The 72,089-nt window shown below is 36.4% G+C and overlaps 1 long non-coding RNA gene across 1 annotated transcript; it reads left to right on the top strand.

Annotated features, from left to right (window-relative positions):
- The first annotated feature begins 18,950 nt into the window (after positions 1 to 18,950).
- LOC140595855 (uncharacterized) lies at positions 18,951 to 53,509 on the top strand. Its single transcript, XR_011997784.1, has 3 exons — positions 18,951 to 19,210; positions 40,090 to 40,144; positions 53,381 to 53,509. It is a non-coding gene; the product is annotated as an uncharacterized lncRNA (long non-coding RNA).
- The last annotated feature ends 18,580 nt before the right edge of the window (positions 53,510 to 72,089 follow it).

Raw genomic sequence — 72,089 nt, 5'->3', positions numbered from 1 at the left:
TTACACATGAGAAAACTAGAAAAAGAATAAACAAAGCCCAAAGTGAGAAGAAAGAAAATAATAAAAATTCGAGCAGAAATAAAGAAACAGTAATGAAAATAACAATAGAAAAGATCAATAAAACTACATGCTGGTTCTTTAAAAAGATAAACAAAACTGATAAACATTTAGCTAGACTCATCAAGAGGAAAAGAGGACTCAAATGAATATAATCAGAAATGGAAGAGAAGCAACTGACACCACAGAAATCCAAAGGATTAAGAGAATATAATGAAAATCACGTTAAAAAATTGTGCAACCTATAAGAATGGGTAAATTCCTACAAAGATATAATTAACCAGGAAGAGGCATAAAATTTGAACAGACTGATTACTAGTAATAAAATTGAATTAGTAATCAAAAACACTCAACAAACAAAAGTCCAGGACCAGATGTTTTCACAAGTGAATTCTACCAAACATTTCAAGAAGAGTTAATATCTATTCATCTCAAGTTATTCCAAAAAAAAAAAAAAAAAAAAAAAAGGAGGGGGGAATTTCCAAATTCATTCTGGGTGAGAGCAACATTCTCCTGTTAACAAAACCAGGAAAAGATATTACAAAAAAACTACAGACCAATATCCTTGATGAACACAGTGCAAAGATCCTCAGTAAAATATTAGTAAAACGAATTCAACAATACATTTAAAAAATCATTCACCATGATCTAGTGGGATTTATTCTAGGATTCAAGGGAAGTTCAATACTTACAAATCAATGCGATGCATCACATCAACAAGAGAAAGGATAAAAATCCTAAGATCATCCTAAGAGATGCAGAAAAAGCATCTCACAAAATATAATATCCATTCATAGGAAAAACTCTCAACAAAGTGGGTTTAGTGATAATGTACCTCAACATAATAAAGGTCATATATGACCTATAGCTAACATCATATTCAATGGTGAAAATCTGAAAGCTTTTCTTGTAAGATTAAGAGCAAGACAACAATGTCTACTCTCACCACTTTATTTAAAACAGTACTGGGTGTCCTAGCCACAGTAATCAGATAAGAAAGAAAAATAAAAGGCATCTAAACTGGTTAAGAAAGAAATAAAATTATTTGTAAATGACATGATACTACATTTGTAGATGACATGATAGTATATATAAAAAATCCGAAAGAGGTTGCAGGATACAAAATTTAAAAAAGAAGTCTTGCATTTCTATACATTAAAAATGAAGTAGCAGAAAGATAAATTAAGAAAACAATCCCATTTACAATTGCACCAAGTAGAATAATATACCCCATAATGAAATTAACCAAGGAGTTGAAAAACCTATACTCTTAAAAACTATTAAACATTGATGAATGAAACTGAGGATGATACAAATAAATTCTGTGCTCATGGATTAGAAGAATATTGTTAAAATGTCCATACCACTCAAAGAAATCTACAGATTTAATATAAACTCCATCAAAATACCAACTGCATTTTTTACAGAACTAGAAAAAATAATCCTAAAATGTGTATGGAATGACAAAGTATCACAAATAGTTAAAGCCATTAAAAAAAAAAAGAACAAAGCTGGAGGTATCACAATCCCAGATTTTAAGATATACTACAAAACTGTAGTAATCACACAGTATGATACTGGTACAAAAATAGACTCCATAGATCAATAGAACAGAATAGAGAGCCCTGAAATAAATGCACATATATTTTGTCAATCTTTCATGAAGGAGGCAAGAATATACAATGGGGAAAAGATAATTTCTTCAACAAATGGTGCTGGGAAAACTGGACAGCTATATGCAAAAGAATGAATCTAGAATGAATCTACTTCCTCAAAATGCTTTAAAGACCTAAATGTGAAATCTGAAACCATAAAACTCCTAGAAGAAACATAGGCAGCATTTTCTTGGACATCAATCTTAACATTTTTTTTAGCTATATCTCCTCAGGCAGGGGCAACAGAAGCAAAAATAAACTACTGGATAGGACTACACCAAAATAAAAAGCTCGTGCACCATAGAGGAAAGCATCAACAAAACAAAAAAGGCAGCACCCTGAATGGGAGAAGATATTTGCAGATGATACATCCAATAAGGGGTTAATATCCAAAATACAAAAACAAACAAAAAGTAAAAACAAAAAAAAAAATCCCTATACAACTAAATACCAAAACAATTAAAAAAATAGGTGGAGGATCCTCCCAAAGAAGACATAAAGATGGCCACAGACACATGTAAAGATGATCAACATCACTAATCATCGGGAAATACAAATCAAAACCATGAGATATCAACTGAGACTGTCAGAATGGCTATTAGCAAAAATACAAGGAATGACAAGTGCTGGTGTGCATGTGAAGAAAGGGGACCCCTGTGTACTCTTGGTAGGAATGTAAATTGGTGTAGGTACTGTGGAAAACAGTATTGAGTTTCCTCAAAAAGGAAAAGAAGCTGATCCAGGTATTCCACTACTGGGCATTTACCCAAGAAAAACTAAAATACCAATATGAAAATATATATGCACCTCTATGTTTTTTGCAGCATTATTTATAATATTGAAGATATGGAAGCAACCCAAGTATCCACTGATAATTGACTGGATAAAGAAGAGGTAGTGTGTATATCTATATAAAATGGAATATTATTCAGCTATAAAAAAGTAAGGTTTACCATTAGAGATAACATGGGTGGATCTAGAGGGCATTGTGCTAAGCAGTCAGAGAAAGAAGTCAAATAATGTACGATTTTACTTACATGTGGAACCTAAAAAATGAAACAACAAAGAAATAAACAGAAAATGGATTCTTACATACAGATAGCAATTGGTGATTACAAAGGGGAAATGGGTAGGGAGTTGGTAAAATAGATAAAGGAGGTTAATCGGCATAAACTTCCAGTTATAAAATTAAAAAAAATCACAGATGAAAACAACAGCAAAGGGAATAGTCGATCATATTGTAATAATACTGTGTATTGACAGAGGATGACTATAATTATTATGGTTAGCATGGATAACATATAGAATTGTTGAATCAATAATGTTATACATCTGAAACTAATATACCATTTCTTTTAAATGGCTAAAATAAAAATATTGTGAAATACATAGTTTGTAGGCATAAGAAGGGACTATCTATAGAAAATGGTGCAGGAGGTGAAATAATTGCATTTGGTGATGAAGTCTGGGAGATGATGGAAGCTTACAGAAGGAAAACCACTTTTTATGAAAAAAATGTTTTTTAAGATTTTATTTATTTATTCATGAGAGACACAGAGAAGAGGCAGAGACATAGGCAGAGGGAGAATCAGGGTCCCGTGGGAAGCCTTATGCGGGACTCGATCCTGGGACCCTGGGATCACAACCTGAGCCAAAGGCAGATGCTCAACCACTGAGCCACCCAGGTGCCCCATGAAAAGTCTTTAGTAGTTTGGGAGGAGGAGTTAAGATGGCAGAGCAGTAGGGGGACCCTATGTTGGCCTCATCTCTTGAACGCAGCTAGTTATATATCAAATCATTCTGAATATCCAAGAAATCATTCTGAATGCTCAAAGAACAAACTGCAGAACCAGAGTGAGAAAAGCCACCTCGTGGAAGGTAGGAAGTGCAAAGACATGATTCAGGGGAAAAGAATTGTGGGTGCTGTAGGGGGGAGCCTTGATCTTGAAGAGAGAGCAAGAGACAGAGACACGGAGAGAAGCCATCATAGAAGGGATTGTATAAGACAAACACTTCTCCAAAACCACTGACTGTGAACACCAGAGGGGCTGATTATCACAAGTTTTTATAAGCAGCAGAGCTCAAAGGTCTGAAGTTTTAGAAGTCCCTACCACCACCGGGTGGAGCCTGGTGGGCATCATGATGTTCATGTGGAGAGGAGGAAAGAGGCCTGAGAGCAGACAGCAAGGTTCGAAAATCCCTTGGGTCCCAATGGAAGAGACAGTTCTCCTTCTTATAGTGCACGTGACAGGGGTGGCATGGCCTCTCAGGGGACAAAAGAGCTGGCAGGGACCAACATGCTGCCCTTTTCATTAGCATAGAATAGAGTCACCTGCTGAGGGCAGCAAACCTTGGTGCTAGCTTTTTTTGCTGTGCTTAACCATAAACTGGTCATGTGATTGCTTTTCCAAGACTAACTAGCACCAGCCATAGCGTGGTGAGACCTTCCCCCAGAGGATCAGCTCAGGTCCATGCCACACCAGCTCCCTAAAATTTGGAGTTCTGAAACCCAGCTGTGTGCCTGAGATAAAACACAAGAGTACTGTGCCATCTGGCAGGCAGACAGCTTGGACATGGACAGGGTGAAGGCAAGGATCTGACCAATGCCAGGACACAAGAAGGGGGAGATTATTTATTCTTCTGTGAAGCCTTCCTGAACAGTGGGAGGCATGAACTCCCTACTCTAGAAGCGAAAGAGCTGGGAGACACCATTGTCCCCCCTGCTCATCATCACTGACAGACTTCAGTGAGTAACAGCTCACTGAGCACCCTCCGGTGGAGGCTGGAGCCACATACACCAAGCCCCACCCCCCCTGCACTCTGCAAGTGTATCTTAGTAGGGCAAACCAGCCTGAGAACCAAAACAACAGGTCCTTCCCCTAGAAGACCAGCACAAACCCCTCAAATGCACCAAGTCTGTTGGGCACAGAGTGCTGCAAAGCTGCAGCTCTAGGGGAAAGAGGATCCAGCCTCTTTCAGCAAGGACACTAAAAACACATCTAGTTACAACCTGCCGCACAGGGGACACAGGCCAAACACTCCCCCCGTGGCAAGGAGAAACTCCACAGCGGGCTGACATGAGAGAAAGGGCAGCCAAAACACAACAGCAGAGTGCACACTCTGAAACACTCCCTGAAGTTATTCTACAAGGACAGCATTGCCTTGAATCCAAAACCAGACAAAAAACCCCACTAAAAATGAATTATGGACCAATATCCCTGATGAACATGGATGCAAAAATCAACAAGATACTAGTAATTCAAATCCAACAGTACATTAAAAGAATTATTTACCACGATCAGGTGGGATTTATTCCTGAGTTGCTAGGGTGGTTCAATATTTACAAGTCAATCAACGTGATGCACCATATTAATAAAAGAAAGAATAGAAACCATATGATCTTGTCAATAGACGCACAAAATGGACAAAAGACCTAAATGTGAGACAGGAAATCATCAAATCCTAGAAGAGAATGCAGGCGGCAACATCTTTGACCTTGGCCGCAGCAACTTCTTGGGAGACAGGTCTTCAAAGGCAAGGGAAACAAAAACAAAAATAAGCTTTTGGAACTTCATCAAAATAAAAATCTCCTGCACGGTGAAGGAAACAATCAACACAAAAAGGCAGCCTATGGAATGGGAGAAGATATTTGCAAAAAAAGATATGTAAGAAAGGGTTAGTATCCAAAAATCTGTAAAGGATGTATGAAACTCAACACAAAAAACAAATAATCCAGCCAAGAAATGGGCCAAAGACATGAATAGACATTTTTTTCCAAAGATATTCAGATGGCCAATGGAGACATGAAAAGACGGTCAACATCACTCATCAGGGAAATACAAATCAAAACCATGATGAAATGCTACCTCATACCTATCAGAATGGCTAAAATTAACAACACAGGAAACAACCGATATTGGTGAGGATGCAAACTGGTGCAGCCACTCTGGAAAATGGTATGGAGGTTACTCAAAAAGTTAAAAATAGAGCTACCCTATGATCCAGCAATTGCACCACTATGTATTTACCCAGAGGAATGATTCAAAGGGCTACATGCACCCTGATGTTTATAGGACCATTATCAAATGTGAAAAGAGCCCAAATGTCCATCAACTGATAAATGGGTCTTATCCATCTATCCTTTGGAATATTACTGAGCCATCAAAAAGAATGAAATCTTGCCATTTGCAGTGACTTGGATGGAGCTAGAGTGTATTATGCTAAGTGAAACAGGTCAGCCAGAGAAAGACAAATACCTTATGATTTCACTCAGGTGTGGAATCTAAAACAAAAAAAAAAAACCAGATAAACATAGGGAAAGGAGGATTAGAGGGGGAGACAAACCATGGACAACTACGGAAAACAAAGGGGCGGTGGGCAGGAGATGGGCTACATGGTGATGGGTATTAAGGAAGGCACATGTTATGTTGAGCACTGGGTGTTACATGCAAGTGATGTATCACTAAGCTCTACTCTTGAAACCAATATTGCACTATCTGTTAACTAACCAGAATTTACATAAAAACTTGAAATAATAAAATAATAAGATACTATTTCAAAAAGAGACTTAAGTGATTTACTTTAATCATGTACAATTTAACCACAATTAGAAAAGTATATTTTGAAAAAAATATATATTATAAATCTCAAAGAGTGGAGGCTGAGAAAGCTTTTGCAAGCTACTGCTTGTGTTGGGTAGAGGAAAAGCTCTTTGTCATTACTGGGTGATAGAGTTTAAATATCACATAGATGTTATTCCCAAAAGAAGTTTTTTAGGTACATTTACTTCACTTATACATAAACTAGTTTATCTATGAAATTTGTCTTATTCTCTTTTAATTCATTATTTTAAAGTAATTTTATATTTACAGAAAAGTTAGAGAAATAGCACTGAATTTCCATATTACATATCACCCAGCTTCCTTAAATGATAGTATGTCATATAACCATAGTACAATCATCAAAACCAGGACATTGACACTGATTCACTAAATCTAATCTACAAATTTTATTTGACTATCACCCAGTCTCCCACTAGTACCTCTTTCTCTGGCTCAGAATTCATCCAGGTTCTCATGTTACATTTAGTTGTCATGGTTCCTTGATCTTTTCTGGTTTTTTTTTTTTTTTTTTTTTTTGCAGTTCCTCAATTGTCTTTTCTCTCTTTCAGGAACCTGATGCTTTTGAAGAGCCAACTATTCTATATTTTGCCTCTCACACTGCATTTGTCAAATGCAGTCTCATGACTAGATTAAGATTATGCATTTTTGGCAAGAGTACTAAAAATGCTATATTGTGTCCTCATTGTATCATATTGGGAGGAATACGATATTTATGTCTCCTCATAGGTGACTTTACTTCATTAGAGTGGTGTCTGCCAGATTTTCCACACTGAAGTTATGATTATTCCCTGTGTAACTAATATTTTATGGAGAGAAGTCCTCAGCCTTTCTTAAATCTAACATTTTTATCTAAATTGTTAAATGTGCAATGCATAAAAAATGCTAGTTATTTAACTGTTCTTATTATTTGAAAGCTTTTAAGTATTTTTCTTAACATTCATTTATCTTTCATTCAATGAGTATGTTAATTATTTAGGACCCTTTTCATAAAATCCTGCCTTCAGGCTGGTGGGCATTTGTGATGTTGCATGTGTTCTCGCACAGGCTAATATAAATTTGATCCTACCCTGCATAATACCTGTAGATGGGACTAGTTACCCTATACAGGTCTTTTGGCCTTGCTATGAGGATATAGTGTATTTTCTCCCCTTACAGTAGTGATTGTTACGGGGTGGGTGGAATTCACTGCCCTTTGAATGAGCTCTACATTATGAAATCCACGCACAATGGAGCAGATCAGAGATATGCAAACTCTTCTTAGACAGACTATTCTCAGATCAGCCTTCCTTGACTGTAAATTGATTGAATACATTAACATACTTAAGGAATGTGTCAATCAGAAAAAGATGAATCAGCCTATGCAAGCATAAAGAAGAGTCACTCTGCAAACATTAGCAGCATCTATCTAAGCAGTGTCTAGAGGAGAGAGTTTTGATCAGTTGCATCCAGGCTTGTTGCATTCAAAACTCCAAGTGCTAGAGCTAGCTCCTCTTGTTTTGAGCCCAGATGACCAATTGCGTGTTTGAGGACACTGAAAAACCAAGATCACAAGAAAATTAATTTTGAAAGAATGTCATATTTGATGTTTCAATGAGAGTATGAAAGTCTTCATCACGGGGTAAATGGAAACTTCGTTGGACATTTCACAGTTTTGTAGTTTTGTGTTGTTTTAATTTTGAATAATGTAAGGGAAGCGGGGAGGCATGCTAAAATGCTTGTGGCCTCAAAAGGTCTTCATCTTGCCCTGTTCTGATCTCATACTCACTAAGCAATCTTCATGTTATAATTTAGCTGCCCAAGTAGGAGTTGTTATATGGTTTGCTGGAATAGAATGTTGGCATTAGTATTCCAGTCCACGTAACAGCTATTTTTCTCATTGTAAATCAATAAATAGGCATTCTGGTTTTATGCATCGGTCTGTGAGCTTGTTTAATTTAAGTCTGCCCCTGAGATAGGAGGTACTCTCAGTGAATGACAATAGCAGGTGTATAGGTCTGTCAATCTAAAATCCAGAGTCAAGTCAATGTAGGAAAGGGAGACCTTTTTAAGAAGTTTCATCTAGCTAGGTCTTCCTAGAGACTTTTAATTAAATTTTTGGTTTTTAAACATCCATCCATGTTTGAGGATTAACTCTTCAAAATAAAAGCTCTTTAGCAAGAAAACGTCATGTTTCGTGGTCAACAAAAATAGAAGAAATGTTAATGCCCAGCAAGACAATATGATATGGATTCCAAGTCTATATCTACAGGGAAGGAAGAAATGTTAACAAATCTATCAGTAGCAAGCTTATTTAGGAAAATAGACTCAGAAATAAACGACAGACTTAATGAAGTTAAGACTCAAAGAAAATCATTCCCTGAATATCAGTTCATGGTGATTTTAGTGGACTTGATAATCTCCTGTTCCAAGGGTTTCAAAATCTAATGAACAAGACAACTACATAATGCAAAACTCTTAAGGCAGAAATGCTTTAATATTTATGATGAAATATAGACTGGGGGAGCTAATTTCATGTGTAAGATACCTTTGAGAAAAGCATAGATGTAAAGGTGAGTCAAGGTTCTTAGAGGAGATTTCAGTCAAGAAGAGTGATGTGGGAGACTCAGAAGATCATCTGGGCAGTTTAGAAATGGTGAGGTGTAGGAATAATCACATGAAATTCTGTATGTGTAAAAGCAAGAGCCTGCAAACTGACACCTTAGAGATGGATAATGGATAGTCTTGAAACCATGTTTGTGTTCATGATGTCTCATGGCAGAGGTAAGCTGGGGAGGGGCAACAATAATTTTCTGGTTAATGGATGCTTGCATAAGTCCCCTGTCTTTTCCTTCCAAAAGAAAATGGTTTTTATGTAGTGTAGGAACAAAGACAAGGAGGTTCTAAAGGCAGAGAGGCAGACTAAAGTTTGGTGAGTTTCATTTTTTTAATAGTAAATATTAGTTTATTTTTTTTCTGAATGGCCAAAGCCCTTTTTCCTCACTTTTAAAAGCAAAGTATTCAAGAAAGCAAGTGTCCCTGCCCATCAATCTGCAAACTCATATTGACAACCTATCATCCAGACAGTTAGTTGAGATCATAGAAGGGAAAGTAAAAATTCAAAAAATGGAAGCCCGCCCTTTATTGATTATAATCTGGTTGGAGACACAAGATTTACACATGTAAAATGTTAACTTGAAATTTAAAGCAGAATATCAAAAACTCTCAGCAAGTGATTTATTTCATCTCTCTAGGCTTTATTTTCTTGATCTACAAATTTAGAAGCTTGTTTAAAAGTACGAGGATGCTGAAGTATCAAAGGATTGTCTCAGACAATTAGTGGTTCAGAGAAGAGAGAAAAGTGTGGGCTGGGATATTCAGCAAGCTTTAGGGGTCCTAGTCTTTAAGAATAGGTAGACTGGGGTTAGGGACTATCAGGACAGAAGAATGTTCAAGAGAATGTATGAAAATAATCTTTTCTGATCTAAAAGGAAAAATTCGGTACCTTTTGAAACATCCTAGATCTACCTTGACCCAAGTTTTCTCTTGAACATCCTTTTAAAAATAAATACGTCTGCCATCTATTTTTCAAAACCAGACAGATTTTCAAGGTCACCCTCTGTGATTTCTCCTAACAACCTATTTCCCCTGACTTTTTCTGCTCCTGCCATACTGCACTGCTCACTCTGCCTTGAACTCCAGATGTTCTCTCTTGCCTCGACTAGCTTTTTCTTTGTGCTTCGGATGTTTCCCCACTTCATCTTGTTTATCTTGCAAACACATTCCAAATCATGTTTTAGGGTACCATCAGAGGACACCTCCTTTTCTATCAGGTCATCCCTACCCTCCCTATTCCTCATGCCTTGGAGAGTTGATTACATCCTCCTTTGGGCGTCACTGCTAGTGCACATACTTCCTGATACTGGATCACGCTATATCCCAATTGCTTGCTTACACAGCAGCTTCACTATTCATCTGTGAATTCTCTTATATTGTGTCATATGTCTCATTTGTCATTGTCACCTCAGTATATAACAAAGTGCAAAGCATATAATAGATGCTAACTAAGGTAAATATACACAACTGAAGAAGTTGGATGAATAAGTGAATCTTTGGAGTATCTGTTAATCATCCCTTTCTTAAGAATTTAGACTCCATGACAAGGAAGACAAGGTGTCATTCCTCTCTTTTTGCCACACTTGATACTGTGAGCATTTGCCTTCTTCAAAAGAATGTTTCAATAATGGTTTGCTAACTAGGCATAAATGAAAGCAAAATGAGAGCTCCACAAAAGCATGGCCTTTTTATGAGAAAGAAATTTTATGAATCATTGCCATTTTAAATTTATACTCTAGTATTTTCTCCTAAGGGCTCTCACTCACTAATGACTTAGAAAAAAACCCCTGCAAAAAACAGTTATCAAATCTATCAGTTGTGCTTACCACTGAAGCTATTGTCACCTACCCCACCCCCCAAACTGTTAAATAAAGGCCAAGTCAGATTATAATTTAGCTAACATTTTTCCTTTCAGAATAAGCAAAATAGATGCCAAGTAGAGCAGAAAGTATTGCTTTTCCCATTGTCTAATGGCCTGGTGACTGCCTGGGAGGGATTAACTAGCTTTTTGGAAATGATAGCTTTCTCACTGCCCAGGACATGTCAGGCTTGATGCCATCCCTGCCATTTGAAGATAATGAATCATCACACTCTGTCAGAAATAAGAACTTACTTAATGAATAGTAAAGCTAGCAATCATAAGCAAGAAAAGTGCTTCAGTAGCGTTTCACACCATTAACACACATCTAACTTGATTTTTTTTTTTGGTTCTTTTGATACATTCTTGCTATTTTTCTGGGCTCCTTCCTGATGCTTTTTATTTTGGTAGGTTTCTTCTTTTGGCCACCTTCATCATGTTCTCGCTCATTCTAATTCTTTTAAATCCAACTTCTCCAATCCATATACAATTCATAATTACCTACATATGCATAGTAGTGTTCTAAACAAGAGACTAAGGAACATTTCAGGCTGCCCGAAGTTGTATATCCAATGATCTAAAATGACTTTGAAAATAGTATTTTAAAATTGTTTTACATAGAAATTCCATCAAACTTGGAAAGGCAATATTCAGACATCACTGTGAAATAGCACCCTATCTAATTCATAACTATTTGCAGACACATTTTACCAGGGCCTATTCAAATTTTGAATTAAAACATAATTTGGGAAACGAGAAAGGGGAAGAAGTAGGTATAAAACAATTTAAGTGTTTTGAATTGCTAATTTAGTAGTATTTTATGTAATAAGTTTTTTGCATAAGCCAAATAGGCTCACTGTGACCCCTTATAAGCCGTTAGATGAAAGATGTAATGGAGTACTCCTGGAATACTGAAAGCACAGAAATTAAATCCTAATTCACTACATCCTAGGAAGACTCTCTAGGGCTCAGTTTATTCATTTAAGGTAAGGTGCAAAAACTTTCAAGCCAGGCAGTCAAAGATTAACTCCCAGCTCTAACATGGGCGGACTCCTTTCTGTGCTTCAAATTTCATGCTCTGTAAGATGGATATGATAACTGTACCTACATCATAAGTTTGTCATGAAATAATACATTTATAGCACTTAGAGCAGAACGTGGCACAGGGTGAGCATATTGTAAGCATTTGTTATGATTATCCGTGTAATGATCATATCAAGCCTTACCACGCACGCAATTTTTATGTAGCATAAATTAAGTTACAACTAGGATTTTCATGGTGATTTGGTTTTCAGAGCACTTTTCACATGTCCACCAGGGATATATTTAACATGCTAATATCCCTCATAGATGAAATATTTCATTAATGTACAAATTGGAAAAAAAAGTTAGATGTCTTACCCTTTTTAAAGAACCACCTATAAAACTCTATGCACTATAAAATGCAAGTGAATACTGTTTAAAATACATTATAAAATAATACTCATGATAATACTTAACATTTATTGAGTAGTCTCTGTATGCCAGGCATTGTGGTAAGGGTTCTATTTGCGTTGCCACGTCTAAATGATCATGTAAGTCCCTGAGGAAAGTACTGATAAAGGCTAAGTAAATAAAGGCTAAGTAAATGACTCAAGGTTATGCGGTTGGTTTGTTACAATCAAGGCTTTGAACTCCGGCACCCTGACTCCAGTTCTTGTGTTAATATGCCAACTTTTCAGATGCCATATGTTGCCTTTAAAATAAACCATATAAATAATCAAACCCATGTGTGGTGGAATGATAATTATGTAGTTGAATCAATTCATTGTTACCTCTATTTTCTGTTCTTTGATTTTCTGGCTTGCTTTAAGATTATATTCTTGGTCTTTAGTTTTCTGCAGTTTTATATTATGATATACCTAGGTATGCATTTCTGCTTACTTATCCTGAGTAGGATTCTACAGAGTTTTTGAAGACTTGGAATGGTATCTTTCATTTCTTTTGTAAAATTTCAGCCATATTCATCTTAAATAATGCCTCTAACCTATACTTTGAGCAGCAAGCCTCTAGATTACTTCTTCTGACCCATCTTTCTATACACTAATTCTTTTTACAGCAGTGTTTAATTTGGAATGAAATCCATCAGTTAAGTCCTTCATTTGGGTTATTTTGATTTTTACTTCCAGAACTTGTTCCATTATTTCTCAAACCTATTTTACTTTTTATAACTTCCTGCAAATATTTTGAAGCATGTCTTTGATTCCTTTAAAGATATTATCATTTATTTTTAATATGTGTCCAATCATTCTAGCCTCTTTCTTTTTCTGCTGCTTTTCTTGCTTTTTGTTTCTGTATGCACTCAGGAGCTCAGTCACCTTTTATTTGAAAGACTATTCATAGTAATACTTTGAAGTTTCTAATAAAATTCCATTGTTACTGAGAAAATTATTCATAGGAATACTTTGAGGTTTGTAATAAAACTCCATTGTTACCGAGAAGATTACTGTTTACTTCTGTCATCTGTCTAGGGCTCTTTACCATTGTATGGACACTTCCCAGTTCATCTAGAGTGTGAGGATGTTGGCTTCAAGTTTATGTAAGTTTATTTCCAGTTTAAGTTTCTCTGGACAGTATCATCATTCAGAAGCTTGATATATCAGACGACTCTCTACTTAAGGAGACCCTGTGTTTCAAGTTATGTTTTCTTACTGATTAGACCACCAAAGCAAAAGCTTAGCCTTAAATTTCTTAGCCATCTTTTTTCCCCAAAAGGGAAAATGGTCCTTGGGGAAAGGTCACTTGACCTTGCTCTCTGGTGTCTCATTGGCCTGTTAAGTCCTTACTTTTTTTTTTTTTTAAGATTTATTCATTTATTTAAGAAAGAGAAAGCATGCGTGCACATGCACGCATGCGCAGGGGGAGGGACAGAGGAAAAGAGAGACAATCTCAAGCAGACTCCTACAGTATCCTACACTGGGCTCTATCTCATGACTCTGAGATCATGACCTGAGTTGAAATCAAGAGTTGGATGCTTAACTGACTGAACCATCTAAGCACCTAATTCCTTATTTTTTAAAAAGGCTCTTTGGTGTTTTAATTTGTCCTAATCTGAATAATTGCTCCAAATTCTTTATTCTGCTGTAACCAGAAGTTCAGCTCCACATAGTTGGTATCTACTTACCAATTTTTATTTTTATCCTGAAATTCAAAGTTGTCCTCCCCTCAGACTGATGTCAAATATTCCTTAGAGAAACATTTATTACTGGGTGCTAATACCCAGTCCCCCAAACTTATTAGATATCATGTTTAAAATCCAGCTTTTAGGGATGCCTGGGTGACTCAGCAGTTTAGTGCCTGCTGTCGGCCCAGGGCATGATCCTGGAGTTCAGGGATCAAGTCCCACATCAGGCTCCCTGCATGGAGTCTGTTTCTCCCTCTGCCTGTGTCTCTGCCTCTCTGTGTGTGTGTGTGTCTCAGGAATAACTAAATAAATACAATCTTAAAAAAAAATCCAGCTTTTGGCTTTGTACTCCAAAGTAGTAAACACCTGTTCAACACTTCAGCATCTTTGCCCCTTTCTAGCTACGCTGCTTTCTAGAAACTCTAATAAACCCAAGTTAGAGAATTTAAGACAGTTCCTTTAAGGAAAAAGGGGCCAGGGGACGCGTGATCTTTAAAATCCCTGGAGTGAGTACTAACACTGCAGGGGAGCAGATAAAAGTCATCAGTGTGATAGCATGTACCCAGTGTGTCTATTCCCTGGTTTCCTAGCAGCACTGCCTCTGGATTAAGACCAATCTCAATTCTGACTCAGTTGCATTCTTTAGATATTTTCCTTATTCCTCACTAATATGTTTTTCCTTGTGTCTTTAGATGAAGGAAAGTTACTATTAATCGGGGAAAATCCTGATGCCCAAGGGTCTCTTTCATGATCATTCTAGCAAACACTCAGGCATTGGCTCTGCCCTAAAGCTCAGAACACAAGAACACTGGAAGAATTATTTTCACTTGCTTATTTCATCAAATAGTTTAGCAATTTTACTAAGAGTCCATCTCATATTAAAGAACTTAATTCCCGTTGGCCTAGTTTTAAAAGTAACATTTTATTATTTTGTCTACCACTTATTAATAGATGCTCTCCCAGGTATACTGCCTCATTAAGGAATAAAAAAGTAAGCAGTAAACATAGGAATTTTACCCTCACCTTTGTTAGAATGATAACATATCTTTCTGGATTTCATTTAGCAACTGCTCATATTTATAGAAAATTGTATATCACATTATATAATTAACATAGATTTCATCAATTGTCTGTTAACAAACCACAATTTGATGGGGACTAAGATAGGTACAGATTTAATGAGTACGAAGACAAAAGGAAGAATTAAATCAGTGTTTGAGAAATTGAGAATAACATAAAAGTACTCATTAATTAGTCAAATCCACATGCTTTGGCCTGTCCATACTTTTGACTTGAGAGCATACTCATTTTAAGAAGGATTTACTGGATATAACATTGTTTTCAGAATGGTGGAGATAAAAAAAAGGTATAAAATATGGTTCCTATCTTCAAAAGATAAAAAGTGATTCATGTCTTGCTGGAAGAAGAAAATATACACAGAGCTGAGGTGAGAGGTGGCAGAGGTAAGAAGCCCCCGTAGGGACAACATATGGAGAAAATACATGTGATAAGTAGGAGTATATTAAAAGTGAATGCTGGAGAGTAATGAGGCAAAAGTCTGGATGAAAAAGATCTGACATTACTATGAAACAAAGGGCTTCAGCTATGGAATTCGTAACTGATCATTTACTAATGGAGCCATCCTAAAATTTCTGGACATGAAAAAGCATGATGAGTAAGAGTTTATGGTCACTAGAGATTTTCCCAGTATTTCTGATAGAAAGTAAAGAATGAGTTGATGTTGGGCAAATCTTGGAGAAGAAAACAATTCGGTGAATATTTTAATAATTACATGCTTTTACTTAAAATGGCAAAATGGCACAAAGATGTTTTCAGAAAAAGGAATGACCAGGCTCAACCCATGGAATTCAGATTATCAAGTCTGGTGTAGTACCCGGGAATCAGGAAAACAAGATTGGAGCACTAGTTGTGATTTAAAACAAACAAAACCAGTTTAGGGTAGTGATAGTAGAAATAGAGAGGAAATTTATCAGACAGTGTTTCTTAAATGGAGACTCAGTGGATTTGGATTCTAGACATGAAAAACCAGAAAGAAAGATGTATTGCATCAAAGATGATTCTGAAACCAGTACCTAATTGGTATAAAACAAATCTTCATTGCCTGAATCAATGCCCTTCACATTTTAAAGTTAAATTTCAGTAGAATAATGGAAGGAAGAATTGAAGGAACTCAAGCTGTTAGTCCCTAAATGTATAGTGAGATCAGGAAATGCAAAACTAGAGCAGAATAACAAACCCCCAACCTCTCCTGTGATAAGTGGTAATTTAATTATCACTGGCAATCAGCTATATAGAAGAAGAAAAACCTTATAATCAGGGAAAAACTGATTACATTTAATTTCCCTAGATGCACAGCTCAAAAAAGCAGGAATAGTCAGGTATTGGTATCCAGTGGAAATTATTCCTGGCCTGATTTCTTGAGAGAATTATTTTCTTTCTAGAGGCAGTCTTCAGTTGTGTTAATCTTTAAAATGGGACAATTTGAAAGCAGTGGAGAAGAAAAATTAGTTGTAGTACATGACCATGAATCGGAAATTTCAGGCTCTTTTATTAACTCCAAATGAGTGAACTACTTTATTGAAATGAGGGAGGAATGTACCAACAGTCTCACTGGATTACCCTAATCAAGTCTCTCATTCTCTCTCAGCTAATTTCTTTATCTAGAAAGTGGGGGAATTGGACTAAACGCATTCGAGGTCTACTGTGGTTCTAACTTGTTTCTGTGATGTCAGCTGGATGATTGATATCCTTAAATGATCAAATGTATTATTTATATTAGAACTAAATAAATGTGAGAGGCTCATAAAAACCTCAGGAAAAAGAAAAATAGGAATTAGATAATACTTTTAATAGATCTTATTCTATCTTTTCATGAACTAATGTTTATTATCTCTTCCTAAAAAAGCAGAGAGAAAGGATGTTATTAATAATGATAATGGTGATATCACCATCACTTTAAAAAAGACAAGGCAGCATTTTTCATTATTTTAAAAATTGCTATTATATAAATTTCATTAGCGCAAAGAAATCTTGAATTTCCTCAGGGATTTCTCAGATATAGAGTTTCCCTTTAGGATATCTGATTCATCATTTGGTACAGCCACTAAAATGAGTAAATTCTATATTTAAGAGGGAAAAGATGAAAAAAATAGAATTAACATGGTATCTTCACTTAAATACCTATTAATTTTGGTGAAATATATGTAAGAACATGAGTCATATCTCTTAAATATGTGTATATCTTGCATCCATATGTTTAACGTTATCATTACACGACTATGCACAAAGGTATTTCTTCTACAGATGAGAAGAGATATAAATACATACTCCACAGCTCCTGGTCATTAGTTGCTTGTTCTCACAGATTTACCATTTCTTCATTAGTCCTCCCCAGTGTCTTTCCTTCTAACAGTCACCAATATTCCATTCTTGCTATCCACCAGAGGGTGCATCCCATCACCTCCAGCTTGCTTCCATCTCTCTTTAGGCTCACGTGTATACCAGGAGTCACACCCAACTCCAAGTGTTTGGCCTTCTGCTCACTGGCCCAGTCAGTTCGCTTCAGTCATTTTGGATAACACATAAAACATACAGCTATATCTATTGATGAAAACTCATGGAGCACACTATTTTTGCTTCACTTAGACCAAATATTTGGGTTGAGTCAGAGGTTAGATTATCTGAGACAAGTGGAATTGGGCACTCGCTTAAAAGCATTCTGTGTACTCTATGTACACTAACCCCCTAATTGCTAGAATCTTCAGGTTACTTCCTAACATTATAAAATGATAAGGAACCCTGAAACACATGTCAGGGGTTAGATCAGGGGGAAAGGGTTTGACTGGTCAATAATGCATAGACTAGTTTGATGGGCTGAAGGACCCCAAAAGAGACAGGACTGAAAGAAAATACACAAGAGTTTCTTGCACTAAAGTGAAGATAAAAAAAAAATAGTGTGGTAGAATGGGCTAGACAGATTATTTTAGGGCCTAGCTGGTCAGCAGGAGCAGGGAACGTTCCAAGTACATTATGAGGTTGGGCTACACTCAACTTGCCTTGGCATGTGGTCTCTGGGGGAAAAGCCCTTTGTCATAAAGGAAACAACTATGTTACTAGGATTCAACAACCATGCTTCAGGGGCAGCCTGGGTGGCTCAGCGGTTTAGCACCACCTTCAGTCCAGGGCATGATCCCAGAGACCAGGGATCGAGTCCCATGTCAGGCTCCCTGCATGGAGGCTGCTTCTCCCTCTGCCTGTGTCTCTGCCTCCCTCTCTCTCTGTCTCTCATGAGTAAATAAATTCTTAAAAACAAAACAAAACAACTATGGTATCAGAATACTCGTAGAAAGAGCTGGTCAAGAGATGCTCACTCCTAGGAAACTATGGAAAGATACTGTGTTCAGGAGTCAAGGAAAGGCAGGCAGGGATGGGGACAGGCTTGGGCTCCATGCAGTAGAGCCCCACAGAAAACTCTGCACATCCTACACCCTTGAAAAAAACCTTTAGCGTTAGAGTTGTACAATTATGTATGTCATCTGACTCTCGGTATTCTCTCAGATATCACTGAAAATCATCACCTTGTTGATGTAAGTGAGGTAGGAAGCTGAAAGGACTCCATTTTACAAAGGCTCCATCTCTGTTTTCTGCCATTTTCTCAGGTTCTATATTTTGCCTCTGAATGGACAAATAAGCTATGTTCCCACTTCAAGGGGAAAGCAAACAAAAGTTAATTATTCTCTGAGTTTTGTCCTAGGCTCCAAACACCTGATAACATCTAAGAAGAGCCAGATTCCAAACATGTTCCAGGATGTTAGCTTCGAACAAACCTTGCCTGATGCTGGTTCCAACATTCCGTAGTGTGTTCAGTGATTAATGAAATGACACCGGCTATTTACCTGACACTCACCCTACCCTGGATTCCTGAAGAAACATGTGCCCTAGATCCCTTTTCCAATATAAACCCCTAACCCTTCAGCAACCACAAGACTCATTCTCCTTTCCTTTCTGAGTCTCCCAGACATGACTACTGCTATTCTGTGTCACATATGCTGTTCAACAAACTCTGCTTTCACTTTCTCTGGCTCACATTTGATTTGTATCCTGCATGAAGCCAAAGACCCTCTTGACCGATCCTGTGAGATGTCTCTCCAGGTCCTTTGACCCAGCCTGCCTGCATCATAAGGAGTTGGGGACTGGAAACATTGACACTGGGATACCGTGACTTATCTGTATATACAAACAGGTAATATTGCCATTTTTGTTACGCATAGTCTATAATGAGCCCGATCAAAGTTTAAAAGCTAATTTTTGGAGATTTCATAACATGTATGTTTCTAAGTGTTTTTACGTGGATTATCTGATGTAATACTCAAGATTAAATGTTTGCATCTCTTTGTATTTAAGATTATTTGCATTTTACAGGTAAGGAACCTGAGGCACAGTGAGTTGCAGTAACTTGCTGAAGATCGAATAGCTCTTAATGGTGAATCAAAATATGTCTCAAAACAAAAGAAAGAGAAAACACAATATTCCAAAACTTGTGGGATTCTGCAAAAGCAGATGTAGAGTGAAATTCATGCTATAAATGCTTGTATTAAGAGAAAAATTTCAAATCAACCACTTAATACCACGAGGAGATTGCTGTTTGATTTCTTATTTGGCCCATTGCTTGTGCAGTAGTGTGTTGTTTATGTATTAAATATTTAATATTTTCATTGTAGATATTCCAGCTTTGTTTTGTTGTTGACCTTTAGTTTTATATCACAGTGGTTGAAAATATACTTGGTATGATTTCAGTCTTCTTAAATTTTTATTATTTGCTATATCTCTTTTTATGTGATTTAACGAGGGGAAATCTTCTTTGTGTACTTGAAAAAGATGTATATTCTATTTTTCTTGGATGCAGTGTTTTATATATACCTTTTAGAACCATGTATTCTGAAATGTGCTTCAAGTAAACAACATTCTTGTTGAAAAAAAAAAACTTTAACTGAGGGCACTTTGTTTAAAATGAAGCTTAACAAAGAGAAGGCGGGTAAGAGATGGGTGAAACAGGTGAAGGGGATTAAGAGTACACTTATCACAATGAGCACTGAGCAGTATATGAACCACTGTATTGTACACCTGAAACTAATATAACACTGTATATTAACTATACTGGAATTAAAATAGAAAAACTGAATTAAAAAAGAACAGCTGCTAAGAATGGAGATGGAACATAAATCTGGAAAGCCTAAATCCAAGGGTCATGCTTTTATTTATAATACCATAGTGCTTTGACAATCAATTGATTATTGTTTCAACTGAGAGAAGAAATGGGAGTTACCTTTTTTGTCACTGCAGGTTGTATAGAGCAAATTATATGTAATTATTTTTTTTCCAAGATCTTTTCCTCACTGCCCTTGACTATTGTCTATATCTTTAATGTACAGTGAATAGCATAGACCATCACATAGTATAACTGGATCAGGCAACCAGTTCTTTGGTGGATAAAGTAAATATATCATTATCTCATTGGAAGAACAGTTGTTCACTTTTATAGAGTCCCTTAGTAGTCTAGTGCCCACTGCTGTCCCTGGACATCTAACACATATCTTTAATTTACAAATTACCGTCTAAATGTCTTCTATAGGAGCTCTAAGAGCCATGTCAGATAATTGTTTCTGTTTCAAATAGTTTCATTTTTTCAAATAGCAGTTGATTCAAGAAGCAGTATGCTAGATACCTTTATTATACAATACTCCTCAGTACACATACTCCTTGGCGCACTTGCACTGGTCATTGTTGCTCTCATTGCAAAATACAGAGTGGAGCCTAGGACTTCATTCAGCCTAAACCGCGACAGAACCCCCAAGCTTTCTCTGACACCATTTACCCAAAGTATAAGGCCTTGTCCATGAGGACATCCATCATCACCTCATGTCCCATTTGCCATATATGTCTCTGATGAGGCCACTTGTACCTATCTTTACTACCATTTACTACCTATCTTTACTGTCTTTACTACCATTAGGTAGTAAACTCTGGATTCACGAAGGTTAGAAAGATAAACTTCTGCTTTTTGCACCATCTTAAGTCTTATTGACAAAAGGGAGAATTGAAGAATTTCCAAGAAGACTGGGCAAGGAAAGCAGTTTTAATTTCACCTCCTCTACTTCTCTTGAGCTAGCACCAATGCCTACATCATGCATGAATTCTTAACCAAGGTAAATTAGTGAAGTAGAGCTCTGTCACTTTATCTTAAAAATTACCTCTCACTCAATGAACATATCAGCTGTGTCTTTAATGAGAATAGCGGACTCCCTTTTTACTTCTAAAAGGACAAAATCCTATTGTCAATTTGCAATGCAGAGTTAGTTTTGCTGTTGCCTACTGCCACATTCTTGACTGGCATTGATGTATTAGAGAGAGAAGTTACTGAAGCCTTGTTGCAGGCGCTTTTGCATCCTTAGAATGTGAGCCGAATATACGAATTAGGAAAAAATCTCTCCAATGCAAGTTAATAAAAAAATACACTTTAGTATCGTTTCACTTATGATCAGGCAAGGCAATAAGACTCTTGAGTTACATTCCTCCAAGTTCTGTATTAACTTATTCCAAGTGTGTGTGTTTTAGGTGAAAGACTGTTTTTGTATTTTCTATTGAAATGAAAAGCTCCCTGCAAGGGATCAAATAGACAGAGATTTACATTCACCCAAAGGGGGAAGCTTTAAGTACAATGGTGTTACTATAATCAGTAGAATGCAAATTGTGTACTCCAGGGACCAGAAGGCACAATTTTAACTTCAGAGGTTTCCAAGTAAAGGAATAGTGCTATTCATTTCCTAAGATTTTCAGATAATATTATGGCAAATTTGGGAGAGCCTGTGATAGCACCTGATCCAGATAGATGTAAACTTGTGAATTAATAACAAAAATATTAGGATATTGCTCTGATATTTAATTTAAAGTGTTTCTATCCCGGAGGGGAAAATATGGTTCAGCACTGCTCACAAAAATACGTCTTATTCTTTTTAGTAAATTCACTCATATTTTATTATACTTTGTTAGTGCTGTTTCCTTCTGTCTTTTTTTTTTTTTTAATTCATGAGAGAGGGAAAAAGAGAGAGAGGCAGAGACATAGGAGGGAGAAGCAGGCTCAATTCTGGGAGCCCGACATGGGACTCGGGAGTCCAGGATTGTGCCCTGGGCCAAAGGCAGGTGCCAAACCGCTGAGCCACCCAGGGACCCCCCCTTCTGTCTTTATTCTTTATTTTTTTAAGTTTTTATTTAAATTCTAGTTAACATAAGGTGTAATATTACTTTCAGGTGTATAATATAGTGATTCAACACCTCCATACGACACTGAGTGCTCATCACAAGTGACCTCCTTAAACCCCATCACCTATTTCACCCATCTACCACCCACTCCCCGCCCTTTGTAGCCATTAATTTGTTCTCTATAGTTATGAATCTGTTCTTGGTTTGCCTCTCCCTCTCTTTTCTCTTTGCTCATTTGTTTTGGCTCTTAAATTCCTCATGTGAGGTAAGTCATATGGTGTTTATCTTTCCTGGAGTGACTTGTTTTGCTTAGCATAATACTTTCTAGCTCCATCTATGTCATTGCAAATGCCATAATTTCATTCTTTTTTATGGCTGAGTAATATGCCATATCTTCTTATCCATTCATCAGTTGGTGGACCCTTGGTCTTTATTTTCTCCTTAAAAATGGATTTGGAGTAAATCAATTTCATGGGACAAGAGAAATCTTTTTAATGAATGTAGCCTAGAAATTGTATTTGTTGCATGTGGTATAGGACATTCTTTATTAGATATATGGCACTTGGGTACTATTCCATTTAATTAACATAACCCTATTAGGCAGATGCTACTGCCATTATCTTTTTATGAATTAGGAAATTGAGGCATAAAAAAGGTAACCTGTTGTGGCACTTGGGGGGCTCAGTGGCTGAACATCTGCCTCTGACTCAAGTTGTGATCCTGGGGTCCAGGGATCAAGTCCCGCATGGAGTTCCCCACAGGGAGCCTGCTTCTCCCTCTGCCTATGTCTCCATCTCTCTCTGGGTGTCTCTCATGAATAAATAAATACAATATTTTTTTTTTAAGGTAAACTTTTATCACATATGCATTAAATAAAAGAATATGAATTTGAATCCACAGTGGCCATTTTCAGAGACTGTGCTTTTTAGTTCGGGTGACTATATGTAATTTACCACCCAAATTGAGATAATTTTGAGAGTTAAAGGGGGCCCTGGGCATAATTACACTGGGACAGTAAGTATAAATTAAGATATCTCAGGAACACCAGGATAAATGGTTACCCTACTTTTTTTTTCTTTTTTAATTTATTTTTTATTGGTGTTCAATATACCAACATACAGGATAACCCCCAGTGCCCGTCACCCATTCACTCCCACCCCCTGTCCTCCTCTCCTTCCACCACCCCTAGTTCGTTTCCCAGAGTTAGGAGTCTTTATGTTCTGTCTCCCTTTCTGATATTTCCCACACATTTCTTCTCCCTTCCCTTATATTCCCTTTCACTATTATTTATATTCCCCAAATGAATGAGAACATATAATGTTTGTCCTTCTCCGAATGACTTACTTCACTCAGCATAATACCCTCCAGTTCCATCCACGTTGAAGCAAATGGTGGGTATTTGTCGTTTCTAATGGCCGAGTAATATTCCATTGTATACATAAACCACATCTTCTTTATCCATCATCTTTCGATGGACACCGAGGCTCCTTCCACAGTTTGGCTGCTGTGGACATTGCTGCTATAAACATCAGGGTGCAGATGTCCCGGCGTTTCATTGTATCTGAATCTTTGGGGTAAATCCCCAACAGTGCAATTGCTGGGTCGTAGGGCAGGTCTATTTTTAACTCTTTGAGGAACCTCCACACAGTTTTCCAGAGTGGCTGCACCAGTTCACATTCCCACCAACAGTGTAAGAGGGTTCCCTTTTCTCCACATCCTCTCCAACATTTGTGGTTTCCTGCCTTGTTAATGTTCCCCATTCTCACTGGTGTGAGGTGGTATCTCATTGTGGTTTTGATTTGTATTTCCCTGATGGCAAGTGATGCAGAGCATTTTCTCATGTGCGTGTTGGCCATGTCCATGTCTTCCTCTGTGAGATTTCTCTTCATGTCTTTTGCCCATTTCATGATTGGATTGTTTGTTTCTTTGGTGTTGAGTTTAACAAGTTCTTTATAGATCTTGGAAACTAGCCCTTTATCTGATATGTCATTTGCAAATATCTTCTCCCATTCTGTAGGTGGTTACCCTACTTTTAATCTCCATTCGGTGCTGCCCCAAGTTTATTATCACACTATGTTGCCAGATGGAGCCTGTATGTAGGGTAATGGTAGCTCTGTAGTAAATATAGCCATTTTATCATTTATGGAAACTATATGTACATACCCAGTAAATACTTTCATCAGTAATGAATCCCTTTTCTCAGTTGCTACTACCATGTGGAATATGAGCTACTACTAAGGGTGCCACTTGGGATATTTATTTTTAGGGGTACCCCAACTTCCTTGTCAGAGGAAATTAGCTACATCCCACTTACTTAAATTTACTGCTGTGAGAATGAAGTCCAACTTCATAAATTCTGTAGCATAGACTTGCATCACAAAATAAAGTGAATGGTGACAAATCAAAACAAATTAAGCAGTGTCAGCTTTGTTAGTCTTCTGTCATAACAACATTGCTTCCAGAATGCAGATCAAGCTAAATGATCATTAAGGTAACCACACAATACTTTCATCTGATGAAAATACATTAATTCATTTCTAACTCACTGAATGAAGTTACATGCTAAGAGACTGATGGAGTCTTTCCTGAGGACAATGAGGATTTAACTGGAAAAATGTCATTGACAGAGAATAACTAAACCTCAGATAATGATGGCGGAATTCAACTATTCAGAGCATTTCTCATACATGTGAAATTTCCTTTAAAGGGAACATGTGAAGCTGCCATAAATGTACAGTCACCAAGTGCACAAATTAGCTCTTATAATAAACAAGATTAAAGACTCTGAGCGTCGCAATGGGCTTGTTTAATCGATAGGCACTTGAAGGAACTTTAAGATTAATCAGAATATAGGTTCTACATTCCATCTACAGGAATGTCTCTCTGAAATCCTGTATATACTCAATCATCATTTACTTTGCACTTAGATGTCGAGATCTAGTGTGTATTTTAGTTGAATGATAAGAAATAGTCATTCCAGTTACATTGCCATTTAGTGGGGGGAAGGGGAGAGAAATTTGCTATTTACCTAAGTAATTTTGCAGCACATAATCATTTGGTTATACATTAAAATATCGAATGTTAGAGAATATCAATAGGAATGGTGGGGTAAAGATATCTGGAAACCTCTCTGTAAAGTCATGAGAATACTAGAAAAATTGTCATAATTACCTGGAGATGGAGATGTTCAAAAGGTGCTATAAAAAAATTCTGGCTCATAGTTGGGAATCTAGAAGTCCTTGCACATGGGCAGGCCTATATGTATGCCCTACAAACATCTAAGGAGGCCCTAAACTCTCAACTCTGGATAATGTTGAGGCTCTGTGTGAGCAGGCAGTGAAACCTAAGGTGGAACTGTGAACTGCCTAGTAGAGTGGAGAAGGCATAGCCAGCCATCACAGAGTTCCTGTATAGCTCTGACCTCTCCTTCTTTTATTCTATTATTGTCACAGATTCTGTCTATATAAATTGTGTGCCCATCTACTGGGATTTATAATTATCACCTTATATAGATCTCTTAAATTAGGAGGAAAAAGATGATAAAAAAATACATATATATATTTTTCTAAACTAAATTGGTATATACTAGGTATTAATCCTCTGGAATTCACAAAGAAAATAATTCTTAAAATACAGCAAATGAAAAACAAGGAAATTAAAATAATTCAAGTAAATTCATTTCTTTAATATCAATAAAAGTATTAATAGATGAAGGCAGAAACAAAAAGTCATAAGACATAGACAATAAATAGCAAAATGGATGATGTGAATCATATCAATAATTCTCTTAAATGGAAATGGATTAAACACTGCAATCAAAAGGAAGAGATTAAAAGAATGGATTAAAAAATATAACTGCGAAAGAATGAAACCTATCGACCAAACAGTAAACAGAAATTTAGAATGGCTATGCTAATACCAGGCAATGTTACGACAAAAAAAAATGCTACTAGAGAAAAAGAAAAAAACATTTCCTAATGATTAAAGTAGCAATCTATCAAGAAGACATAGAAGTATAAGCATATATGAAACTAACAACACAGCTTCAAAATACAAGTGGTAACATCCAACACAGCTACAGAGAGAAAATATTCAGTAGTTGGTAGTGTCAGTATCTCATATTCAATAATAGAGTGTCTGGCGATCATAAGAATCAGAAGATCAACAACTTAATGAAAACCGGCTAGACTTAGCAGACAGCTACCCAAAACTCCACATAACAATAGAAGAATATATATTCTTCAGTGCACATGAAACACAATCCAGGATAAACCATCTGTTATCCCACGAGACAAGTTTTAATATGTTTAAAAGAATTGAAATCAGGGGCAGCCCTCGGCACTTTAGCACCGCCTTCAGCCCGGGGCCTGATCCTGGAGACCTGTGATTGAGTCCCACGTTGGGCTCCCTGCATGGAGCCTGCTGCTCCCTCTGCCTGTCTCTCTCTCTCTCTCTCTCTCTCTCTCTCTCTGTCTCTTTCTCATGAATAAATAAATAAACTCTTTAAAAAAAAGAATTGAAATCATACTATGTTCTCTGACCAAAATATAAGTAAATTAGAAATCAATAATAAAGAGAAATTTGGACAAGTCATAAATATGTGGAAATTAAATAATACACTTGTCAAAAAGCAAAGTCTGCACTTGGATAAAACAAAGCAGAAAGCTCAATTTAAATGTGAGGCTTTTGACCTGCAAGCAGGGAAACTCCAGGCTATGGGTCATTAAATTCCCAGTTACTCACCAACTAAGGGATTTTTATGGAATACAAATGAAAGTTATTTCGCTTTTTCAGCTGATTGGTTGCTTAGGGGTCTTCTTTCTCATTTGGATCAGGGTCCCTGAGTCAGGGGAACAAGGAAGTCCAGAGATGACTTGGATAGCTTTGGCATTTGGGAATTGGCTAGTACCCTATGCTGATTTCTAAGAAGGGTTATAAACTCTCATAAGGAAGGATTCTGTTTCTTTCATGTGCCTGGTTTGATCATTTCTATTTTGTTCCTAACGTAAGTGACTCCACTTTAGTTAGGTTGTGCACACTCCTCAATAACCATTGGATCCAGAGGGAATCATTAGGAAAATTAGAAAAGACTTTAAGATGAATGAAAATAAAAAGGCAACATACCACACTTAGGAGATTCAGTGAAATGATTTCTGCCACATAGAGCTTTGATTACAGTAGGTAGAGACAAATAATAAATATAATAATAAATTGACTAATCAGGTAGTTTTCTTAAAGGCCATGGTCTGTGTCACATGTCTTTTATCACAGTTCAGGACATTTTCGACTCTGTCACATGCTATGGTTTGAGGAAAAGACTTTTTTTGAAAAGGAACTACTAACAAGATTTTATTGGTAAGACAAGAAAAGCACTGGTGCTTTCTTCATCTCCCCTCCTTCCCAGAAGAGGCAGGCTGGGGTCAAGGTAGTGACTGACATGCAAGGCATACCCATATACCAAGAGAGGGATTCCTCTCTCCCTTGTGTTCTTCTTTTTCATGGGTAAGTGTGGAAAGCATTTTTTTTAGTGGGAGAGTCCTCAAGAACTCTTTGATATGAGACAGTCTGGCTTTTTGTACCATTTAGTTACTGCCTGGGAACCAGGAACGTGCACTTTCCTAGTGCTGGTTCCATGTTTCCAGAAAGTGAGGATTATAGGCACCCCACCTTCTATTCCCCCATGTCTTATCTGAGGGAGGGAGCCAGCAATCCATGGGAAGCAGACATGGGTACAAGGTCCAGGGCTGCCCTCTGCTAGCTCATTGTTCAGGCAAAATGGTAACCAATTATGTATCTCTATCTCAATTTTGACTAAAGGGATTTTGGCTATTAACTGCATCAATATGCTGAACTTCATATTACTTCGTGTACTTATTAGCATATCTCAAAGGTCTTGGATATCTTATTTTAAAATAAGGAAAAAATATAGAAAGTGAGCCATGGGGCTAAGGAAACCTCCCTTCCATCTTGAAGTGAAGGGATTGCCCGTGTTGACAACCACATACTGACTAAAGAGATTTCAGCCTCAGACTCTTGCTCTCTCTGGAAACACTATTTTCATGGTGCATTTAGCAAATGCTTTATTATAATTGAACTTCTATGAAACTACATATTATGCAAATAAATTAATTACCATTTGTAGCATTACAATGGCTAGTAAATCAATTCATAATTATATGACACTTAAAATAAATAGAATAACACTCTTTAAATTTCCCTGTTGAAGTGCTAATGCATAATATGCTCAGTAGCAGAGCAATAAAATAGTAAAAGGCGAAGCAACATCATATGCTGAATCACGGGTACTGAGCGTAAAATGAAGCCACAATGACTACGAGCTTTGCTCTCTATCCCTGCACACAGAAGCCTTTTGAGCACTCTAGGTACCCCAAAGAACTGCCTATAAATGTATCAATTATACTTTTATTTTCATAATCAGTAGCTGACATTAAAGGCCAGAACAGAGTATTTGTTGAGATAAACTTAATTTTTCTCTAATATGGAATATTGTTCCCAAATAGTCACTTGTTTCAAGAGCATTGCTTTGCCAAGCAAGAACTGATAGGGTAAAATGTAAAAATAAGAAAGGAAAACTCCTACGCGAGCATTGTACTTGCAAAACACATAGGGTGGGCACAGTACTGCTAGTGGTAATCCTCTTAAGCATTTCAGTGGAGGAAGTCTCTCCAGAAATCGAGATATAATTCATCTCTAAAGACAGGCATTAGATGAATCTGGGGCTCTGGAGAGACAGCAAGAATAAAGCATCAATAAGCAACTATTCCTTATTTTGTGTTTCTTTATATCCTTGTCAATATCAGAAGATCCTGTAATCCAAAAAATGGCTATAATCCAGGCAAGCATTTGATGTATCCCAGAGGTCGCATACATTTGAAGGCCTTCAATAGGTAAAAGAGCCAAACTGGCTTATTTTATTTTATTGCTACAATAGAAATTGCACATGTACATATACACTAGGAGCCATGCTCTGAAGAGCAAATGGAATGTATAATGAGATGTGGCTTTGACATGCTTGGTTGGCAATGTTTTCTCCATTCCATAGTAAATCATAAGAATGGCAGCAACATGCTGTCAGAATGTATGATAAATAATAATTTCCCAAGTCCCAGTCACTCTGAACCTCTAGATGAGAAGAAAACCAATTTAGAAGCAGTTTTATTTTGTGGCATGTGGTCACAAGAGCACAGTTCTAGCAGCAGGGTGCCTGGGCTCTCCAAAACACTTATTTGTGGCCTTGGAAAACTCAGTTCAATCCTCCAGTTCTAAAATCTGTAAAATGTGAAGATTTGAAACCTTACCGATTCACCTCTCATACAATGTTGCAAGCTTGAGATTAAATACTAAAATAACTAATTATCACAATTGCTAGATTCAATAAAATTGTAGGTAGGACCTTTGTTAATCAAATCTCATGTCTGTTGATTCATTACCTAACTTTAGAAGCACTCAAAGGACAATTGTTTCTCTTTTAATATTTGTCAAATACTGATCAGTGAAATTACTCTGAAATGTAGTAGAAAAGATCTCTCTTGAGGCCAGTAGAGGGGAAAAAAAAAACCCCACAAAAAACAAAAACACCTCCATCTCTGCAGGGTGTTGAAGCAATTAGAGGCCCGTATTGGTGGAATGCAGGAAAGTGAGAGTGGTAAGTCTTCAGGGAGGGTTAAAAATGTGGCTTGACTTTTAAAATTTGGGGGATAAAGAATAGTTGCATGTGCACACTCATGAATGTGTGTGTGTGTGTGTGTGTGTGTGTGTGAGAGAGAGAGAGAGACAGACAGACAGAGACAGAGACAGAAAGCATTCTCCTCTGCTGGGTGACCCTAGTTTCACTGAGGTCTCTACCTAGTTAGAAGAGGTTGGAGGCCCTTCACAACTCAAGCAATGAGGAAGCACCCATGGGAAACTGAAACTCAAAAATGTGAGACAGAGAGTGCTTGGAAAGTTGAGGAGGCTTAATGCTCATCTTTTGTACGGAAAGACATTAGGGAAAAACACTCATTTTCATTCCAATTCAGAAGCCAAAACTGAGATGAAGATGCTCCTCCTTGCTCTTGCTAACATTACCGAGCCCCTCTGCTTCCTCCCTTTAGAAAACAAGAGAGGCTGTGGCAGAGAAATTTTCTTGAATACGCAGACACCAGGCCTCATCAAGTATGCTTTCTTGGCTCTTCTATTAGGTTTCTGCGGAATTTACTCAATTATTTCTTTAAAGCAAAGGGAAGGGTTTAAAGTAGTACCTTTAAGTGCTGTTTTGCTAAAATCTCTGTAAGTGGGCTCAAAGCAGGGTATCATAAAATTTGAGGAAGGCATTCTCTACAGAAAAGCCAGTATGATCTTTAAAAAAGTTAAAACCAAAAAAAATAAAAAAATAAAAAAAAATAAAAAAGTTAAAACCTAGCACATTACTGCCATGCTTAATATCCCTCCATGGCATCCTACCGCATCCCGCTGCTCTTAGAACAGCCTGAGTCCTTGCCACAGCCCAGATCGGCTGTCCTTTATCTTCTGCTGCTTCTTCATTTCCATTTGCTGGTTCACTGTACCTGAGGGGGGCACCACCTCCTTCTGTTTCTCAGACAGGTAGGCATGCTTGAGCCTTTGAGACTCTGCACTTACTTCCTCTCTTGGAATTTTCCTCCTTCATCTATTTACATCCCTCAGATCCTAGATTAAGTGGCTCATCTTGTGAGATGCATTCTCACTGACCTTATCTGAAGTGACTTACCTCAGTTATTTTACTTGTTGCTCTGTTCACTTCAAGGCGCTTAACGCAATCAATAATTAATTTGCTTATTATGTCCATCTTTATGATCTCTATTCCCCACTACAATGTTACCTCCATGATCAGGGATCTCATCCTTTTATTTACCATGTTATCTTTAGTACTTAGAACAAGGTTTTGCACACAGTACAGACTCAGCATTTGCTAGATGAATGGAGTTGCACTAACCTCGGCTGTGCTTTTAGTGCTAAAATCAATTCAGCCAGAGAGAGCTGTGCATTTTGTAGAATATTAGAGACGGATCACTTGTGAGAACTAGCCTCCCATCCTTATTTACTAGAGATGAAATGAGACATCATATAGTTATCCTTGGGCCAATAGTAAGTACTGCTATGACCACATCACTGAAGGAAACATGCCTCCAGAGAATTCTCCTAGAGAAGCATACATCTTTGAAGTCTTTTGGTGACATAATGCTGTGTATTTATAAAGGTCAAGCATATTATCAACATTTACCATCTGAAGAGAAAATTGGCCTTGATTTTTCCTAGAAATAGAAGAAATTTTTCCCACCCAGTATCAACAATTAGCTCAGGAAGTCACACAGCTTTTCTTATCATCCTTATTCAAGAACCATCCCCTCATTTTTTAAAGAGAGAAAGAGAGTAAGAGAGGACAGGGATAGAGGGAAGGGGAGAGAGGTCATCTTAAGCAAGTTACACATCCACTGTAGAGCCCTACAGGGGGCTCTATCTCAGGACCCTGAAATCATGACCTGAGCTGAAACCAAGAGTTGGTCATTTAACCAACTGAGCCATCCAGGCCTCTATCCTTTATTCTTTTTATTATGCCTTCATTATGTTTTTTCAGCTCACAACACTAAGAGAGATTTTGTTTATATTAACATCCAACAGGGAAAAGACTAGAATACAATCTAACATTTGATTGAAGTTAAATTTAATTATTTTCTTTATCAAAATACTACATAATGAAATTCTACTAATGCCATATCAGCTGAATTATAAAGACAAGCATAAATCACAAAATGAAATCAAATTTGTGTAGATTAAAATACTTGAGAAAATTCTGAAATATTTAAAGTCCGTATTTAGAATACTATCAAGTTTCTCTTTTAGACCTTATGTTTTCAGCAGAATGAGATGTCTAAAGATCAGCTAAATCATCTCTTTTCCTTCAGACAAAGTTCTAAAAAAATACAATGACCACATAAATTGAACAAACATGTCTCGATGCTTAAAGAGAAGACAAGGAAAAGGAACTTTAGTGCCTGACTCAGTCAGGCTTTAGAATATTGAAGCTTCCAATTTCTACCTATAGAACCTCTCACTGAGGTGGTAGTTTGGCTGCTGGTTATATGTAGAATCTTCCAATTACTAATATCAGATCAAAACTGAAACCAAACATATGTAAAGATCTAAAACTTTAAAAAATAGGGAATAGGATCACATACACATTTGAGGAATAAAATTAAGTTGTGAAAGATAAATACATTTAACAGAGTTAAGTTATAAGCTGATTAAGCAGAAAAAAGCAAATAAAGTACATATGGGTTCTAGGTACCTGGCTAGCACTCAACAGTTGGTGTTTTCCTTCACTGTTTTATATTCCATAAAATTGTCTATACATGAATAAATATGCTCAGTGACCATGTTTCATATAGAAGAGGGCTTTTGTGAGGAATGACCATTTAAAAGCATCAGTCTGGCAATGCCACAAAATAGCTGATAGCCTTTCATATATACATACATTAGCCGCACAAAGCAACAATTTTACTTTTGCTTGCTTTTATTTCAACTTGCAGACCATTTTATGCCATTAAAGATATATAAAAGATGTGAGAAACACAAATGAACTATCCATTGTATACACTCTGTTTCTAGAAGCTTAAAAGGGAAACTTAAGTCATAGCCTATTCTATTGTTGAGATCACTCAGAAAACCAAATCCAAACAATTAAATTATATCCCTTACTGCTACCCAAGTACAGATTTTCTGGATTAAGATTTTCTGGTCTGTGATAGCATCTTTACTTAGCATTACATTCAGGTTATGGAAGAGCCCTGCAGTGCTATGCTACAAGGCCATCCTGAACCAGGAAGACTAATGGCTAGAATCTAGTTTTTCCCTTGATCATAAAGGATAGCACTCTGACCCTTGTTTCCAATTTATCACAAGGTATTCTATTTCGATTCACCTCTCCCCTGTAACATAACAAATTAGCCCGAGTGGAACATTTGGCTGTAGTGCTTTCACAAGAAGGCTGGACTAGATTTATGTACACTTAAACCTGTGCCATTTGCTACTTCTTCTCCATAAGAATAATGATGGTAATGAAAGATTAGAGTGACCATCTGCATTCCTCATGGACAAGGCATGAAAAGGCTCACAAAAAGCACAATGTTGACTTTCCACTTCAATATAAAGTCTGCAGGTCAGAAAGTAACAAGTTTTCGGAGGTAATATTTGAGAGAATCCAGCCAATGTTAGCATTTTTCTCTCTCAATTTGGCTATCCAAATGAGATGAAAAGAACTATCTGCCTCAGGAGAGATCCTATGAGAGCATGGAAGATGTGGTTGTTCCTAGTATATTTTCAGCTGCTAAACACACCATCACTCAGCCTTAATATATATCTATGTATATAAAGTCCATGGGGAAATGCAGTTCTAGCAGTTGGCTGATGGACAGAGGAGAACAAAATGAATTTTATATTTCAGAGGAACAAAAAAAGAAAAGCAGCTTAAAGTCAAGAGCATTTATTGGTATAAAGTCACATGCATAAAGCTAGATTGCTGGAACTGACTTAAGGCCTTTCTCTTCTCTGGAGGCTCTTTACCTTCAATTCTTCACTTTCTGTCTCAAAAAAACTAGCTCCCAATTGTCAGGTGTGAGAAATTCTCACTAGCCCAGATTTCTACCTTTTTACCCCATTTCCTTTTCACTTAATTCTCCTAAGTAAATTCCCTTTATTGTTATTCCTGCAATTTAATAATGTCTGTGAGATGTTCTTTAGAATGTATATTAACTTGAAGGAGGCAGAACTAGAATTAAATGTAATACTAGCATTAGCTGTCCTAGTGAATGATTACGCTTCCTGTATGGCCAGTTTTGTAGACGCGCAATTCAATTTAACAGTGCCAAAGGAACGTACTGTTTGTATAGGTATTGAGTGAAGTGATCATTTCATTTTTACCACAAAGCCTGAAATATTTCATCCCTGTGGGTGATTTCTAATAAACCTAAATGTTCTGTACCATCTTCCTATTCCCACTAAAATGTAAAAATCTTCTAAAAGAAAATGAGCTTTTCTCTCCCTTTGTAGTTTTTTTCTTTTGGATTCCAGGATCACTGGCAGATATTCTTGAGCTTATGTTGTCTTACATAGTTCACTTTTAAATTGTTTTTAACTTACTTTTCAATTAAATCGTAAACTACTTATTGATAGAAATTTTATGTATTCCTCACAGCGCCTTTTAGTATAAACTAGATTAATAACTGTTAAGTGGATTATACTTAAATTCTATTGTCTTATTCTTCTTCCAACTTGGACTGCAGTTGTCTTTCAGGTTGCTCATGTCCTCATCTCCATTTATAGTGCTTTACAAAAAATCAGATGGGCAAACATAGGGGTAATATGTATTTTTCTTCCCTCAACTATAATCCTGTTCTGTAATTATTAGGTCTGATCATATAACATATAATTGGCTGATGGATCAGTATTATATTTTTGAACCTGTCAAATTATTTTATTTTCACAGATAATAAACTTTGTATATAACGAGACTTCAAAAACACTTAAGGAATGTTGTGTATAATACATTATCATATTAAAAAAACAATATTTTACCAACATGAAATTTCAACCTTGATATGTTCTTGTGACAATTCACTACTCTTGATTTATCTTTTTATTGACAAGGTTTACAGTAAAGATTATCTGTTTAAAATCCATGATTTGGCATGTATTATACGATAAAAAATGATGAAAAAAGTAGTTCACTAAGAGTCCCAATGTCAGAAGCAGCTTTTCAAATACTCAGGAGTTCAGATATGTCATGGGAGATGTGGTAATGCCGTAGAAATATAACTTAGCAACATAAGATCACAAATCTAACAGTATTTCCCCATTAGTACAAATAATAAGATGAGATGAGCTTGCAACAAACTTTGAATAAATGAGAAAGGACTATATACTCACTGAAGAAAATGTTTGATAAGAACAGCATTTCTGTTAAAAAAAATACTGTTTAATTCTATGACTATGTGACCATTTAATTTGGATATCAAATTCCATTAATTTATAGTTTATATTTTATTATTCTGGTAACCTACCATGATAAAAATAGGGATGCAAGGCACCACTCTTGTTTTTGACATCTTGACAAAGAGGTTCTAGAATAGAACCATTTGGTACAATTCTGTACAAATCTACTTCTACCATTCATTTCCCACTAATTCTATACAGGTCACATGAGTGCATGAGTATTCTACTAAACATAGCACCCGGGATCCCTGGGTGGCGCAGCGGTTTGGCGCCTGCCTTTGGCCCAGGGCGCGATCCTGGAGACCCGGGATCGAATCCCACATCAGGCTCCCGGTGCATGGAGCCTGCTTCTCCCTCCGCCTGTGTCTCTGCCTCTCTCTCTCTCTGTGTGACTATCATAAATAAATAAAAAATTAAAAAAAAATTAAACATAGCACCCTTCCCCCAAAGAAAAATCCAATCTGAAAATTATTGGTAAAACTGGAGCAGTGAGAGCCAGAGTCTATAGTCTACCACTTACTAAAGCAAAAGCTCCTTGGAGGTGATTAGGAAAAAATAAATTTTTATGTTATTAATATTTGTACTTCCATCCTGCCCTTCTAGCATCTACAGTGCTCTTTATAGAGTAGATGTATAGGGGCATCTGGGCTCAGTGGTTGAACATCTGTCTTAGGCTCAGGTCATGATGCCGGGGTCTTGGGATTGAGTCCTGTATTAGGCTTCTTGCAGGGAGCCTGCTTCTCCCTCTGCCTATGTTTCTGCCTCTCTGTGTCTCTCATAAATAAATAAATAAAATCTTTAAAAAAGAGATGTATAAATTAAGGAATAATTGATCTTGGGAAAATAAATTTTCTTCCCAAGGTTTAATACAACCTTAACTAGAAGAATAAATCTCAAAAAAGGCAAGAAGGATCATTTGTCTTCAATTTTTTTGGTATGACAAGAGGTCATAGAACAGATCCACAAAAATTAGAAGATGCTATACTAGAAAAGCTTTATACACATCTTAACTGACGTTCTGTAAGCACTGTTTTCCAAGGCAACTGCAAATCAAACTCTGATACAAAATCACAACACCTCACTCACAAAATTCAGCATCAAATTACCAAATAAGCACAATGTTTGTCCCTACATGCCTGGCTGACAATATGGCAAGCAGGAAACTGCCCATGGGGAAGATTCTGAGGTCTCTCCAAATGACACCAACACTGGACTGAATCACCTCCTCTATTATTGCTGATTAAATGATCTATAAAGGTGTGGGTTTTGCCTCCAGGTCTCTCTTAATTCAATAAGTATTAATTGTGTTTTTATGATGTTCTAACACATATGAAACTGTAGGAATGTCAAAGGTGACTAGGACATGATTCTACTTTAAGATAACTCAAAATATAGTGAAAAAGACATGCACACAACTATCTGTAATGTAATTTGATCAATTTGTGAGATTAAATGTCTGATGATTTGGTTTCCAAGACTATGAAATACTAGTGAGGACTGATTCAATGATCAAGGCAAGGCTGAGGGTAGGCACCGTGACTTAGCATCAACTGGCCATGGTGGGAAAAATCCTGAGGGTGATAAACTGATAGGCAAGTCAATGGTAAGAAAGCTCTGCTAAGATAATCCAACAAATTTGTAGTTTTGGCTGTGATATTCTATATTTACATTCTTATTGAAATTAAATTGCTAAAAGCTGTGAAATAAAAACAAACCAGAAAGTTGAGCTCCTTGAAAACATTTTGGACGGTCACACCCTGTTCTCAAATTCAAAAAATCAACTTCTTTCTGAATCCTGAGGGAGAGGGCTTTAAGTAGTTGTCCTAAGTAATAGAAATTGTCCACTTTTTGTCCTGCTTATGGAAGTTAGAGAGAGCTGTATTTTAAAGACAAAAGGACAAAAATTAGAGCAATATATTCATCCTCTTTTTGAGTGGAAAGCCCCTAAGATTTGCAAAGAGTCTGTTATTGTATGAGACATTTGTCAGCCATGGCTTCGTAATGCAGACCAGAGAACAGAATGTTAAAAAGAGAATATGAGAGAGAAGATCTTCCTGTGATAAAGACTTTTTTTTTTTTTTGCATTTTGTTATCAATTCAGAGGCAAAGAAATGAGAGTGGCAGGTTACAGTTAATGAAATCAAGGCCATGGTTTGGTTAATAAATAAGCAATTATAGAAAAAAATTGGACAATTACCTAAAGGAAATATAGGCAGTGATAGCTTATTGAGCAATATTATTTTGATATAATGTTATTTAGTTTTAATGCTTGTTTTGTAAATTTTTAAGAGTTACTTGGAAGATCATAAGAATCCCAGATACTTAGAATTTAATACCACTTGGACTTTATGACCCAGCTCAAAGTGACTGTGACAGAAGGGAATACTGTAGAGAATCTGTGGCAGGCCCTAAAAAGACAATCACAAGAGTAACCTTGAGGGTTTTAAAGCAAAGTCATGCCTGCTTCTTCAAATAACTAGTTGCTTTCAATAAATCACTCCTGGCTTAGAAGTGAGGCTGCACGGTGCAATGAGGAGTTAAGTGTGTAATCCTTGGAGTCAGATTCTCTGAGTTTGAATCCTAGATCTCTCCCTTAATAGCTGTATGACCACCCACATGATACTTAAACCATGCCATATTTTGTGCCTGAAAAATAGGGAAAATAATAGCACTAGCTTCATAGTGTCACTGTGATGATTTAAGTAATTAATATACAAAAAGTGTTTGTGAAAGTGTCTGACAAGTAGTACAATACCATATTCATATTTTCTATTATTACAACTGGATCCTGGTAGAAACTCCATGTCTGCCCTTGGGGCACCAAATGCTCATGAGACCAGAGCTCTGTGACATAAAGTGTATTATTTGATTCTCTAAATGCTAAAACATGCTCAACCATACCCCCATCATCAAATGGCTATGATTCATACCCAGTCAGGCTCAATTTAGGCCTCAAGAAGGCACCACAAAGTGTTATGAACAGATGATTAATATTACCAGCGCACCCACTCGGCTTGTAATTTCTTCCTTCACTTTTTTAAGTTCCTTAAAACTAGTGAACTAGGAAAAGCATATCTGAACCAGAAAAGCATATCTGAATGGTTCCACATGATATTCTCCCTAGGTGGAAGTGGAAGACTGCAACACATAAGATTGTTCTTTGCCAAAGGTTGGTCAGGGACTTGGAAATAATGAGATTGAAGCTTTGAAAAACAATTCTTCAAAAGACACTTGGTAATAAGTTTCTTAGAATGGGTATAGAATGTAAGGATATCTATATCCCATGTGGATGTTCATCAAAGAATACCAGCTGCAGAAGAGACTCTCAACAGTCGGGTAGATAGATGATCTATTTCTGGATGTAAATCTCTTTAAATGGACACTCTTGTCCTTGGTTCAAAAGCTCATAGATAAAGTGGTCATGATGGTTGAAATCTAAGTTTGCAAGTGCTTGATGAAATGGACTTCTTTATAACATAGCTGATTGGACTACTATTACTGTTCAATGCCCACTCTACCAAAGTTAGAGATCAGTGTAGATGGAATCAAGACTCAAGGGAACCTGGTCATAAGTTCATTATTTTTTTGAGTCTATCAAGAAAACTTGTTCTTCCTGGGCTAGATACTTCTTATGGATATGTATACACTTTCCTTCCCTACCATACTCCGCCAGCAATGATTCTGCAGTGTTAGAGTATTTAAATAGCATCTTGTATCTGGCCAGGGAATTTAACAGGAAAAGTAGTAAGGAGTGGGTTTATACCCACGGCATTCACAAACATATTCACAATACACATTAGCATATAGTCAATCATTCATACATCACAGACCTTAATGAAAAGTGGAAATGGCTTATAGAAGATCCACTCATGGTGATAGCTATGAAAGCACCTTGAAAGGTTGGTTTTGGTTCCTCTGAAACCAGTATATGCTGTTAATTAAGGATCATTTTATGTTGACTCAATCTCTACCAAAGGAGACCACTAAAAATGAGAAATTAGAAAGCTTTGATGGTGAGTAAATTCTTAATTCTGGTGACAATTACAATTATCTCATATATGATATAGCATTGTTTTTCAAAGTGTGTTTCATTGATCATTATCTCCCCAGGATAAGTTCATAAACACTCTTATCATCAAGTTATTTTGGAAAATTTGAGACTTAATAAGTTAAAAACTTCCTTTATTATAAAATGTGTTAGAACATTTAATATGGCAGCCTGCTTTATGAATTTTCAAAGGTGTACTATGTATTAGCAGCATACTCCAAATTTATTTGATCATGGAACCCTATTTTCTTCTGAACTTTTATTTTATTATTGTGTTACAGGGAAACATTCAATGGAAAATTTGAGGGGATGTTTTAAATAACGGTATCTGGGTTGGAATCAAGTAAGTGGTGAGGAGAAAATTATGGCTATTATATCTACAAAGAAATTGTAAACACTGTAATAAAAGAGCCCTGGACAAAAAGGTTTGTTAGAGTTGGTTTAAACATACTATTTGGCCAAATTCTTTAGCTTTGGGAAAGCCAGTATTTAGATGTGACAAATTATCAACCAAGAGTAGTTGTATTCCCACAGTCTCAGTACCTCCATTTACTACTATTAAAATCAAAGTCGTGAGAAATATGCTATATGCTGGATTTATAGGCATTTACTCAACGATATTTAACAGTTTTTAAGAAATTACTGGAGGCCTCTTCTCTCTTTTAGTCAAGAATATATGTAATTATTTTTTGCAAAAATTAGAAAATATTTAGTCAACAGATTTGACAAATACAGTAAAGATATGAACATCTGCAATGTGAAGACACATTTGTTTTTATTTTCAGAACATTTTGAAACGAGGAGATGGAATTCAATTCTCAGAACTTGACAAGCTACCAGGTAAAGAAATGGAATTGTCGATCTTCAAACTGTGACAAAAGATACAAAAGGAACTAATTGAACAATCCTGCTTGATTGGCTTATTTTTATATTTTTCACGCTAGAGAAAAAACTAGAGGAGACTAAGTGATAGACACAAAATGTTACGTACAAATGAACAAGTACTTTCAAATCCATGTGTTGATGGGACATTTCATTTCTGTCTTCAGAAGAAGATCATTAAACACTTAATAGTGCTATTTTGGAACTCATAAAACCTGACATCTTAAACAAGTCATGCTTGTATCGCTTGTTCTGTGATGAAAGTATCACCTATTTTCTATTTCCAGTTTTTCTCTTCTTTGCTTAAAAAGTATTTCCAAGAGCTGTTGGTGCTCTTTTAAAAGCTAAATTACATACTCCCTAGGTTCAGTTTTCCCAACTGGATATGAACATAAACTTTCAAACAGGAAACTATGTCATTTAACAGAGGCCATCAGTTACTAGAAACAGTTATTTCACATACCAGTATCCTTGCTGGGCATGATTAGTCCATGATTAGTCCCTGGAATCTCTAGTGCTGATACTTTACTCAACTTTTCAGACAATTCACAAAGTGTCCATTTGTAAGTGGTTAAGCAACCATTTTGGATCATACTTAGCTAAAACTGATCAATTTGTTTTCTCAATGCATAAAGCATAGTAAAAGGAGAAAACATAGAGCTTCCTTTTAAAGGGTAACTTTGTATGCTCCACCACAGAAAACCATGCCATCACCTCTTCCTTGAAGATGTTATAGTAGGCCACGCCAGGAATTTTAGCCAAGAGAAAGTGATTCATGTACCCAGGCTATAATCAGCACTTTATAAATTAGGCTTTCATCTCCCCTGGTTCATACGAACACCATTTTCTATTTAATTTATTATAATTAAGAATCAAATAAAAGGAGCTGAGGAGAGAATGAGATGAAAAATAGGTAAATCATACAAAATGATTTTTAACACATTATTTTATTTTATATTGTCTCTGCACACTTGTTTTATTTTATATTATTTCTGTATTCTGATAGGTCTGGCCAAGTTAGTGGAAATTTTAGATTTCTTCCCCTCTGTGCTACATAGCTATCTAGGTTCCATTCTACAGCATTTATCACATTGTAGTGGAGACATCTGTATACTTTCCTGACTCTCCACTGGACTGTGAACTCTTTGAAAGGAGGACTCTAATGCATCTTTTTATGTCTTCAATACAAAATGCTGAATGAATACATGAATGAATGAGTAAATGGAATTTTCTTTACCATACTAGATACTAAGAAAAAGTGGCTAAAAAGCAAGCTCAGCTCTCCAAGACCTTATAATCCACTATGAAGGACAGGTATTAAGAAATAATTACTGAAATATAATTTTATTAATACAGCTATGCACATAGAAAACAGGAAAGGGATTGCTTGTAAAGTCTTTGGAAGGAAGGTCTGGGGAAAGGCCCTATTAAAGATTGCTCAAGTGGGTCTTGAGAGATGAAGGAGAGACTGTGGGAAGAAAGAACACTCTAATTAAAGGAGAAAACATGAACAAGACCATGAAGATGAGAAGTGGTGTGCCGAATGTGGCAAATAACAAGCAGTTCACATTTAATGGAACATAAGGGGAAGAGATGAGGCTGGACAGGTGGACCAGGATGAGCTCTTGATCAGGAGGTTTAGGTGATAAGAAACCCTTGTAAAGCTTTAAGCTGGGCAGTGGCATGGTCAGATATATGTTTGAGTGGGACAAAGTTAAATAAGGGATAAGAAGCTATTCTACTAGTTCAGATAAGAGATACAGATGGGCTGAATTAGGATGGACATAGGAAACAAGAAGAGCAAAGCCTTATAAAGGTACAATGCCTTTCTTTCCTCTGTAACACATAGCCTTCTAGCTATTATTTTATAATATTTAGCACATTGCATCAGAATCAACCACATTTAATTGAAGTCAATTTTGAAATTCAATGAGATGTGGGATATATGTGAATGGTGGAAGTCAAGACTATGTCCTAGGTTTCTAGCTTGATCAACTGGGATGACAGTGATGTTGAGATAGAAAATACAGAGATTAGTAGATTTGGATAAAGGATAGGACTTAGAATGAGATGCTTACTGATTCATTTCTAGACATGCTGAGTTTGCGATTTCTGTAATATATTAAGGTAAACATGTACCACGGAGAGTTGATTGTGAAGCTAGGAATGAATGTGAAGTGCAACCAAGACATCTAGAATTAAGATAAAAATATAAGCAGTAGTTAGATGTTGAAATTACAGCAGATGAGAAGATACAAGAAGAGGGTATAGAACAAGAGGGTGAGTAGTCTGAGGAGATAGCCTGATAAAACAGCTCTAGTTAATGGTGAACACAAGGAGAGTTTGTGAAGAAGATACGGTAGGTCATAGTAAGTATACATGATATGGTAAGACACATAATTACGACATGATAATGGTAAGATACACTAGAGAATCAGAAGAGTTTGGCACCAAGAACCCAAAGGGATAGACAATTTTAATAATCAAGAATAACAAATGGTGTCAATTAAACTCCAATAATGGCATCTTTAAAAATGTGCCCTAGATTTGGCAGGTTGGGAACCAGTGGTGACCTTCCCCAAAAATAATGTCAGTAGAGGCAAGGGCCAAGTTGCCAAGGTATATCAAAGATTCTTGGAGGTTCTTACTATACTCGAGGACAACAAAGCCTCAAGACGGACTGCAGCATAAGTCCTGCTTATATTAATTAATTAATTAATTAATTAATTTATTTATTTATTTACTGACTCCTCAACTACACTAACTCAACAAATTTTTTCTCCACATAACATGAATATAAGAATGGATCTATATTCATTAGAACACACTTTAAGAAAGATGGGTTAAAAAGAAGAAAATATAAAATCTGTAAATAAACTGCAAATTAAGAAAACGAAAGATGGGTTAACAGGACATTTGGGTGGCTCAGCAGTTGAGCGTCTGTCTTTGGCTCAGGTTGTGAGTCCTGGGATCGAGTCTCACATCAGGCTTCCTGCAATTGAGCCTGCTTCTCCCTCTGCCTCTCTCGATCTGTGTCTCTCATGAATATATAAATAAAATCTTAAAAAAAAAAGAAAGATGGGTTAAAAACTTTACATATTTAACCATTTAGAACAGACAAAGTGATGTATTGAAAGAAATAATCTGAAAGGGAGAACAGTAGAGGTTTGTAAATAAGGAATAAATCATTTCTCAAAATTCAGAAGTGATGATTTCTAAATCTCCTCAATTTTTATGGGAATACCAGTATGCCCTGACATTTGGTTCAGCTGTATATAGAAAACATATGCACCAAAGAGGAGTAAAATACTTTTGCTTTTAGGGGGATTTTTAGATTTGCTTATGTAGATTTGAACAGAAATTAAATAGCTACTTAATATATTGTTCTCAGCTAGAGACCAGTGAAAATACAGATGTAAGAGGAGCAAAAACACTCGATCTAGCATTCACAGCCTCCTGCAACTTGTCAGAAACGACTATTTTTTAAAAATAAAATCTCTTTCACTGAATTGGCAAGTGCAATACTGTCCAGCAGCCAGGCATCTGTGTATTTAGAGTCCATTACAGTGGAATTCTCACTATGAAGTAGGTGGCACAGAGGCACTTTTTTATATCATAATACATTAACAAGTAAAAGAAGCTAAGAATAATATTGGCTGGTTTTCACCTCTTTTTTTTCTTTTGTTTTCGATTATGAGTTCATTTATGTGTTTGTGAGAGAAAGGAAGTCATTTTTTGTTTTTCTTCTTTGGGAACAAAATAATTTGCTCATAAGCCAATAGGAAAATGTAAGAGACCAGAGAAAAATCAGTGATATTAGATATGCCTCCACCACAGTGAATTTATCATCAAATGAGGTATTTTTTAACATACACATTTATTACAGATTCTCCATACATCACCAATGCTCATTTTATTTCAAGGAATTTGACTCTACATAATTTGCTATCAGTAGCTCTGGAAGAGACTAGAGAACCTGTCAACAAAGACTAAGCAATTCTCCTCACTCAAATGCATTATCTCTTTTCTGGATGCTAATTGCACCCATCCTCATTCACTGGTTTCATAATTAAAACCAGGAACACAACCAAAAGATCAGATAACTAGCGTGACATAATATTAACTCTGGAATGAAGTATTGGATTTTTGACGATTATGGAAAATCACCCTTATGTTACTTATTTCTTTACCTAACACTACTAAAGAGTTCCTTTATAAAAAGCAAGAACAAGTGGCAATTAAAAATCGGTTAATCCATGTATAAAATCTACTGATCACTTAACCTATGCAGATCACTCACTAGGTTCTACGGAATAAAGAAATAATTTCATTGTCTTCACCAGCAAGATCTAGAAATCAAATCAAGGCATTAATACACAGATATGCATTTTGAGAGTCAATTCTAAAACTGCATTTTCTCTGAAGCTCCATATATATCAAGTATCACTAAAGAACATTGACGCTGTCATATTTTCTTTCTTCCTGCAATAGCTAGCTCTAACCTACGTCAAATTTTTTTTTCAGTGATACCATTTAATCATAATGGGATAAAGGGCAAGGGAAAGACAAACAAAAATGCATTTACTTTAATGAAAAAAGAAAAAAGAAGCCTTGTTATTTTCTTAATGGTAATAGCAGTAGAAATGACAATGGTAATAAAAATGTTATCATCTCTTAAGTACTTATTATCAGTCAGGAAGGAGACTTGGTGCTTTACAAACTTTAATTCATTTAAGCCTGCCAAGAACTGCTTCAGACAGAAAAATCCACATTTTACTAACAAAGGGAAGGAAAGATAATAATTATTAGGCAACTAGTCCAAAAGTATAAAGTTGGGAAATAGGGAAGCTGGGGCCCAAACCCACATTCTTAAATACTACACTTCATTATATATACCTATGTATGCCTCTCTATACTTTTAAAAAAATCCAAGTAACATATTTAAATAGACCTCTAAGCTGTCTTATGTCAACCGAATCCTGTAATGAGTGATACCCCTGTCAATGGTCAAAGTCATCAATAAAATCGAATCATGTTACTTGCTGCAACATTACATTTCCCAAAGGTGGCCAAACCAGTACACTCCACCAAAAAAACCCCTCTTTTTAAAATGCAATGTTAACTATTTTTCATTGAGAAGTGGTCTTTCTCTTCCTTGAATATGGCCAAGTCTGTAACTATGGCACAAGTGACCCTACGTGGCTTCTGAGGCTAAAAGATTAAAGGTTACTAGGCTTCCACCTGATTCTCATGAGATCCCATCCTCGGAACACAGCTGCCATGCTATGGAGAAGTCAAGAAGCCACATGGAAAGGCCATATGTAGATGGTCTGGACACAGTTCTAGCTGAGGTGACAGCTGTCTTCCAGCATCAACCATCAGACAAATGAATGAGCAAGCTTTTAGGTGGCTCCATTCCCCAGCATTTGAGCCTCCCCCAGTGATGTCTTGTGGAGCTGAGACAAGCTGTGCCCACTGAGCCCTGTTCAAATGTCAAGTCAGTGAATAAAATAAATAAATGTCATTATTTTTAGTCACTAAGTTTTAGGTCCGTAAACAGCAATATAGCCAGAGCATCTAATTTCAGCATACTGTACTCCGAGATAACACATGTAAAATCGTATTTTAAAGAGCTAAACAAATTACATGATTATCACTGCTTTTATTTGTTGTTAAAATCACTTCAAATGGTTAAACTGTTTCTAACACCTTCTACTCTTACTACTAAAAATATGGTCCATGGACCAGCAGCATGAGTGTCACCTGTCAAATAGAAATGCAGAACCTGAGGTCCCACCCTAGACCTGCCGAATCAGAATCTGCATCTTAACAATATCCCCGGGAGATTTTATGCATATTAAACTTTGAGAAGCACTAATACAGACCTCCTGAGCGGGTCCTTGATGGCGCAGGGTATGTCTATGATCAATCATATGGATTGGTTAGCCTGAGGGAGTCACTACTCCTGTGGATAGACACTAGCTCCTCATCTTCTATAGAAAGAAATGTAATGTTGAACCAGGAAGAAACCCTCTGCATTTTCATGGGGAAATTCATGAGAAATAAAAACCTTCAAAAGCTGTCTCTCTTTTAAGATGAGCGGAAGGCTGACAGAGGCGACCCAGCATGATCTGACAGATGGTGTATGTCAGATGGATGAGTGGAAAAGAAGAAAGAGAGCCTTTCAAAGTATCTGATTGTAGTTTTAGCTAAAAGCTGCCTTTAAGCCAATTTTCCAGAGTCCGGTAGCTTCCAAATGTTTTGGATCAAGGGTCCACTATTCCAGTATTTTGCAGGTAATTGGCTAGCTGCATTACCAATTACCTGCATAGGTAAAAGTGAGCTTCCCTGTCTGTGCTTTTCCTTAATTAAAATTGCTGGTTTGGGGAACAAATATGTCATTAATATGGTTCTGTGAGATCAGAGCCTTTTCAATTATAATCTAACCTTGTGTGTCAACTCCAAAATTTCCAGTCAGATCTCAGTTTCTAACTCTGTCTGGCCTTTATCCTTAACCTAAATATTAGTTTATATATTTTTTTTCAGAAAAGAAATGGATATATGAGACTTGCATCACTGCTTACTCTTAACATTATTAAAAACAGCAGAAGAGTACCTAGGACCCCAAAAATGGCAAATATTTTTTAAAGTGGAGTAAAGAAAAGCCAAGCCCACGTTTTCTTTTAAATGGGTTTTAAAACGTGACATCCTCTTTAATCATCATCATCACAATAGTAATACATTTCGTTATTATAGGATATTTTTCAGCTTTCTGGTCGGCCTTTTCAACAGACCTGTGAGAGTAGCAAACATCTATTTTCTCTATTTTACGGATGATGAAGACAAAACATAGAGATCAATACAGATGACATCACTAGTCCATTGTTTTATGGTAGAGGAAAAACTAATGTTTACATTTGCTGACTCCTATGGACAACTCTCTGGAAAATAGAAGAGATGCCTTAAGTTCAGGTAAAAACTACACCTAAAAGCCACACAGGCTGGAATATAACCACAGTCACTTACATAATGCTGTCTGATTCCAGCAGGTCTTTCTGTGATAACAAGAATGCTCTTTGTCTACACTGGCCAATAGGGTAATCATCAGCCCCATTTGGCAATTACACACTTGAAATGTGGCTGTTATGACTAACACACTGGATTTGGGGGTGTGTTCAATTTTAATTAAGTTTAAAAAGTTAAATTAACTTTGCTCTGAAGAGTAGAAGCAAAAAGGGCTGAAGGATAGGCTTTGGAACACCTATGTTCTAACAATAATTTCTAGGCATCTCCTTGCACAGAGAACCCTATTATTACCTCTGCAGAGACCTCCGGATAGAAGGGAAAGTAGTTGAGTGGCCAGAGGGCAATGAGATGAGAGCCCAAGGAACCAGATTAGAGCTCTGAACTCTGCTCTCTCTGATAAACTGTAAGAAAATTGGAGTCCATAAGTTCTAAAGCATTTTCCAATTATAAAATTATGTCATTTTTAGCAAGGTATCCACTGGTTTCTCCCTCTCACCATTCTGTTTCTTATTTTCCTTCTGTAACATCATCCTGAGATTCTTTCTAACCTCACTGAATTCAAAAAAACCACTTCCAATCTGCAATTTCATGTTCCCTTCTCATACGCCAATTAAGAATAATTTTCTTGTGTCATTTTCCACTGTAAAAGAGCCAGGTAGCGTACTCATCCAGCTTCTGAGATATGGCAAAAGCAATTAATTCAAAGCATGACTTTGTTCTTCCTATTTTCTTGTCCTTTCAGAGTCATGAATCACAGTTATTTGGACTTGGTACTTACACTTGCTTTGCCTTAGGATGTTCCAATCTTTTTGTTACAATGGTCTCTTCCACAGCTATGCTAAGAAATATGCTTTATGCCCTAGGCAGCTCTTTTTTTTCCTGACTTCACATTAAATGCAAAAAGGAAATAGTGATATAAAATCCCCCATTTCCTGATAAATTCTCTTTAATTCTCCACTCTTCAATTTTACTAGGGCTATTTTTCTTTCATGTATGTTTCAAATACATATCTTTTCCTTAGTAAGAACCTGGTCTGAATGACATATCTTTTTCCATCCCTAATTATCCTTTTAACTTGTTTCTATTCACTCTCAATCCATCTCTTTTCCTATCAACTTTCTTAGATTAAAAATAAAACAGTTATTCATCAATTTAAATCAGATCATTTTACTTTCCCATGCTCTTCTGCTAACATTCAGATTGAACCCAATTTAAGAAAATTTGCATCTCTTCTAGTTGAATAAATGTGCTTGGGGGTTTAGCGTAATTTTGAAGATGTTTCACTTTTTGAAAACAGATTTCCTACAAGATATCAAATCCTGTGAAACATATTTAGGGCATTAATTTTCTGAAAGTCAATATCAATCCAACTTCTATGATTTTTGTTTTTTAGAATCTTGGTCTTAAAAGTAGGAAAGAGATAATAAGTCAAGATTCAGTTCATTACTCTTGATGGTTAGGGAACAGAAAAAAAAAAAAAAAAAAGAGTATCTAAATTTAATCCATGGAGTTTCAAAGGGTTCTAACTAGCCTTAATGCATTTCTAGTTTGGGTGACTCTGGGAGAAATCAGGTGAGTTTCAGAGGTCTCCAGATCAAAGTAAGCCTAGAAAGGATCTTCAGGAGAAATTCAGACTGACTCAGATCCCCCAAGAATCTTTAGCCCAGTCTAGAGCTGACTGAGGAAAACACTATCTCTGTAGACTGAAACTGGTTCTGGAGAGAGTAGGACAAGGGAGACAGCTATGCCTGAGCTTCAGCTCTCTCCACATGCCTTACTTTACCTTCCCTTTTTCTTTATGAGGAGTTCAGTCCAAAGGGCTAGGAAGCTCAGAATTCCTATGAATACTGTTTTAAGTCTGAATAACCAGCAGCTGTGTTGCAATGCCTCCCTAACCCTGTTTTAGCCTCATAGAATTCCAACTCTCAGGGATTTTCTCCATTCTCACTTATCACATTCTCTCTTGTGCTTTCTGAATAATTAAGAAACCCACATAACCTTGTTTGCCCTCAGAGTTCCACACAAAAACATTTCTTTTCTGGCAACTGTTTTACAGGATTTTCAATATGAAAAGCTTGCTACTTGTGAGGGCAGCTCTTTTTATTCTTTTCCATCCCAACTAACTCTGCTCTGCCAGCCAAAGTATTTGTATCCTTTCATTCTGCCAAGATTGTATTCCTTGGATGGTATCACCTGTATCTTCTCCATCCTCCAGACAGCCTGAGGGAGTAGCTGGCCTTTCCCACTATCTTTGGTCTAAGGAAACCTGCTGCCACCATCTCAGTGAGCAAAGGATTCTGGATCTACACTCCAGATGTCACTGTCCACTCCTTTTAGAGTTCCTCTGTACCATTCCCCACAAGCCTCATCAACCTGTTTCATCAATCACACCCAGGGGTCAAGCTTCTCAGTTGTTATTATCCCTGAAACTCCCATGATGTCTCCTCCCGCCCCTTTTTTAAGAGAGAACACAAGAGAGCAAGCAGGGGGAGGGGGAGGGGGAGCAGAGTCCCCAAGCAGACTCCCCAATGAGCAGGCAGCCCAACATGGAGCTCAATCCCAGAACTTCAAGATCATGACCTGAGTCAAAATCTAGATTCAGACACCGAACTGACTGAGCCATCCAGGTGACGCCCATCATGTCCTGCTTGTGATGTCTCCCAATCTGAGCCAATTCCCTATGCTACCCCCACATCACTGCCAAACACTTTTTCTGGATCTCTGGTACTCCTGTTCTATGATTACTGGATTTTAGTACATTTTCTTTCTTTTTTTTTTTTTTTTTTTTTAGAGATAAATCTTTTTTTTTTTTTTAATTTTTTATTTATTTATGACAGCCACAGAGAGAGAGAGAGAGAGGCAGAGACACAGGCGGAGGGAGAAGCAGGCTCCATGCACCGGGAGCCTGACGTGGGACTCGATCCCGGGTCTCCAGGACCACGCCCTGGGCCAAAGGCAGGCGCCAAACCGCTGCGCCACCCAGGGATCCCGATTTTAGTACATTTTCAAGATTTTTCCTGAACTTCTTGTTCATTGCCAACCCTCAACAGAAAACTTGTCCAACCGTTGGAAAACATTTCCCCTTTGAGTAAGTGAAAGCTGGTTTTCCTTTCAAGAGTTGGCAAGGCTACCTCTTTTCTCCTGTTTGATATGTAATTATTCTTCTTGTCTCTTGCCACATCTTCTGTGAGACATGGTGCTTACAGGCACAGGCTTGAGTCCAACTGCTAGGTTTTAAGTCGCAACTCTTCTTTACTAGCAATAGTGCCCTTTGACAATTATTTGCCTCATTCTCCCCGAGCCTTCTTGTTTTTAGTAAGTACCATACACACAGGGACAATCTAGCCTTATGTTACAAAAATTAAATAAACTAACTTGTGCAAAGAATTTATAAGAGTCACTGATAGAAAGTAGATTGGATCCATTTTACTGCTGAATTAAAGGTTCTGACGAGGCCTGAGATGACATAAAAACATAATTTTCTTTTCTTTATGCCTAAAAATATATTTGACCTCAGAACACTTCTTCTTCTGCTCCTTCTACAATGTAACTGGTACTACATTTTCTTGAAATCTCTGTTGCTAAGAACTGACTTTGGGAAACCTGATCTTGAGTTTTAAACAAAAACAAACAAGGTAAAGCCAAAGAAAGATAAAATCACTTCAGTTATATTATGATTAATGTGGACAGATCCTAAATTAGAACTCCAACCTCCTGGTATTGAAGAATACTGAAATTTAATCCATAAAAAGGAAATTGTAAAAGGGTTAAGGGTTACGCGAGAGTTCAAGTTAGTCAATGCTGCACAAATGCTATTTCATATCAATTTCTAGGAAAGAAATAACTGAACACTGCTGGCTTTCCTTTTCTAGTTTTGGTGTTTCTGCCTTTTATCTTCCAACTGACTGATTTTCACAACTGTTTCTTAGATTTACATATAGTCAGTGGACATATATTTTGTAAATGCTCAAACATTAAGTGATATTTGACAAATGCGTACACCTTTGAGTATAACCCCTATTCCTATCAGAATACAGAACCTATTGATCACTTCTACTACTTCCCAGTCAACTCTTACAACCCCAGGGAAGCAACAACAACTTTCCTGGTTTTGACCTCCTTTACTATAGTTTTGCCTCTTGCAGAGCTTCATATAAATGGAATCACTCAGTATTTACTCTGTATGTTCAGCTTCTTTCATTCAGGATAACATGAAATTGATCTCTACTGTTGTGGTATCAGTACTTTATTCCATTAGAGTGCTGAGTAGTATTCCACTGTATGAACATACCACAATCCATCTATTCTGGAGTTGTTTGCCCTTTGGATTTTCCAATTCTGAAGTCACAGCTTTAGTTGGCAAGCTAGAGTCTCTAGCCCAGGAGAACAATGGTATATAGTTCCAGTCTGAGTCTGATGGCCTAAGAACCAGAAGAGCCAATGTAAATTCTAATCCAAGTCCTAGTCAAAAGGCAGGAGAAGACTGATGTCCCAGCTTAAAGATAGGCAGAGCGAGAATTCTCCCTTGCTGAGCCTTTGTTCTAGTCAATCTTCAATGGATTGGATGAGGGCCACCTACGTTAGGGGGGCAATCTGTTTTACTCAGGCTACCCTATTCAAAGGTTAATCTCATCCAGAAATATCCTGATGGACATATCCAGAAAAACGTTTAATCAAATATGTGGATATCTTGTGGCCCAGTCAAGTTGACACATAAAAAAAACCCACCATCCCACCCACTTTGGGGCCATCATGGAAAGAAATGCTCTAAAATGCTTTTGTGTTTATATGGAAATACATTTTTATTTCTCTCTAGTAATTCATAACAGTGACATTTCTGGATCGTTTCTCTTTTTAACTATTCTAGCAGGTACATACTACTGCTTATTCTGGTTCTAATTTTTAATTTTCATTTCCCTGATGTCAAATCTTGGTGAGCACTTTTTCAAAAGCGAATTGGCCGTTTAGATGTGTTCCCGTGAAGTATTTCTTCCAGCCTTTACCTATTGTTTACTGGGTTATTTATCTTCTTATTGTCGAGTTTCAGAAATTGTTTTTGTATCCTATATACTAGATCATCTGACAGATATAGGTTTTGTAAATATGTTTTCCTGGCACAAGTGTTGCCTATTCATTTCTAAACGATGTCTTTTTGATGGGCACACATTTCTAATTTTGATGAAGTCTGTTTTTCAATTTTACTTCTGTGGTTGTTGCCTTTTGAATCCTGCTTCAAATCTTTGACCCCAAGTTGTAATAATATTCTTCTGTGTTTTCTTTTTCCTTTTTTTAAATAGAGGGGTGCAGAGAGAGAGGGAGAGAGAAAACCTTAAGTAGGCTTCACACCCTGCACGGAGCTTGACTCTGGGCTTAGTCTCACAACCCTGAGATCATGACCTAAGCCAAAATTAAGAGTTGGATGCTTAGATGACTGAGCCACCCAGTTTTCTTTAATGAATGTTAGAATTTAGCTTTTTAGTTTAAGACTATGATACATATCAAATTAACTTTTCTATATGGAGTGTGATAGGGGTGAAATGTCTTTTTTTCCATGTGACTATCCCATTATTTCAGTATTGGTTAAAAATTCTCCTTCCCCAATAAATTACTTTTTATTTTTGTCAAACGTCAATTGAGGTGCATATATGTGGATCAGTTTATGAATTCTATATATTGTCCAATGACCTATCACTATGTCAATACCATGCTAACTGCCATCTTAATTACTGTAGCTCTATAGTAAGTCTTAAAATCAGGCTCTGTAAATTCTACCAGATAATTTCTTTTTAATTGTTTTGATTACTTGGTTATTTGTTTCCATACAAATGTTAGACACAGCTTTGGCTTTAAACTTTTATTTAAAAACCCTTGTATGATTATGTCTGTGATTACCTTTATTTTACAGATCATTTATCTTTTATGTCTACTAGAAGAAAAGGCTAAGTGTCCAGGTAACCATTGGTCAGAAGTGCAAGAACCAGTATTTTATTTGTGGTTAGATGCTTTTGTAATATTTATAATCTTTTTTTTGTGTGGCCCAGAATCTGAATCCCGTTCTTATTTTTGGGGAATTCCTCACATATGAGTCTTAAAAGAAAGTAGTACTACCTTTAACTACAGATGTTGAAAATATCAGATGCACATTTATTAATTTCCTTTGTATCACAGGTATGAGCACTCAACCTACAATGTACTACTTCTGAGCCTGGAACTGGGAGAGAGTCACCAAACAGGAGAATGCACCACGGGGAATATACTTTGATGCAGGTGACAGGAATAGCAGCAGCAGCATCAAAGAATTTCCAAGGGCAGCAATAGCAGTATCCAGGGTTAGGCAACAAGATAAGGCAGGTCTGCAAGCTGAGTGCAGGACTTAGCAGCAGCAGTGTGTGCACCACCTGATTCTGTGGGCAGATTTCTTTGTTCTCTATAGTCCGTGTTGCTGCGTAACTCCCGTTCTGTCAATTCTTTTAAGAAATTCATGGTCTTAAGTCCGCCAACATTTTTCTTGCTTAAAAATAAGGTCTGATTAAAGATTAATTTCAAGTGAGCCTATATCTCTCCGCAGTAGGGTATGTGTATGTGAGTGTAGACAAAAGAGGGCCTTCTAAGAAAAAATGGAAGCTTTAAAGCCTTTTGGTGTATAAAATGTTCACATAAAACAACCCAAACTTTTTCATTCCCTTTTATGGCTCAAATCTGACCTAGCTTATGTCCAATAGGATTCTGGAAACCAGTTGTTCAGCCCAGGATACATGTATTTCTCAGAGTGTACAGAACAATGTCTAAGAGGTATGTGAGAATAGATAGCTTTAAAATAATTCATCACATTCACGTATATACACACATATATTTATAAATTATATATGTAAATCTTGCAAAATTAAGGTATTTTAACCACAAATGGGTACCACTGATATCTATCTCTTCTCCATCACCATTCTCCTTGTGTGTCAGATGACTTTGGAGTAGTCCCAAGTGTTTCTAAGATTTGGTGATCAGAGTTGAGTAAGTGATAGACATAAACTTGGCTTGGGTTTAACAGAATATATTATGGGGTTTGCAGTCACTTTCTTATATTGTGAAGCTATTAGTAGTCCTCACATGATAGTTTCCATAGATCATTTCCAGGAATATTCATAGCACACACTGAGTCAACTCATCTGGTATTATGAGGTGCCAGACAAGGAGGCGCAGAGCCAGAGGTCTTTCTATGATATGAAGACACCCTATGCTGTCTAGCAACAAAAGCTGTGTTATTGGAGCAGAAAGAAAGGTTTAAATTTAGGGACCCAGGAGCTTGCCTTCTCTGGAGGATTTTTCCACTTGTTAGATGTGTGAAACTATAAGATGACTATTCACCTAGTGTTCCTCATCAATATCCAGTCAAAATTGAAATTCTCTTCTGTCAGGAATATACATATAATGCAACACAGGTGATTATAATACACCACCTATTTTCTTCTTTATGATGACAATCACACAAAATAGATTTGTCAGAACTTCTGTTTTTGTAGGTCACAAACCTGTAACAGCTCTAAAAATGGCAAATAGGTCTGCTTGAAGTTATAGATGAAAGAAAGTTTTCTCCCCAAATATGCCAATTAATGTAAAAAATTTTAGATTCTTAATAATGAGTTGTGAAGTTAAAAGAAATTCTTTTATACTATCAAAATTGGTTTTGATTAACCATTCTAGAGAAAACACGGACTTACCTTTCTATCTTTCTAAAAACTAATATTACAAAATTGTTTGTCATATGAAAAGGAGGATCAAAGAGTGGTGAGGCCAAAAAATGTGGGCAAAGCAGTGAAATGTGTCAGGCAGTTAAGAAATAGAGATTCTGATGATTGTTCGGGGTTTGTAATGCCTAGTATTGCTCAGCTTTTATTTAAAAGTTGTATTAAAGAATAATTGAAGCGTAATAAAGTACCCAATGACGCGTAATCATATTACATGCTATCAGTTTTGAAGTAGTATGCATCTATAAAATAATTAACACAATCAGGATAATCAGTATTTCCATAATGCCCCAAATTTTCTTCTTGGTTCTTTGTACTCCACTGTTTTCTCCCTTACAAACGTTTCTTGTCAAAGTGCCACACAAATAAGTGAAATCATCTTACAGTTTTGCCACCAACTGAACACCATCAAGTGACCCTGGTAATAGACAGGTAGAGCAAAAGAGCCAGTCATCAGGGTATTGCTCAAATTCCAGACTTACAAATTCATGAGATATAATAAAATGCCTGTTGTTATAAGCCATTGTATTTTGAGGATAGTTTATTAAATAGCGATAGAAATATAGGCTATGTGCCACTTGTGTGTCAGCCACAGGACTTACTAAGGTGCTTTGCATTATAGATAGTTGCTAAGCATTTAATTATTAGTTACACCCCCTAGTAGTTATTAAGCATCAACTATATGCCAGAGACAGCACTTTGCACACATTGTCTCATCCAGTCCTGACAACATGAGTCACAAAGCAGTGCCAGTCAATTATCCATTGTCACTCAGCAATAAATACACTTTCTATAGTCTGCCCTGTCCTGTCATTCTGTGATCCAGCCACATGTCAGACTCATTTTCCAGTTAAGCACTGGTTAGATTCTATCATGAGGAGCTCCCAGAGGAAGACTGCAATGTGGTACAAGGAAAGGATGTCCATTCCGTTGGCTACCCTTATCGGTATCAGCAACAACAACTATTTCCAGTCTCAAGTGTCTGAATTTCAGCAACTCTAGTACCAGCCTTAGTATTTTCCTTCAGAAGTACTAGAGAGAGCACTCATTCTGTACCATGTCCTCAGTGTTCTGAGCACCAACCCTGTAGTGCCACCCTCCAAATCCTGAGGTAAGTTTTTCAAATTTGCTTCAGGCCACTCATTAACAAAATAAATGCCTTAAAATTAAAGAATGCTTTGCCTCTCTTCTCAATATGGTCTGCTCTCCAAAGGAACTTCTCCCATGAGGTCAGTAGATGTTCTTTATTTGACAGCTACACTACCTGTTAAGTTTGTTTTTAGAAAGTATTTTATCAAAAAAATCTAATATGTATATGATTCCATGAAAAATACATATATAATATTTAGGGGTTTTAATTTAAATAGCATATTGTATACACAATTTTCCTCTACATTATTTTAAAAATTCTCACTGTTTATATAGCATAGGAACGTTTCATTGTAAATGTAGACCTCCTAATGGAATATATAATAAATATGCTGGTATTAGTTCATTTTATTATTGCTATTTGTAGATGCTCTTCATTTTGCAAACCCCTTTAATAACTTGATTTTAAAAAAATAATTCACTTTTTTGAGACCAATGTGCTGTTTAAATTGGAAATATATTTTGTTTTCTTTTGCCATGGAATAATTTTATAAAAATGTTAATCAAATGTCATAACCAAAAGCTTCTAAAATGCTAAGCTTTCTTTACAGCAAAACCTATGTTCCCCCAAAGAAGATTCATCTATATAATTAATGCCTTGAGATCTTTGTAGAATCTCTAAACTCATTGGCTCAGTATGGCAAGAAAAGTGTTCAACAAAAATGGAAAACTCCCCCCCTGAAGCAGACACAGTCAACTGATTGTAAAACCTAGAAAAGACACTACAACCAAACACTTTACCTACCTTCTAAAGATACTATTGAACAAAATCTATCAACTGCAAGATTATTTCTGATACCCACTACGGTTTCTCTTTCCAGAGGGACTGATTATAAAATAGCTTTAATTGAACACTCATAAACAGCTTTCAACTTTGATTAATTCCTAGAAGCTGAACCTGGTAAAAGACGAATCTAGTAATAGGAAATATATTTTCTTTCATGTGGCTACTTATCCCAGTTTTCTCAGGACTATACTGGTTTCCATAGGTTTGGACTTCATAAACGTGGAATAAAGAATGAGAATCTGACCTACCACAAATTGTTTAATCCTATCATGTCAATGTGCTGCATATGTGCTTTGTGTTCTCTATGCCATGGTGATGACCTACTTAACAGTTGACCATGCCACTATTCTTACAGAGCTCAAACAAGGCTTGCTAGTTCTTTGGTAGAGCAAAGTGATTGCATTATTCAAACCAGGACATTTTAAGAGTGAAAGAGAGAGCCACTAATAATTTCACCAAGAAAATGTGGGTGGAAAAATACTTCTCAAATTAATGTAGCTAGCTTAAAAATATTAAACATACCTCTCTGTGATAAAACTCCTTTATATTGTGTGTTAATTTAGCTTAGTTAATCCTCACAAAAACACTAAGATGTACTGTAAGTAGTATTTCCATTTTACAGGTAAGAACACGGAAGATTAGAGATATTAAATAATTGCCTAAAATTACACAACTGGTAAACAGTTCATCTGCAATGTAGACCCATTTTTTCTTATTCTTTAGCCTGTGTTTTTTCTAGTACATCTATTATCACTCAAAATCTGCACCATGTCTCATCAGTGGTTAAACTGCCAGTGACCTACAGAATGATTTCAGTGATTTTACATGGGAACTACTCAAAAGCTTTTCTCCCACCAGTTGGAAATGATTCCATTCACCATGCTGCTTATTCAGAATTACTGAAACTTCTTGAGTAAAGCAAAAAACAACAACAAATGGAAAGAAGAAAGAATGGGTGCATCTTCTCTGAAATGGCTCAATTAAAAAATATATATTCATTCATTACCATGAGCCATCCTAAAAACTCACTACTCATGGATTCCGTATTTTCAAATTTGCCTATTTGCTAAAATTTACTTGTAACCCTAAATTCAATACATGGGGCATGTGGGGTTATTTGTGGACATGCACAGAATGGTGGAGAATTTGTTGCCTGACACAAAGATTTCCAGCAGAGGTCAAATAAGGCAATGCTATGCCTTATTTCAGCTCTCACATCGCAAGAACTAGTCCTTTATATGATTTATTAAATATCAATTTTTCACAATGTGTACTTTTTGTTGGTGGTTTTGCTATTTAAAATGGCCTGCAAGCAAAGTGCTGAAGTTTTGTGTAGTGTTCCTAGGTGCAAGAAGGCTGTGATATTCCTTATGGATAAAATATATGTGTTACCTAAGCTTAATTCAGGCATGCATTATAGTACTGTTGGCCCCAAGTTCAGTATTAATGTATCAATAATATATATTAAATAAAGTGTCTTTAAACAGAAACACATAAAACAAGGTTGTGTAGTTCTCAGTCTGTTGTGACCAGAGGCTCTCAGGAACTTATTTGTACATTTTCCCCTAGGTGTAACGGTTGAATATCCACTAATTCAGAGTTTGTGGTGACTTTATAGACTATGACCACCATGAATGATGAGGGTCAACCATATTTATCCATTTATTTGTTTCTCATTGTTATAAAGGAAGAGAACCAATCTTTTCCCATATTTATATTGTGCAATGAGGAGTCTGACTCCATTTTTTGATGTAAACAGCTTTTCAGTGTCACTCTTTCTTCTTCCCCTTGTGCCCCACATCTGACAATCTAGCAAGTAAGCCCAGGTTCCCCTTTTGGCATTGGTGACAGACTCAAACCATGAAAACCCCTGTTTATGCACTGTAATCTCTTAAATAGCTACAACCCACAGCCACAGTAAGAGGCCAGACTGGCCTCCTTTCTTTGTTCTCTCAAGCCATTTGGATCTCTTTGCAAGGTCTACCCTGCTCTCTCTAGAGACTTTAATGCTGTAAGTGATAAACCTTTTTGTCACTCTTGATGAGTATGTGGTGCCCTAGGTCCTGACACTAAAACCAAATTTTGGGTGAAAGCTTCATCTGTCTCTGCAGGTGATCATAATGTATTAATACACATTCATTTGTCCTTTTAATGATTTTTTAAAAGATTTTATTTATTTATTCATGAGAGACACACAGAGAGAGGAAGAGACATAGGCAGAGGGAGAGGCAGGCTCCTCGAGAGGAGTCCAAAGTAAGAGTCGATCCCAGTACTACGGGACCACCTGAGCTAAAGGCAGACACTCAACCCCTGAGCTACCCAGGTGCCCTGTCCTTTTGATGATCTTATGTAATACACCAGCTTATATATCAGGGAGATCCTAATTTTGAGGGACATGGTACATAACAGATATAATTCAGAGATTCAGAATGGCATGTGGTAAGGCAAAGCTCAGAGTCAAAGATGAGAATTAGTGGTATATTTAACCCACACAATAGCAAAACATTCTGTCTCTGTAAGGCAATAAAATAATAGCTTACATTTTATTTGTTTCTATTTGCTGCCCTCTCCCTTTTCAGCGCTTGATGTCTTTCTTTTTCCTGTGAGGAACACAGGTAAAACTCATGGCCATTTTATAGGTTGCTCAGAACAACATGAATTTATCAAAATGAGAACTTGGCAATAGCTTCCCCTCAAGACATGAAACACCCAAATCTATAGGGGTTAGAAACTAAACTCTTGATCTAAACACACGTAGGTCTTTGTAGTGCTCTTCAGGTTGTTCTTCGCATTGCTCCTTAGTCCTACACATGGATTTTACCAGGCTTGAAAACACTCACATGCATACAGGGAGATATCGGCCATCCTAAAACACCTTCCAGTTTATAGGTCATCCCGACTATTAAGACAAATCAAACACTTAGAACTCACTCCAAATCACAAAACCCACCTACCATAAGAACAGAACAGGTGCCAGAATCCAAAATGCGTGTAAAGTCTTCAATATTATCCAGAAGAATTTCGAAGTAGCTTCTATTTTCATCAAAAAAGCTGGCATATATTGCTGCTGCCATTGGAGAGGACAATTAAGGGTTTGCTAAATGAGGGGAAAAATACACTTCTCCAGATGAATAATTTAAAGCATTGGAATTAAGAGTATCATTATCCAATTTTTTTAGAAAGAAGAATTGCTCAAGCTAGATGATATTGCTCACAAAGATAGCAGGAGAGGCTTCTACTGTCTTCTTCCACAGCATGGTTTGCTTCCTGGCTAATAGCTTTATATTACTTTGAGCAATTACTTTGCATTTATTACTAACCTGCTTTCTGAACCATGATTCAGGTATAAATCAAAAACATTTACACACTGGATTTGAACTTAGACAGGAAGCCTGGTGTGTGTTTCTCCCTTTTCTTTCCCTCAGATTTAGATGAATAATTTAAAGGCATGTTCTTCCCCGGGAGTGAAGCAAAATGTAGAGACTGCTTTTCCTTTAAAGGAACTTTGAATAAGATACTTATAGGTATGAGGTTGGGTGAGAGTTATAGAATAGATTTTTCTTTTTCTTTTTCCTGTAGATTATAGGAAGTGAAAATTATGGAGAGTTCCAACTATTTTCAAAACTATAGTTTCAACTATAGAAGCTATAATATTTATATTTTTTGAAGTTGAATGTATTATAGGTCAAAAGACTGTGGCCATGTCCAAATGTCCCAACCTAAAAGTTACCTCCTCCCTAGATCTACATCAGTGGTGCCCTGATGTTAGTCATCTAGTGGCTCTATGCTCCAGGGGAAACTGAGTTACTTTTCAACAATCATAGTATTATCATTCCTTTTGCTAGTGATGTTGCACAAGGGATATAATTTAGCTATAAGACATTAGGTGCAAACTTCTGGGGAGTTCTGGGAAATTTTACTCTTAAAAGTGATCAGAAGAAAAGAGCTTCCTTTCCAACTTTTCACATTGGTGTATGGGGATGAAGGCCTTGGAAACCTACATCAACTTTATGGTTGGGAAGACAGTCTGAAGACAAAAAGCAGGTCTGGGAAGATGGTTAAGTAGAAAATTCAGGAGAATCTGGATCCTTGATTGTGGTACGTGATTCTCTTTTTACTTTCTCTCTGAAAATATTGCCCTGATCAATGAATTTTCATTTTAGCTCCAGACATTTTTAGTAAGAGCTTCTGATAATTTAAGGATAGAACATCATAAAAATATGTAGGTTAAGTAACAAACCACATCATATATAAGTTTTGAACTCAATATTCAAAGCCAGATTTTTCTGACTTCAGATTCTTTGTTTTAATAATAAATTACTTTTTATTCATTTTAATGTGAAATAGCTGATATTGAGAAGACAAAATATTGATCTTGATTTCCTTATCAGCAGAAAGAATTGTGTGAATTATTTTTTTAAAAGCTAGATGTACCTGTTTATGTGATTCCTATATGAGATACATTTTACTCAATATTCACTATAGATGATGAGTTTACTAAGATTATCATCATTAATTATAGGTGGTTTTCAAGATTTTCATCCAGCATTCACTTCCAATTTCAAATTCTAGGTCCTCAATGCTTCTTTATAACTGTCTGTAGTTCTCAATTACAAGTTGCCTTGATTTTCCTATTTTCCTATGTACTTATTTTCCTATATCCTCTTATTTTCTCCCTTCAGGGAAAAAAGAAAAGTGTTTAAAAAAATTCCTTTGGCATTTTACTTCCTTCATATGTGATCCAATTTATATCCAACAATATCTTCTTCTTTAAACTGTATCTCTATTTTCCATTCCTCTTCAAGAGATTGTTGCCATAATATCCCATTCCCTAGGCAACTCTGTGTGGCCGGCTGCAGAGACTCTGTCACAAACCGCCTTCTCCAATACCTTTTTCTGACCCCTCCAGTCTAGCAGGCACTAGTCCTTAACATTCTAATTCCACATGTCTGAAGATTTTCTGTGTTCCCATCATCTAAGTAAATACATTTAGACAAATACTATTTAACATGATTCTCATTATTTCTTAAACTTTGTTTTTTTCCCCTCATACTTTGTTGATTACATATTTATATCTGTGAGGGTATGTACATATGTATATACACAGGTATATATGGAACAAAATTCAATGTAAATAGTATACAGTATCTATGTGTCAATAACGATTGTTCTAAGTGCTTTATTCAAATATATCCATATTTAATCTCACAATAATTTATATAGAATAAGTAACTTTATTATCCTCATTTTTAAAGAGGGAAGAAACTGATGTTAAGTAAGTTTCCCCAAATCACACAACCAGGAATTTGTAGAGTCTGAATTCGGATTCAGGCAATCCAGCTTGAGTTGATGAAACTACTAATAAACTATGTTCATGTGAATATTCATTAGCTACCCTTATGACTCAGGCTGCGCTCATCCCTAGTAGTTCATATTGCTTGCCTCAATTGGAATCTAGTTCCGTAAGAAAGGAATATACATCTTAAAGGAACCACTAAAAATTACTAAGCATTACAGATGAGATGACTACTTGCCATCAACATGTATATTCCCTTTTCTTGAATATATGTTCTGGGAGGTGACTATCTAGCGAGGATTACATTTCCCAGAAAATCCGTACATCTAGGTGTAGCCATGTAACTAGTTCTGGTCAAAATCAATTTGTATCTCTTGGGGTGCTAAAATTTTTAGGAAATTAGTGGTCTTCTTTGTCTTCTGTTTTTCCTTGTACTAGCTAGATGCTGATGATTATAAGGTATTTTTAGATGGTAAAGCTAAATGATAAAAGGAACATGGTCCTTTATGGGTCCTTCATGGGGAGAAGTCATAGCTACTGGGAATATTCACATCTGACTTTTAGTCGAGCACCATATCGTCATCTACTGATTTTGAGCCTTTATTCAATTTTAAAGTCTTTTATAACATCTAAACATCTAGCTTTTCAATAATGCAAACATATAATAGATACCAGGAATGGCATATGTATTTGCTCACCTGATTCATACTATGTTCCGTAAGGCAAGTACTTTTGTTTCTATAAATACTATGGCTCATTTAGATTAATTCAGTTTGTCCAAAGTTATTACCTCAAGAATATCTGTCTCTGATAGGTATATAGTATTAGTACAGTATTTATAGTATTAGTACAGTGTGGTATCTATAATATGTGTCTTGTTTTTGACTTTTAGCATTGTAAGTCACAATGCTTTTCTTTTGCTGGTATATAGTCAGAATACTCTGAACAAGAGAACTCTCTGAGAGACATCTATCCCCCCACTTCTTCCTGGCTAACAGAACCATGCTTGGTTTTAGTGTAGCCCCAGGTGATGGATCATGCATACTTGGCTGAAACAGGTTATAACTATGGGTTTCTTCATTCCCATCTGCTTTGGTGGTCTAAGTAAGAGTCATCTACAGAGGCTTGAGAAAGTTTTTCCTCCCTTTACCGTGAAGGAGAAGCGAAGACATTGCAAGGAGGCAGGAGTCAATTACAGTAATAACTTACCTTTCATAAATTTTTATATAAAACCAAAAAATCCCTATATGCATATGCCTTAGCATGTTAGGTATTCTGTTACTGAAAACAATATTCACCAAGAAAACTATCATTCAGAAGTTATTTTTTTTCCAGTATAATCTTTATCAAAATAAACCAAAATCCTATCAGCGTATGCTATAGTCTTTATAACATTTGAAATGGATCTTTATTAATACTGAATATTTTTATATTTAACACAAAGCCATTATTTTCTATAAAATATCTTCACAGAGGAATTTATTAAATATAAAGAGTTTAACTTGTTAAATACGCATATGTTCTATTTGCAGCTTTTTGTATAAGGAGGGATTGAGGAAAGCAGAGGAATGTAGAAATCTACAAGGTAGGAAATAAATATTTGAATATTTGATATTTGAAGTAGTAAATCAGACAAGTTGCAGAATTCAAAAGGAACAGAGAGAATGCTTTTCTATTTATTAGTTTTTTTCTCAGCTTACCTTCCATATCTATAGATGATACAAATTACAGTAAGTAGCTTGTTGATTGAGTTTCCATGTTATGCACTGTGCCATGCAAATTGAAAGCCCTTGATAAATAAGAGCTGTTGTTTGCATTATTATTATAATCATCTAATAATGACAATGCTTCTGAAATGTCAAAATATCTCTGGTAAAGTGACCGATGTGAACCACTGAAGTGATTAAGGATGATAGGTATGTTCTCTAATTGACTTTATGTGAAAGCTATATGATAAATTCAGTATTAGCCATTGGATATATTCATTTACTTGGCTACCTTTTAACTTCAAAACTCCCTTAAATTTCAAACTACATTTTAACTTCAGTAAAACAGACAAAACAATGTGCAACTTATTGCACTGAACTACCAATGTGAATGTTAAGCAGCTGTCTTTCTATTCTTTCCCCAAAGTTACTTTAAAATATAGAGCAACAATACTGTTAGAAAGAAATTCTAGTGGAAGTAAGTTGGCAACTTTCAAAAGAAATTAGAATCTATGGAGAATATTTGTCCTTTGTATAAACTACTTTTAATTCCAAGCTCTATCCTGCTAGGTTAAGGGTTATTCTAACCTCTATGGAGTATGAGAAAATCTAGATGGTCCTAGTCCCTTTTAAATTACTTTTCCTTCCTTTGAAAATAATAGAATAAAATTGATCCTTTAAATGGATAAGACATCAGGTTAGAACTTGATAAAACACTTTGAACTATTGAAAATAGACTCTTCAAAATCATTTGATTTTTTTCCTCTTTTGTAGTTTATTTTAATTTCAAGAAGTATTTTAAATGCCCTGCCTTTCAAGTCAGGTAATTTTGCGACTTCAAAATTTGTGTGAGCCAAGTTTCTATTGCTTAGATAACAGATTATTAAATGTAATCTATAACTAAGTTTATATTCAACTGATTCAAAATTATCTGCTTAATTTAGTGTCCCAGGCATTTAGAAATCCAGGTTCAAGGGGCACCTGGGTGGCTCAGTGGTTGAGTGCCTGCCTTCGGCTCAGGTTGCGATCCTGGGGTCCTGGGATCGAGTCCCACATCAGGCTCCCTGCAGGAAGCCTCCTTCTCCCTCTGCCTATATCTCTGCCTTTCTCTCTCTGTCTCTCTCAGGAACAAATAAATAAAATCTTAAAAAAAAAAAAAGAAATCCAGGTTCAATATCAGATGCTGTCATTAAATTCACTGTTGACATGTGGGAACACATTTTCCTTCTCCTCATCTTAATTACCTCAAATATAAAAGGAAAGGGAATGGCGTAGAACTTTAGGTTCTTCCAGCTGTGAAAGTCTATATAGTCTTTGGCAATGCTTATATAATAGTATATACAAATATATGTAACCTTTTTTAAAAATAAATATTTTATTTATTTATTCGTGAGATACATAGAGAGAGAGGCAGATACATAGGCAGGGGGAGAAGCAGGCTTCCTGTGGGGAGCCTGATATGAGACTCGATCCCAGGACTCCAGGATCATCACCTGAGCCAAACGCTCAACTACTGAGCCACCCAGGTGCCCCACAAATATATATAATCTTATACATAATGTTATATATAACAGAATATAATAATACAGAACATAAGAATTCTTAGAGTCCTTAACTTTATTTTTTTTATAAAAAATACATTCCCCACAGAAAAATTGTCAAAGGTGGGGTGCCTGAGTAGCTCAATTGGTTAAATGTCTGACTCTTGATTTCAGCTTTCATGATCCCCGGGTTGTAAGACTAAGCCCTGCAGCTCAGCTCCCACTCAGTGTGGAGTCTGCTTCTCCTTCTCTTCCTCACCTTTTTTTTTTTTTTTAAACTTGTCTTTTTTTTTTTTTTTTTAACTTATTCATGAGAGACAAAGAGAGACAGACAGACAGACAAACACAGGCAGAGGGAGAAGCAGGCCCATGCAGGGAGCTCAACATGGGACTTGATCCCAGGACTCCAGGATCATGCCCTTGGTTAAAGGCAGGCGCCAAACTGCTGAGCCACCGGAGCTGCCCCTCTTCCTCTCCTTCTGCCTCCCACCTCCCCACTTCATTTGCATGCACATTCCTGCCTGCATACACATGCTCTCTCTCTCAAATAAATAAATCTAAAAAAAGAGAAAAAAAAAAAAAACAAATTGCCAAAGGTAGTGAATAGGCAGTTTACAGAACAAACACACTGAAATACTCCTGCTCATTAGTAATCAAAGAAAGAAAATTAATAACAATAAGGTGGGTTTTCACCCATCAGATTTTGAACAATTTAAAATTTTATTAATTTAATTAGTAGGGATGCTGTGGGGACAGTCATCTCTCATACATAGCTGGGAGGATATACTAAATTACTTCAGAAAATTTGAAAATAACTTTCTAAAATTAAACTGCACATAGTCCACCATCTAGAAATTCCTTTTTACTATATTGTTACCAGAGAAACACCTTCCTAATTCATAAGGAGATATATACAAGAGCCTTTATTAAAGCATTATATGTAATAAATATACTTTTGGGGGGGAATTCTGATGTTTACCAATAGAAGAATCATGTAATTAACTGCAGTATATCTATATTATGAAATACTATGTAGAAAAGAATGAGGTAAATTTACTGTGCTTATTTGCACAAATGTGCAACATTTTTTTGTTCCCTTAACATATAGAACAATATAAATAGCATGATAGTATGTATACCTGTGTGTCTGTGTTGGTAAATAAATTTCAAAGGATCTGGAATATTAAAGACCAAATTAATGATAGTGTTCCCCTCTGGGGAGAAGGACCAGTTTTCATGATAAAAGATCCTTCTCTACAGTGTCTACATTTTTTGTAAGTATAATATAATCATGATCACTTATGATATTAAACATTATGTTTAATTATTTAGAATAAGTTTAATTCTTGTATATTACCATGATTTTTTTTGTCAAAAATTTGTCAAAATCAATTTTTCAAAAATAAATTAACCATTGAGTTACGGATATATTTCTGGACCTTCAGTCTACTCCATTTATCTATACATCTCTCTTTATACTAGTACAGCATTGTCTTGATTGCTATGCCTTTGTAATTCTAGTATGCCTAGTATAGAATCTTTCAAGTTTCTATTTTATTTTTATATTATATATACTATTGTTTTTCTAAAGCAATGTGGATAGATTTGTTTTCTCAATGAAAAAAAAAATAAAGATAACAAAGATAAATTGCTACTTTATAGAACTACTTTCTCAAAAGACATAGGAATACACCGGCCTAGGGGACCCTTAACGGATGCCAAGATAATTTTTCCCTGATTTCATTAAATGGTTAAATAGAAACTTCCAAACATTGCCCAGGAATGTCAATCAACATTGGCATCCCTTATTATTTGAATTTCCTCTCTCTTCCTTTCTCCTATTCTGTCTCCTTTCAGTCGCTGATCTCATTAATTTCTTTTCACATTACTTATATAGATACACTTCAATTTGCCACTTAGTAAAATATTCATTCATGGAATAATGACAATCATAAGTCATATATGTAAAACACTTTAGAATTTACAAAGCACTTTTAAATTTTATCCTATTTATCCTTGTATTATATTCAGGCAGCTGTTATTATAAGTATTTTACACATGACAAAACTAAGCATGATTGCATAAACAACTTGAATGACTTCAAACAATGAGTATGTGACAGAGAAGGAACTCTAAGCTTTTGGTTCCAATTCCAATTATTTTTTTATTGTGGACTTACTAATGGGATAATGTACATGGAAATAATTGGCAAACTATAAACACTGTAGAAATTTTAGGGTTTCTTTATTGTTACTAACTTCATTATTGTTATGCAGAAGAAAATTAATCTACAATAGAAAACACATTCCTCTAAAGAAAACTGTATATGTAGGATGTCCTCCTGAAGCAGGCTGTAGGAGATACCAGAGTGAGCCTGTTTCATTAGACAGGTAGAAGTGAAGTAAGGGGAAGCGGGAACTAAAAACCTTTAATTCTATGGGTTATATATGAATTAGGATAGAATAACTACAAGAGAAAAAATCAGTCACTGAGCAAGTGGCTTCAAGTCACTTGGATTGAGCCAAAGTTTCAAACTATCCACTACTGAATACAAAATGTGTTTAATCCACAAAGTCCTGAGAAAACAGGATACTTTATTCAATGGTGCAACAAACTACCGGTCAAACTAACATGTATCCCAAAGGCTTAAACATAATTCTTATTTTCACCGTGTGAAGTGCATACAAAACAGTCATGATATTACCTGTCTACCCAAATGCCCCTTTAAAGAGGTTCTTGCTGGGGATTCCTGGGTGGCTTAGTGGTTCAACGCCTGCCTTCAGCCCAGGGCCTGATCCTGGAGACCTGGGATCGAGTCCACCTCGGGCTCCCCACATGGAGCCTGCTTCTCCCTCTGCCTGTGTCTCTGCCTCTCTCTCTCTCTGTGTGTCTCTCATAAATAAATAAAATCTTTAAAAAATAAAAATAAAAAAATAAAAATAAAGAGGTTCTTGCTTTAGGAGCAACATGACCCAAAGAAAGCCAATCTATCAGGTGCTGAGTTACCTGTTGTGGTAGTTATCGATTTATTGCTTTTTGGCTTCCAATCCATTCTTCATTGCTTGCTATGTGATAACATACATATGCCCTGTAAATCTTTCTCCTAAGGCTTTTTTTTCCTCATTAGTAAAAAAGGAAAGAATGTATCTTTCAGGACTATTATGAGTGAATGATGTTATTTGTGGGAAATAAACATTAGCATATGGAACACATTTTATGTTACCTACAATTGTTCGTTCTTACCCCCTCTCCATCTCTACCTCATCCAAGTCTTACCTATGTGGATTCAGATTAAGTTCATATTCCATATGAAAGTTTACATTAAAATATAATTTTCGTAAAGGCCAAACAAGATTCTATTTTTCAAGATTAAAGCACATTGACTGGCATATCAATATATTCAATAATATGTACTGAATTAATTGATAAATGATATCTTCTATACTATACCAGACATTATTTACTCTTATCTATTATAGTTTAATATTATTTCAGTGTATTAATTATTCTTCTTTCCCTTGAGGCCAGTTATTATGACCTTTTTTTTTTGGCAGCCTTATAATAGCTGGCACAGTGCAAAGAGCAAGTACTCAAAAAAATACATATTGATTGAGTAAATGTTATTTCACAAATCCTAACACTTTTATTAGAATAAAAATGTTGGATTTATTATAAAACTTAGTTAAGCCTATCTTTTTTCTGGACACATTCAATACCTGAGATGCCACTTTTTGCTCTGTACAGGTTGAACTGCGGTGCAATTTTCTTCTCTAAGTTATCTTACTGTACCTCCTCCTGAACTTCTGACACTAACTGTCACTCACTGTCAGAAGAGCTGTCTCTAGGCATGAACCAATCTTTAAGCTAAGGATAAATGTGAGCTGAATTGCACAGGGTAATGTGTCTCTCTACTTCCAAAAGGATTGCCTTCACGAGAAGGGAGATTCCCCTGAAAGAATAGCATCTGAATTGCCAAGCCCATCTAGCACTTCAATTTTCAGTCAGCTGACCATGTGAATATTGAATGTACGTAGCCACAAAGAAGAGAAGTAGTTCTCTAGGAGTTTCAAATATAGTAGTGAATAGCTAAGCATAATTCCACATCTGAACTTCTCATGAGAAGGAGTGAATAAAGAACAGGAATAATTTTCAAGGATGACATTAAGAGAATGAAACATTAGCACAGAACTTGGGAAAATGGTGAAAGTAGACAAATTCATTTATATATAGCCTCAATGAGAGGGATTTCTCAGAAATGTCCATAAAAGCCTGAAATTGATTATGTGTGTTAAGTAGCCCTTTTTTCCCAAGCAAAGGAAACACAAGAAAGAAAGAAGTTGTTAGACATGAAGATAGCAAAGCAAGTAAGAGACAGGTCAGATGTCCTGTGCGGAACACACGTGCCACAGCCCCCTCTGTATTCTCTTCCCTTGGACAGCACAATTGATTCACATACCTTATTAGGATGCTGATGCTAATCAGAATTTAAATGGCATGGCCATGGTGTCTGTCTATAAAAGACACAATCTCCTACTATATTAGAAAAACAAATGACTTAACCACTTAGCTTTTGGGCTGAGAATTTCATACTTCCCATTTACTGTTGAAAATCTTAAGAAAAGTGGCTGTATCTAGCCCACTTGGGCTCAACTAAACTGTGATGGTCTCGCTACTCAGAATAAGAGAAATCAGGGATTTCTTATAATATTACATTTGAGCAAAATGAAGGTAGAGTGAATAGTTAGCCAGAAGCAGGGAGATTGATTACAGCCTTTAGTTGGTGAGGGTGAAATTAGATTAGTCTCCACCTGAGAACTGGGACCCCTAGCTGGATAAGAGGTTGAGAGAAAAATCATACAAGGCAGGATGATTAGTTTGTTTGTACATCTTGGTACGCTGTCTTATACTTTGCTTCACACCTCTTTTTATTGAAGTGCTGCCCCTTGCTGTGGATTTCCCTATGTAAAGTGGAGATATTTTTGCTTAATTTGCAATGGACTAAAAGAGAGCATTGAATTCTCTATTAAGAGATGAACTAGTGCAGAAAACTAATACTCCATCACACTTTCTCTGCACATGGATGATCATCAATTTAATTCTATCCCAATACTTGTAAGAGCAGTCTGAAACATGGAGAAAGCCTCACAGGGCAATGTGGAGGGATGAAATGAGGCTCTCATGGATAGAAAATTGGGATTTCCTACCTTCAGAAAAATGCCAGTACCTGGAATAATACAGCATTTTAAACACCAAGCTAATTTAGTATTGAGTTCTTTAAAAAGTTTGCATTCAAATCTCAAAAATCTATCTGCATCCCAATGCCTAATCAAGGCTCCTCTAAGACTCAGCATTCCTGCTAAGTTCTGCTGAGGACTTAATTTCCCTTGACCTGCCACTCTCACAACCAGCTACCATGGGCATGTTGTATCCTATTAGGTTAGTGTCTTGCCTTTTACAGGTAACAAGTGCAGGCTATAACAGTACTAGGAGGGAAAATGGGAAGGAGGCAAAGTTGGGGTGGGGAGCAAGAGAGGGAAGCATATAGCAAGTATAGCAAAAGGAGAAGCAAACAAGAGAAGAAAAAATAAGAATGTTGGTATAACAGGGAGAAAAAAAAATACTGTGATTTAGATGAGAGCCAAAAGAAAAAAAAAAAAAGGATGAAATCTTGCCATTTGCAACAAGATGGAAAGAGCGAGAGAGTATAATGCTAAGTAAAATAAGTCAATCAAAGAAAGACGAATACCATATGATCTCACTCATATGTGGAAGCAACAAAACAAGCAAGCAAAGGGGAAAAAGAAGAAAGAGCGGCAAATCAAGAAGCAGATTCTTAACTATAGAGAACAAACTGATGGTTACCGGAGGGGGAGGTGGATGGGGGATGGAGAAAAAAGGGGAGGGGGACTAAAGAGTACACTCATTGTGATGAGAAATGAAATGAAATGGAATAAATTAAAGCAAGGTTCCTTTCTTTTTAGGGAAATTTAGAAAAATTGCTTAATCTCAGTGTATAATTTAGAGATAATATCCGCCTGACCCACTTCTTAGGGTTGCTCTAAGAATCAAAGGTAACAAACTAATGAAAGTAATCTGTGCCTATTTATAAGGAACCATCAACATGCTTACCCTAAGTTGTAATCTTTATCATATTCAAGCTGCCTGCGGCTAGGACCGGATTCTAGTTTCACAATCAATCTGGGTCCAAAAAAATACTAATAAACACTTACACAGGTAAATATACAAGGTAGGTAAATGTATAAATCAGGTAGAGGCAACTTTATCAGGGTTTCCTGGGAGTATGCAGGACCACAAAGGGATCATGAGAAGAAGAGACAGCCTTAGAAGCATAGCAGTTAGGAAACTCCCCTGGGAAGGGACTTATCCCAGAAGTGAGTGAGAGAGAGGTATCGGCTCTCTTGACTAAGATACCAACCAAAGGCCAGTGGCAGAATTTAATCTGTAGATGATTATTTTAAAGGTATTATTTAAAAGTAAGCAGGTATGTGTCTAGCTAGTTGGCACTGCTCGGTAGCCCTTTCCCTGCTTTACTAATTTATTGAATATGCCTGAACGCTGAGAACATTCGAGTTTCTTGGCCTCCGGTTGAGGAATGGTCCAAATCCCAGTAGTCTATAACCTAGCCTAGCTTGAAG

Source organism: Vulpes vulpes, chromosome 16, assembly GCF_048418805.1.
Source record: "Vulpes vulpes isolate BD-2025 chromosome 16, VulVul3, whole genome shotgun sequence".
Lineage (NCBI taxonomy): Eukaryota > Metazoa > Chordata > Mammalia > Carnivora > Canidae > Vulpes > Vulpes vulpes.
Note: the sequence above shows the minus strand (reverse complement) of the source record. Positions and strands in the feature narration are given on the sequence as shown.